This window comes from Manduca sexta, chromosome 9, assembly GCF_014839805.1.
Source record: "Manduca sexta isolate Smith_Timp_Sample1 chromosome 9, JHU_Msex_v1.0, whole genome shotgun sequence".
Lineage (NCBI taxonomy): Eukaryota > Metazoa > Arthropoda > Insecta > Lepidoptera > Sphingidae > Manduca > Manduca sexta.
In genome coordinates, this window is record NC_051123.1 from 8,934,514 (window position 1) to 9,002,698 (window position 68,185).

At 35.4% G+C, this 68,185-nt stretch overlaps 2 protein-coding genes and 1 pseudogene across 4 annotated transcripts in view; 2 read left to right on the forward strand and 1 right to left on the reverse strand.

Annotated features, from left to right (window-relative positions):
* Positions 1-14,195, forward strand: part of LOC115451750 (uncharacterized protein C6orf132 homolog) — a 22,009-nt gene extending 7,814 nt beyond the window's left edge. The window contains exons 9-16 of the mRNA XM_037436773.1: positions 222-306; positions 784-986; positions 1,746-1,962; positions 2,207-2,281; positions 2,649-2,901; positions 3,827-4,009; positions 4,982-5,142; positions 5,504-14,195. Of these exons, the coding sequence (XP_037292670.1) occupies positions 222-306; positions 784-986; positions 1,746-1,962; positions 2,207-2,281; positions 2,649-2,901; positions 3,827-4,009; positions 4,982-5,142 (1,177 nt within the window). The 3' untranslated portion in view covers positions 5,504-14,195. The remainder of the gene's footprint in view (positions 1-221; positions 307-783; positions 987-1,745; positions 1,963-2,206; positions 2,282-2,648; positions 2,902-3,826; positions 4,010-4,981; positions 5,143-5,503) is intronic.
* A 5,647-nt stretch (positions 14,196-19,842) lies between these two features.
* Positions 19,843-59,933, forward strand: LOC115451753 (proline dehydrogenase 1, mitochondrial). 3 transcript variants are annotated; one of them, XM_037436771.1, is made up of 12 exons: positions 19,843-20,278; positions 39,307-39,428; positions 39,852-39,938; positions 51,646-51,827; positions 52,128-52,192; positions 53,166-53,344; positions 54,220-54,246; positions 55,415-55,694; positions 55,988-56,125; positions 57,740-57,850; positions 58,316-58,478; positions 59,262-59,933. In XM_037436771.1, exons 1-12 carry the CDS (start codon positions 20,075-20,077, stop codon positions 59,465-59,467), a joined length of 1,764 nt encoding a protein of 587 aa, XP_037292668.1. In that variant the 5' UTR covers positions 19,843-20,074; the 3' UTR covers positions 59,468-59,933. The 3 variants fall into 3 exon arrangements, with proteins under 3 accessions (XP_037292668.1, XP_037292667.1, XP_037292669.1); XM_037436770.1 differs by lacking the exon at positions 54,220-54,246 and adding an exon at positions 44,597-44,674 and having other exon boundaries at positions 19,844-20,278; XM_037436772.1 differs by lacking the exon at positions 54,220-54,246 and having other exon boundaries at positions 19,848-20,278.
* A 5,107-nt stretch (positions 59,934-65,040) lies between these two features.
* The window catches only part of LOC119188854, a 3,751-nt pseudogene continuing 606 nt past the window's right edge, over positions 65,041-68,185 (reverse strand).

Below are 68,185 nucleotides of genomic sequence, written 5' to 3' on the forward strand. Positions count from 1 at the left end.
AATGAAGATGTTTAAAGAGATCTTCAATCTTATTCTATTATAGCACATCCAAAATAATGGTATAGTCATAGGCTATCTTGCTAAAACATTCACCGTTGATTTAAGTGTTAAGTCTCAGCATTTTCTGCTGCCCTATTCAAAAACCATTTTACAATACAATGACAACAGAACGAATCACTAATTCAATTCATTCTTTACATATAATGTGTCGTTTTTAACAGTGATGTGGACAGAAAGCCGTTCAGCAGTCCGGAGCTGCCGAAGTCTGGCACTGTTCCGGGGAAGGCGCCTACGCCTGGCACAGAGGTGAGACAACATCATGCCAGTTAGAATGGATGTCGTTGAGAACTCAGTGTATTGGCCATTGTTATTAATAATGCATGTGTCAAGGCAAAATGTGTCTTATGTCCAAGTAAAATGAGAGCCAAAGGGAAAACTAATAAATGTTCAAGAGACTGAAGTATTTTTTACTACAGAATTATTGACAGTGTAGGTAGTTGGTAGCTGGGAATGTAAGATAATTTGACACAGTTTTATATTATATACACAGTAAAATACACCTAAAAGTTTGAGTTTTGATAGACTAAGAAAATCATTTTTTTGTTGTTACGGCAAACTAACCCACTGCACCTGATGGTAAGTGCAGTGGTGTACAGATAGTATCTCTTTACGAGCGATGATTATACCTCGCCAGCTGTTATAATTATACCGGCCTGTGCGAATTGTGTCACTATAAGTGAGCGGCCAACCCGTAGCCCCCATTGAGTAGAATTGCACGCACAGCCAAAGAAGCGGGGCCGGCCGAAGGGCTCTACCAATAAACCGAAGCCGCCCGGGGCGAAGCTGTCGCCCCCCACGCCGGGGGCCCACACCCCCCGTGCGCCTGCACCGCGTCCCGCGCTGCCCCCCGCCAGACCTCGCGCCACCGGCTACCAGTACGCGATCAGACCCTTCAGGAAAGATTTCTCCGGGATACAGTTTAGAAGGTGAGTGTGTCTTCGCTCCGCGGAACTAGGATAGGATCGACTATTTAAGCCTTTTGCCATCGGAATGATTGGAATGTTAGCCGGCTAACATGAAAGCTACATAACATTAAGCGTGTCACGGAAAAATAACCCTCTTATGTAATAAATAATAAGGTTATATTCCCGTGACACGCGTAATGTCATGTAGCTGTCATGTTAGCCGGCTAACATGTCAAACATTAAGCAGTTAAAGCACCGGTCCTAAAATTACAAAATATTAATACGATTTTTTCTCTCATCTGTTTTTTTGTTTGACTTAATATTTTTTTTTTAAATATTAATTTAAACTTGTTGGGAGAAACAATAATATTTAATCTTACAATAATTATTATTCCAACTTCTGTAAACTAGGGTCGACTGTGACACGTATCTTTATGAAACTCGGCGAGTCTGACTATGTTATAATATCTGTAAGCAACGACTAAGAAAATATGGGGGTTGTAAATTTAAATTATCCACTTCCCGCTATAGGGAAGCAAAGGGAAAAAAGTTTACTATGGAAGAATAATTTAACCTACCCTGGGGCCGTAGCTAAGATGCCTTTCTACTATCGTTAATGCTAATGTTACGTATATATGCTATACGTATCCTAACGATGGACTTAACGATAGGATATGTCATTCCTACACATTTTTCTGTTTTTTACTTATACTTGTATTTTAAAAGGGCATCTTGGCTATGGCGCATGTTGTAGCACCACTAATATATTTGGTGTGTCAGGCGGTGGAGCGACGACTGCCTGGACTCGTCGCACATCCCGAACGAGGTGTACTTCGGCGACGTGCCGGTGTCGCTGGAGGTGCTGTTCAACTACTACGACGCGAACGCCGAGCGGGAGAAGCTCGCCACGCAGGCCGCGCACATCGCCGCGCAGAAGGCCGCCGCCGCCAAGCTCGCCGCCGCCAAGCTGCAGGCCAGGGGACTCCTCTCCAACGAGGTACGCGCACACACACGCACACGCACACGCACACGCACACACGCACACGCACGCGCACACGCCCACTGACACGCACACGCACACGCACACACGCACACACGTACGCACACGCATACACACAAATATACATATGCACACACATACAAATATACAATCACTTGTGGTGCAATCTTCTGAATATGAAAATTAATATTTTAAAATTTTTTGTCATGTGCATGTTATAATGTTCTTCTATTTCTTGCAGGTAACGACAGTGGACTCTTCATCATCAGACGATACGTCAGGTTCCTCAGGCAGTGATTCGGAAGAAAGTGACGATGTGAGTATTAAATTCACTCTATAAGTTAACATATGTTTGTGGAAGAGCAGTATTTTGCGTGTTGGTTTCTTTTGTGTTTCACACAACACCAAATACGATGATAGCATTACAATTTGTCCGCTCATTAGTATAAGTCGCTTTTAATTTTTATATATGTTGGGAAAATGAGATTTAAAATATTCATGTTTTTGAAACAATTCACAAACAATAATATAAGCTTTCTCCTTTATTTATCTTTCGGGATTTTAGGAATTTTTTATTGAAAAAGACAAATTATATGATATATGTATATGAATAAACTTACACAAAAAAATTAAATAGAACCTTGTAACAGTGAGCCAGTGAACAATAACAATGCATGTTGTAGGACGCGCCGCTGAAGCGCGGTCCGGGCCGGCCGAAGGGGTCGAAGAACTCGCCGCGGGCGGGCAGCGCGGGCGGCACGGCGGCCACGCCGGGCGGCGCGGACGCGCGGCTGGCGGCGGCGGCGCGGGCGGCGGCTCGGGCCGGCGCGGCCGCCTCGCCCGTGCCGCCCGAGCTGCGCCAGCCCGGCATCACCGACATGAAGAAGTTCTGCAAGGCCGCCGGCATACGCTTCGACTACAAGAAGCTTGTCGAAGGTCACTCTCTCTGCCATACAACATGATCTCATTGAACCACATTATGCCCGAGCTCATGCACTTCAATTAATGTCTTGTAAGGTTGTAACCGGAGGATGTTTAAATCAAATGAGTGTTGGCTAAATACTACTGTTTATTGGCATACACAATTTATTTATTTATTTATTTATTTATTAGCACTGCCACATTGTACATATAATAACAGTTACACATAGTTACACTAGTTTTAAACAATAATTACTGATATGTACAACAAGTACGGCGTACATAACATTCGCCACAGCACTCAGCGAGTAGCATATTTTTATGGGGCCTCAATACGGTACACATAATATTAATAATAATGAACAATTTTTTAAAACCACAGATACAATATAAAAAAACAAAACAAAAACTTAACTTCTATGACAAAAAAATAAAAAATAATATGAGATAAACCATGTAATTGTGAGGGTTATGAAAGTAATTCGTAAATCTTGCGTTTAAAGATCGGGTAAGAGTCATGGAACACGTCTAATTCCTTACAATCTATTAAAAACTGATTGTACTGGTTTACAATTACAATTCTTTTATAATAAGATATCGAACATACATAATAGTTTTCATTATACGAGGAAGAAGGTACATACTACATACATCTCAATCTATTTTGTTGGTTTTTCGGTTCCATAAATTTATTTGTATATATAACTTGTAAAATAGTGTAAGAGACACTAGTTGCCACTTGCCGTTGTTTTAGTTAAGAACGTGCAATGTGAAATGATATTTGTTTATATTATCAATATAAAACTAATAGTAATTGTAATAAAAACATGTCTCCAAAAATCGTCATCGTCGTGTCAATTTATTCACATCTCGCGTAGACAATTACGTATATATCGTTCAATATTAATCTCCATAATTAATTTATTTTGTAAAATTAAAGGGTGCACAAAAAACAAGGAGCGTGTACAAAAAATGATGGACCTGCTCGTGGCGGCTGGGCTGGAAGGCAAGCCGACTTTAGAGAAATGCAAGGCCATAAAACAGGCGACAATCGACAAGAAAGAACAAGAGAAACAGGCGAAGAAAGAGGCACGGGCTAAACACAAAGAGGATGAACGCAAAAGTAAGTAATATGGCTTTTCAACAACTTGGTTGGAGTTTGTATAATCTGTAATTCAGGCAACCTATATCGATATTGTTATATTTTTTATACAACTAAATGATCCAGGAGCAAATCAATAATAGGATTTTGAAAGACTCGAGGGCCCATAATATACTCGATACCATGCAGAACTTTGAATTACAATGCACCACTTGACACAGCACAGTTCTTGTCGTTCTGAGACATACATGTATCGTATATTGTCCAATAATTACATTGTTTTAATGTTTTATAAACTGAAATACAATATAACATATACATAGAAGCTATCAATGTAACAATCGACGATTAAATATATACTCGATATTTCGATTTAAGGTATCGATACATGTAACATTGCTCATTATTTTTTTCATCATAATATTATATGAGATGGTATTTACTATACACTAATGCGCCACCATATCTTCAAATAAGCGATTTTATTTTCTAAATTCTGCTTTTTTTAAATAGGCTCGGTAAAATTACCCTTATGCTAGGTGCATGGTAAGTAGAATGGGAACCAAATAGGCTGATGACAAAGGAGTACCTCTTACCAGTCGATACAATCCTGCTGGCCTGTCTTAAACCGGAAATATGTAGGTTGATCCCGGAGCGCGCCACTGGCGTGGGTTACTATGGCGGTTTATATAGTGTTTTTGTATAAAACAGAGGCTCTAGCTCATGCGCCGGCCGTGTGCAATAAATTCCCTCGCGCCCCTCAGGACACAGTGTAATCTAATAAATTTGATACTTTATATTGAATCAAAAGTTATTGTATAGAGTAAAGAAGCCGCTCGCCGGCCTTAGCACGGGCGCAGGTTGTTTAAGAGCGCCGTTATCGCGGGCGACGCATGTGTTTTTGAAGGTGTCATGTCTGGCGCCCCCGAACACCCTGCACAATAAGTGAAACCGCCTCTGTTATAAAGTAATGTTGTGTTGTGTTCGCGGCAGCGGAGGGCGCGGTGCCGCGGCGCATGACGCGCGGCGCGACGGGCGTGAAGCCGCGCCAGCGCATCGTGATCTCGTCGGACGAGGAGGACGACACGCCCGCCGCGCGCCGCACGCTCTCCAAGCTGCGCTCCAGCGTCAACGACGACTCCGACTCCGACTAGGTTTCTCTACATTTTTTTTATTATACAGCAAAAAGTTCGTATTATTTTAAGTGATCTTCATTATTAATATACTATAATAATCATAGATGCGTTGTCGAGTTGAAAAGAAGTGTATAGGGATGAGGAAAGTGACGGGTGGATATCTCTGGGAATCTGTCTAGGGATTGTTTTATTGATTGATAGGAATTGTTTGTATTATATAATACATAAGTATACAGTACATAAAAGTACTTTTAATTTCTTGAAATTCTTGCTCAATGAATTTATAGATAAAATAGATCAATTTCCAAAACTAGTAATCATAATAATTTAGTCATAAAAATATTTGACGTTGATTGACGTTTTCATTTTATACTTTCAGGTCCCGGTCGGCCTAATAAATCGATAGTGACATCGGGACGTTATTATACGTCGATAGTTCGACGTGGACATTATGCGTACCTCTAGAAAGTGCTTCGACGGAGGTCAGATACTAGAAACTATGTATCGAGTACGTGTGATTATTTCCTACTAATTTTAGGTTGTATGTCGGATGTAGTGTGCGGTTATGTATATGACAATAGTGTCTTAATGTAAACGTAAAGTGCAAGCGTGGTGTAGTCGAGGTGAAAAAATATTAGCGGAATGTGTTGTTTATGATTACGATTCATTCAGTGATGCCAGAATTTAGATCTCGAATTTATTTTATTCAAATTGAGGATGTGTTCCGGTTTCCTTTGATATAAAAAAATAAAAATATTTGTATTTGAAAAAGGAATGTTTGAGTGCAAACTCTATAGTAACGTAATATTGCATTTCATAATAACATATAACAAATTCTTTTTATTTATCGACTAACTTTATAATAATTTATCGATACTTTTTACATAGAGATGCACTTAAACATACGCTGATAACATTATCGATGACGATAAGAAGATATTTTAAAATCAAACTATATGTTTGATGTGGCAGCTTTTTATTTATTCAAAAGATCTATAATTAATATGGGAGTGTGAAAGTAGAAAGGTATGTAATCTGATATAGATTTAGAGTATCGAGTTGGATATTGCGGATTCAGTTAAGGCGAAGTCTGCATACTTTAGAAATTTTTGTTTATAGTTAATGAAAACGATTTGCGAAGTTTGCAGTCTACGCCTTAAGGGCGTGCCGTGTGGGCCTGTGTCGATATTGATATTATATTTTATCGACCCTATTATACGTAAAGTGTAGTGCATTTATTAGTAAATCGTACATTATTTTAAAATCCATCGATCTCACGTTTTCCCATATAAAATCGAATTTAATTAGATGAAATGGAACACTAAATTCGTCTCCTTATGCATGCGGAAGTATTTACGAGCGCTTACTGATCCGTCTGTACAAAAGAGAAATGTAACACCAGGCGATAAATCTCAAACCAGTCAGGAGCCAGAACTTATAAGGTCCAAAATTCAATATCACAGGCACGAACCCACGCGGCACGCCGTTGAAAACAAAATAAGTAGGACTAAAACCCCTCGCCTACTATCTAAGTAGAATGTAGTTACGGACGCTTGAAAACGGCACACGACATTGTTCATTAGTGCCTATATTGTGGAGTAATTATAAGTTTGCGTGATGCGGTTTACGGTGGCATTCGTGCGGATAAACTATAGGGTGGAAATGGTGATGTGTTTTGTTTATCTCTCTTTCCGTCTAGAATCTAAACTCTAGATTGATCGAATTTCTTTTTGGGATTTAATTTGCTAGACAGCAGGTGCAGATAAGTTAGTTTTTAGTGAATTTGATTAAATATTCTTTTTTACATATCTTTTTTGACGCGGAAGTGTTTCTTGGTACATTTTGGCCATATTTTTATTTGATGACCGCCATCGAGTAAATCAATTGTAGTTGAAGTTCTGGATGGGGTTGCTACTGTTTATCCGTTTGTCTGTTTCATCATTCAATGCATTAAAAAAGAGTTACTAGACTATCATGGGATTCACACGTTGATCTTTCGAATATTTACAAGTGAATAACACGGACGTTCGTGTAGTGTTTCATGTTACACTGGGTGTTGTTTTAGATATATCTAGCGATTGGAGGAATATTTCTCGAAAACCACTTACGAGAATTATGGCACTGCGCGTTATTACGATAAATGCAACAGAAAGGTCGTTACAAACATCGAAAACTATTATTTATTTTGTAACAGTTATAAAGTACATAATTACATTGGCTACAATATCCTTCGGGGAACAGTTTACACTGCAAGAATCAGAATCTAGATACAAGATTAGATAGAGGAGATTTTACATTTACCATCGATAGAGTAGAAAAGAGATAAAAAAATATTGCCATATCCGATCCTATGGTTTATCCATACGAGTAGTAACATCATAATCGTTTTCATTTATTTACATAACGATGCGCTTTATGCGATCGTAAAATTTTTTATACTCTAGTTTTTTATATAAATTATGAATAAATTGGTAACACCAAGACGTTTGAATTAAGGGTCAATGTATATAATTATTGAGTATATATTCGAGTGTCGCGGTTTATTTTTGTACAGAGAATGTTTCGGGCGTGTGATGGGCTTTGTACATACGCGTGTGAAAGGAAATTACATTATTTAAATAATATACCCATCGGAGATCGAAAAGCGTACTTTTATGGTGTTCTTCCTTTTGGCTGCAATGCCTTTACTTCAATTTTTTTTGTAACTTTATTATAGGATTACATCGATATGGTCTTCTTGATAAACTTTCTTGATTTTTTTGCATTTTTAATTAACATATCGATACGTTCGCATCTCGGCGTTTTACATAATTCCTAAGATAAATACGAATAAATCTATTTTTTATTTATCATTGTCTGCTATGTTTTTCATACTTATTTCCCAAAATACATCCTAAAGACATTCGTATTATCGATATTTAATTTTACCATAGAAGTAGAGATTGCCGAGGTGCCTAATCGATATGGTCTAATCGATTATTACAAGGATCTGAATTAAATTGTGCAAGAAGGTACGGAGTGTTCAGAAATTTTGTCTTTATGCATAATATAATTCCCTTAGTGGATGTAGAGGATTCCGTAATTTAACTATTGTATTGATCGTTTACATAAAATATTTGTATGCGTGACTTCATTTGCGTTATAATAGATGATTATTTTACTATCTTCAAACCAAAGTCTTTAGGCGCGGGTTGATGGATCTTTGTGGATGACCAAAGTTTATAACTTATGTGGCCATTTATGTAACTTGGGCAAGAATACTATTGGTATCCTGGCCGTGTCTCTCAAAAACGCTACAGGATGCTACGTTTCGATATTACGGGTATGGGCAATGGTGAAATAGGGTGTAGGAATGGCCTCTTGATAAAGAGGCCAACGGGCCTAGGAAAACTATGAGCCGACTTTTCAAGACCTGCAGATCTTGACTAATGGTTGATGTTATTCACGTGTCCAATGCTGAGTTATGAGGAGTTTGACTACAATTCCTCTCGTTCTTCGGAAACGGGAAGATATTTATTAGCTGGATTGACATTTCAGAAACTAGGCTTCGCTCCGATAAATTTGCCATGAGCTTCAACGATATAGTTGTGCGTTAGAGTCCCTGTCTAGAAAGGTTTGGTTATGAGAAGTCCATGTACTGCCGCGATGTCCTTATTATTGCAAATTACACGCCACAAATATCGCCTCTGATATATATAACTTTTGCGATTAAGTTTCTAAATCAAATTTAATTTACTCTCATAATTTCTCATAATTAAAACTAATTCTACTCCTTTTAAAATTATATTGAAATAATAAAGGCGTTTTACTCGGTTTTCATTAACTGGTTATTTTTAACTGATTAAATATTACTGTTTTGCGATGTATAATTTTATGATAATTGCGGACCATTATGCAAATTTCAATTCATTTTGGTTCTTATGCGTCTTAAAATAGGTAATGATACATTTTTCCCACATGATACTAACGTTAATTTGCATTTATGTCTATATTGTAGTTTTTTATCATGTAAGATGAAATCTACCAATTTTATTACAACCAATGTATAAAAATATAGTATTCGTAATGAATTTCTGATTAATAGCAAATTTCTGAATCTCGTAATATGCCTTTTTGGAAAAGTGGCCATCGATGAGAACATTTTTCATGTGGGTTTTTTCGACTCGACAAATCAAAGTTTTATTTTTGGAAAAACTTGTCTTCAAGTATCTACTTCTTTGCTTTACTTGACCAAAGTTTTAAAATTGTCTTGCCTTTGTAAAGATTGTAAAATATTGCTGTTATTAAGGTGGCGTCGGTTCTCTTCGTCGGTATTTTCTTTGTTCCTTATACATGGTGTTTGGTTTTCTAAACGCTTTTTAAAGTTGAGTGAATTTCTAAATTTTCAACCTCGGAATTTAATTTTGATCCTAAAGACGTCTAATATTACTAAGAGACAAAAAAACAAAGAGTAACTCTGGATAAATAAATGAATTCGTAAATGAGTTCCGTTTAAGTAAACCTCGCTCGTGGAATAAGACTTATATCTTGAAGCATAAAGGCGATATTGCAATAAATGTAAAAATAATTATTCGAGCAATACGCGGATATTGCTTTTTGTGTAGCCTTTTTAATTTCTAAGTGAAAGTGTGAAATGTAGGAAATTCATATATTCTACGTATAAAGAATTAAATAAAAGCAGAATCACAATATTAATAAAGAAAATAATATTATATAGAAAAAAAATATATTGAAAAATGTTGTACATATTAGTCCTAGAGAACTTAGATATATAAGTTTTATCATTTTAAGATATGATAGATATTTGTATTTGTAACATATATTTAGATGTGTTTTCATTTACCATAAAACAAATATATATCGACGATTTTGAATGCCTTCTTTATTTTCATTGCGGGCTGTCAGGACCTGTTCTTGTGAATATTGTCATATATAAAAAAAAAGTAAAATATTAAATAACGAGAATCTATCGATTTTTTTTTGTAGTCCATCAATTTATCGTCGGCTTAAAATGCCAATAATAAAATTCTTTTGATCAGAATTTATTTTTAAAATTTTTTTTATTCATGAATATATCATAGAGAATAAAGTTATACATTTAAAAATTATCATTTGATGTGAGTTGCAATAAGTAATAAAACGGAATTTCATTTGAAGTTAACAATTTTATTTTTAAAGAAATTTTAGAATGTCCAGCCTAAAAATTCTAACAATATATACTAAAATATTTAATACACGTCAGTATTCATTTTCAATTTTAATAATGGTTACTATTTAACCCGGAAATCAGTAGCAGATTATTTAGGTTATTTATTAAAAAACAAACATGTTACAAAGTTAAAGTGAGGGTAATAGTTATTGGTCAGGGAAGAAGTATTGCTACGTTGTCACATTCAATAGTAACAGAGTTGTAATAATGCATCGATTTTTTACTACGATCGATTTCACTAAACACCAACCGACTTAGGTAGGTGAATATCGACCAAACAGTATATAGCTTGGCATTATCGACAATAGGGTATTTGACTTATTTTATAACTTTTATAAAATATGGACGTCATATTAATTTTAAAACAAAATAAATCATTGAAATCTGATGAAAAATTCACAAGTTATAAGCCATTGAAATTAAGTAGTAGATGTGAGTGACAAAAAACAGAAAAGAGACGAAATCTTGCACTCATGCACGTAGCAATATATGAAATTTGAAATACTGCCTCATTTCTTATAGAATTTTAATGCTGTTTTTACAGAAGGATTTCTTTTTTGTAAAATTCATAAAATCAAATATAGTCAAATACCCTATTGTATTGATTCATTCTCACAAATGATTCGCAGTTAGACATTGTTTGTTTATTCTAATCGATAGAGACTTCAACTCGTGGATTGTGACAATTGACATTCTCCGGTTCTGACAGCGCGCAATAAATTCAAAATGGCCGTTATTTAATTAGTCAACTTATATAATAAAAATATATGATATTTAGCGTAAGTGAATGCTTTTCGCCGACATTGGAATTTTTATTTATGGAGAGAAACATTATTTTCACCTTGCCAATACATGAGGCATACGATTTTTTTTTAATTTATTTAAATCTATGTGATGACGCAATTGTGGCGACTTGCGAGTCGAAGGCAGATGAAGACTGTATTAAAAGTGGATATCCAATAGACGCAATAAATATTTAATTAACAGTTATGGATTTTGTAGTTATATAAATACCCAATGCATGACGATACTATACACCTTTAATCATGACAATTTTTAGGATCTACAGTAACGTTTTCTTGGTAAACTACGATCTTGTATCACCTTAACAATTACACCTTGATTTTATAGTCGTTTTGGAACCAAAATATGGTTTCTTAGAACAATTTGTAGGATCAGAAAAATAGTTAATTAATTGTACTATTGATAATAAAAATAAAATTGATAATATTTTTCTCTCGTTCGAGTTTGATAATGATAGTAACGTCGCGACAATTAATTCATAGTTATGAATGGCACCGATCGTAGTAATACGTGACATTTAGTTGCATTACCACGAGTTCTCATTTATTATTCGTAAACATTAATTTTAATGTCTATAAAAAAATATTTTTATTTCATTACATTGGTATATTTTTTTAAACTTTATTATTGATATAAAATTTAAAATTTTCGGTTTCAAAACGACTATAAAATCGCAGTGTAGATAAAAGGTACTAAAAAGTGCAAATCCTCCATTTGTACACAAATATTACCTGTTGTAAACTTAGAAAGAGATATAAAACGCAAGTACGATACAATTAACAATTGGGCTAATAATTGTGTGCACGTACATTTTTTCCCCCCTATTCCTATACAAAAATGAGAAGTTGATTATTTTGAAAAGACATAAAATACACTACAAATAACATGTTAAATTATTTTGATCACGTAAATATTTGAAATTAATCCAAGACATTTTTTCAAGATATAATATAAATCTTCTGAAACGAACAAGATTTTTGGTTTACTAAATGGGCGAAGTTAGAGAAGAAACTTTTGTAAAACTGTCTCTACTTTGCCTTTTAGGTTTAGGTTACTCTTGAATGTCTTTTAACTCTAATTTCAATATAAATTCTGGAAATAAGGAAAGATTAAATATTTACCAATGACTAAACAATGTGCCCACTCTACATACTTATGTCACGTATACCTAATTGTGAGGTAAATTGTATTGAATTCATTTTAATTGTTCATAAACAATGTAATGACGAAATACAACAGTAGACAACATGATTAATAAAATACTGATACTACCTAACGTTACCTTAATAGTATAGAGCACCATCCTATTTTCGATTTTGCATATTATTCTATATAATTAGTAGTAGTCCTTATGCGAAAAGTGTATTAAAATTGTTTAAAAATGAGCCGTAATTGATGTTTTAAATATTGCAATGAGGAGTGGGCGCTTGGTGGGGTTATCGCTTTATCTCTTTCTTTCGCAGGTATTTAATTCACGATGACGTCACGTGCGTGTATTGCGCATCTTGTTACTTGACACCCTTTCTAATGAAATTTAAGCGCTTATAACTAGTTGACTTTTAATAGGATCTAAATCATTCTTTCTGTGTTAGAATTGATATAACGTGTATATTTGATAAAAGCAAAGATTAAAAATGAATCAGGTACTCTTGCTGCTGAAGGACAATATTCAGATATAATATGAATTTTACTGGAGTATTTTGATGCTGTCGATGTTAGGGTGTTTGTCTACAATGGAGCTGAGCTAGGACATGTACTTGTCAAGCTACAATGAGCTAAGAAATTTCCAGGATATACATTCAGCCCGAAATTAATGTACATATAATATCTATATTTAATACAAAATAATAAATTTGAACAGTATAAATAGTACTTTAAAGTATTATTTATCAATTATATCGTTCAATTAACGGTAAAGGAAAACATAGTGAGGAAAATGACATTGAGAATTCTTCATAAGAATTTCGACACACTCCCGTCGACGGAATAAGGCCCCTTTACCTTAATTCGAAGTTTTATAGATCTCAGGCTTGGAGTTACAAGCATCTACAAGTTCTTATCATTAACAGCTTTCCAGCACAATATGAGTTTTGGTGTAAAATTGAAAAGGTAGTATAATGTTGGTTTACTAAGTCTTCCGTCTAGAATCTAGATAGCGTCTGCGTGTTGTGTGATTGTTATGATTTATTTATAGTTTAGCGTAATCATCATACCTCCATATTTTTGTCACTAATTTTACATCACAATAACATATTTCACTGAATATTACACTGGATTTAATTCGAGTAATGTCTTATATTTTTTACTCGCCTTTTTTGTTCAGGCTATCTTTATTCTGAATGGTTTAGGTCCAGTGGTTATACGCATTTAAAGTATTTTTTTTACAATTTAGGCAACTTTTTACATTAACATGTTTTGTTTGAGTTTGTTTTTTTTAAATACCTGTCTTTTTGAACTATTTTGTTTTCGCTAACCCTACCTAGATTTCAGTATTAGATTTTCCTTCCTTAGGCATCTTAATTCATCGCACACTTTGATTTAGAGTGGAAGGTACTAGGTATACTAATGTGACCTTCTTTGTTGTAAATATAAAATTGTGATTTGATGTGCAACTGTCGAAATTCTAAATTCGAGGTACAGTCAGGCACAAAAGTAACTGAACAAATTCATAACTTAAATTCGGCTATGCACGTTGAGTTAATTTTTTTTTTGTGTAAAGTAAATCCCTTTTGTTTTACTTTTGTGAAGAAACAAATTTTGGTGTAGAATACAAAAGTGTAAAACCGATTTGAAGTTTAGAATTTTTTCAGATACTTATGTGAGTGACTGTACACGTTCGAGAGATTTCATAATAATTGTACGCGGTAATGAATAGTTTTAGCGTATGTCGGTGAAATGTGCTGCTATGAATCGTTCGCGGTATGAGATTTTTTTTGTAAAAATTGTATTATATTATATACATACGTATATCGATTTTTTTGGATGTAGAATGCCATATTGTGATTAGTTCGTTAGCTACACGAAGTATTTTTCAAATAAAAATATCTATGTATACATAGTTTTGGTATTTTATTGACCTATAATATTGAAGAAAATTTCAGAGGGAAATCAGCCTTCGAGTCTATATACCGAGGGTGCAAATTTTAATATCTTTAGATGAAAATAATTTTTGTCTCTTACGGTGGGTCTCAATAACTTATTAACATTTATGTTAGGTTTGCTATCATAATTCGACAGCAGAAGTTACGTTGTTAGTGCTGTTTTAAGATCTCGTAGCTCTAGTGAATGCACCCGCCGATGCGTTTTATTTTTGCACTGTGTACTAGTAAAGTTATGTTTTTAAAAATGTCATTCAGTCCTTTTTATGTTGTTAACTATATACATAATTATTTTATTATTAATATATTCGATTGTTAAGCAATTTAATCAACATTCTGCATAGATTATATTAACAATGATTAAAAGCTCTATACTCATCTTAGGCAAAACGAAACGCATTTATGACAGTAATCATATTCGACCCTTTCATAGATATTTAAACGGATAATGTGTTATCCATCTCAGTTTATAGAAATACATATAACCACCAAAAGTAAGCATATCAACTGTTTGTAATCTATCAGTAGATATCGAGATCGGCTATTAAAGAATTGAATAATTCGAAATTAGGTAAAAGCAAATTTGTTTGTTCGTTGCAGCGGCGATAGCCTAGTTGGTTGTGGAACGGACTGCCAAGATGAATGTCCGCAGGTTCAAATCCCAAGGGCACACACCTCTGACTTTTCTAAAATCATGTGTGTAATCTTTGTGAATTTATCGTTCGCTTTAACGGTGAAGGAAAACATCGTGAGGAAACCTGCACATCTGAGAAGTTCTCTATAGGAATTTCGAAGGTGTGTGAAGTCTACCAATCCGCACTAGGTCAGCGTGGTGGACTAAGACCTAATCCCTCTCAGTAGTAGAGGAGGCCCGTGCTCAGCAGTAGGCAAGTATATAATACAGGGCTGATATTATTATTATTATTAAAAGCAAATTGTTTTTACCTACTTTGTGCAAATAATTACACAACAATAATTATTTTTGTGTAAAAACTACATGAATTTATGTGAAGATAAATATTTCAGTTTTCCTTTTATAGCCTAGCTGGCCACCACTACAGGACGGAAAAATTGTTAATGATCATTTGGCATACGTGATTACCATCCTCACCTCAAAAGAGGATGCCATTTTGTATTAATCATTAGCCTACTAGTATGTTTCAGCCAGTGACTGTTTCGGGTTTTCCAAAATATTGTCCTGGTGTAATAGGTATTCGGCAGCCTGTTTGTTTGTTGTCTTTGAAATGTGGTTCATGGTTATTTATTTACTATATGGCCACGGCAAAATTATTCCACTGCACCTGATGGTAAGTGGACTGGCGTGAGTATCGACTGATGAGAGATATCCCTCGCCAGTCGCCACTATTACGCCGGCCGGCCGATACGGATTAATACTATTGGATATTATTTAAATTGTACATATCCTGTTGCACATAAAAGTTTACAATTAATATTTACATATCTATTATTTTTTAGGATAAATACTTTTTTATCCATATATAAAAATTATTTATCGCCGTGAATCTTCTTTGCTTTACAAGGTTGGGGCGCGTTTATCTATGAGGTATATAAGGTGTTTGTAGTCTTGCCACTGGTCAAAACGTAAAATGTAATTTCTTTTAAACACTTTATCACTTACTTTATTATAAATTAATAAAAAAGCATTCACAAACACTAGGAAAAATGTTTTTTTTATCTACACCTCCTACCATTCCAACCTTTCTGGCTATAATTATGGATGTCCAAGAAATAAGAAGAATATCCCAAAATGCATGACTCGTAAGCCGGTGTCGTTTAATTTTGATGCTTGTGATTGGTCGAGAGACCAATGCGTCAATCACGTGTTGGTTCGTCAACCAATCACAATGAAACGACACGGAGTTGCGTCGTGTTCTTTTGCCACTTTCTAAGACTTACGTAGTATATTTACTTCTCTGCAAGATTTATATAGTCTGGCTTGGGTTAATTTATTGCGTGAATGTCTCAAAATTATATTGTGTTTAATTTGTCAATTTTAGATTCAATTATATACATGTTGGGTTTTCCTAACTTGGGCTTACAATATAGCAATAAGTTATAATATTTAAATTATTATAATCGAAGTGTTAAGTTTGCTGGAAAACCTTATAATTATTTATAAATTAGTGACTATAATTCTAAGCACAGAGAACTATTAATTGCAGCGTGTTTGATATTTAGTAAATACCCATGACTATTGTAAACACTTAACGTATTTAATTATCATTTCAATAAGTACTTTCTCAAGAGCATTTTAGATGTCACATTTTAGGGAATTACTGATTACACACGGAAATAGACTCATTCATAGTTTTTCAAGTGTAGCAAGTCGAGATGGGAATTACGTTATATCATCAGGGAATTTATTATTAAATTTTATTTATGATTTAATTTTCATTATTGAGTCACGTGTTTTTACTAGATTACAGTATTTTACGTAGAATGTGGTAAATCATATGTTAACATGTTTTTTAGTTTTTAAATTTCCATGGTTGGCTTTGTGATTTTTTTATTACAATGATTTAAAATATATGTGGTCAGCTACAAAGAATAATTAAAAAAAATCAAATCGCGTTTTAACTTTGTCCTAAACAATTGTTTGTTTTATTAAACTTCAGAGGATGATTTTATTTGAGATAAAGAAAAAATACTTCCATTAGTTGATAGGTACGTTTTGAAGTTTAAAAATTGGTTTAGCTAGTTTTGTCGCTGACTACAGTATAGGTAAGCCGGCAAAATTGTGACGGTCATCGAAAGATCTCTTAGTGATCGACAATCTATCAGGATTGTGTATGCTCTAGACAAAAAGGTGTAATGCTTTTCATATATGTATATTTGTATACTGTACGACAGGGATGGCAAACCTTTTAGGGTTAACGTGTCATTATTTATAGATAAAAAAATATAGCATGTAACATGCCATCCAGGACTGGTTTTATCTATCCAAGTGGCCCTGTTAGCGACTTTTTATGACTGAACTATTTTTGTGATTAGCATATTAGTCGCGTCTCAAATTATTTTGTCACGAGACACCACTGGCGTCTGTGCCAATGGTTCGCCATCCCTGCTGTAGGAACTTATTGCAACGTGCCGAGTACCTAGCACCTTTCCACGTACCTACGTAGAAATGGCTAGAACAATGTATTTTTTGATTTGGTAATGTTATCAATAAAAATTATTTACATGCGTATGAATGCAGGAAAAAAACTGTTTGCCCTGTGTAATGGGGACGTTTGGATAATTCCACTACGGTATCCCCTGCCCGCCGTAATAGGCGACTAGTAGGGACCATCAGAGGGTCGCAGGCGGGCGGCATGGTGCTGTCGGCCAGTGGATTATACATTGCTGTGACCACCAAGATGGACGGCAGCGTGGAAGGTAGGCCGATCGCTGCTACTGACACCGAGGACGTCCTTCGGTGCGTGGTGGCTTCTGAGCCCCCCACACCAGGAAATGGTACAAGAAAGTACCTGATTACTACGGCGTAGTTTAGTTTTCCGCGAACCCAACCAAAAATTCTGTAGCATAGAGGATAATAAGTTAATTAAAAATGACCTAATTGCGTAAGTTTGTGTTATTTATCACACTAATTAGGTATTTATTCTTCACGTATTGTTCACGAAACTCACAGGAAAATAGCCTGTGAGTCTGTTCACATATTAATTATACCGACAAATATTTTTAATTAGTATTTTAATTATTAAAATAGTAACAAAATGGCTAACATCTATCGGTGTTCAGTCGTTATTGCGATATATCTATGAATTGCAATAGCGTTGCGTAGATTCTTGCTGCCCTAGCGAACCCAAAATTTGCCGCCGTATGCGCTGCTATTATTAAAAAAAACACGAAATAAACTTTACTCTCGCCTTATCACTGCTTGTATAAGCAAGGAAAGTTTCCAAAATAAATTTACGATACCAAATGTTCAATTTAAATTAGGCACTGAAATATAAAATATAAATATAAATTAAACTATTTTACTCGGTCCCCTCGTGACCATGAAAGCTGCAAAGTCTTCGAAACGTCGGGAGAAAAGTAAAATATTAAAACCGCGATAAAATTCGTAAAATAGTTTAATTTAAATGTCTAACATTCGCGTAAACTTAAGAAATCATTATATAAGTAAATATTAATATTTTTTTTGTTTGTAGTGGCTTTGAATAACATTTTAGCGGCGAAGGATCCATATAGCCTGATTCCTGTTATCTTCCCTTTCATTATCATTACAACAATTTGCAAACCGTTTTCATGCAAATATTAGTACCTAGATATATGTTGTAGACGCGGTTTCCTTTACAAAAAATTTCGTGCCTTGCCACTATAACACTGACTTGGTGTACCAAATTTTAGTATTATGGCGTCTCCACATGCCCATCTGAACACTTAGCGCGTTTCAAAGAAAATATGCTTTAGCAAGACTTAACAATAGCTTTTACCGCGCATTCAACTGTATTTTGAATGTAGACCGCTTCTTGTGACTGCCATGCTTGTGGCAAGTTTTATAACTGGTTACGAAATTAAAAAAAAAAAATTTTTTTTGATTATCTTGCAACGTGATGTCTGTTTACATCCGCAAATGTGTTAATGATAATTATTAAAGGTAAAGTTATGGGGCTGTGTTTTGATAACGAGGGCTAATCCGCGTTTTTGCAATTACGGGCATTCTAATCGAGGGACAGCTTTAATAGCCGCATACGTCTATAAGGGGTTTTTGAGTCTCTTTCATATACTACTATCATTCAATTAGAACGCCCGTATTGCAAAAAGATGGATAAGCCCCGGTAGACGGAATTGGCTCTCTGACTATATATATTATTTACTATTATTCAACTTAACAAAGGCAAAGTAGTTCGATGGGTTGTATAGGAATAACTAAAATAGCTTACACGGAATGGTACAAAATATTTATTCTATTTCATTATAAAATACCAAATGTCCAGCTGGCCGCAGGTTGTGCATGGCCGAGTTAAACCATAATGGAATCATTAAAAATTTTAAAGGGATCTATGAGTATAAAAAGTTTGGGAACCTCTGCTATAATGCGTGTATAGAGTACGTTGTACGTAGGTATACACCTACGTTGTACTTTTTTGTGTTAACCGTTTACTATACGCTTTTGTTCTTGTTAAATTAGTAAAAATTAATTATTTTATTTCGTTATTGCTTCATTATCCTTTCTGATATAAATATCGTCAAAAAATCATAATTATTTTCCCATTCTAATTCATTACATACTTGATGTCATAGAAATAACCTTTAAAGGCCATTGTATAGGTAAGTTCAAATGTGTTTTCAAGACCCTGGAGAAGTGCCTACGAAATATTGGCCGCGGCGAACTCGGCTTGAACCGTTTCTAGGTCACACCCGGCTTTTGAACCCTAACCAACGTTTACGTAACAACCCGCAAGTAGTTACGTAAAACATTTTCATTTTTGCAGGACATCGGTTTCCCACGTGGTGCCGAGCCGCGGCGCGCAGTTCCTTACAAAACGTTCTCGTTAGTTGTGCAGTGAAGGACCGGTTCGCGGTGAATGTGATGGCCACCTGCTCCGAACCCTTGTTTCCTACGTCGCATTTCTCGCGCGCACTCGCGTGTGTCCGCGAGTGCTCCTGTGTCAGCGCGCGGCGCTACAACCGGCGCAGTCGTCCAATCGCCGCGAGCCGACCACGACACACCTCCACGACGCTCCGGTGGATTTAAAATTGGACCGGCTGCGTGCGCACTCGACTCGGTATCGAGCGGACGTCAGTGTCAGTTGTCAGTTGTCAGTCGGAGGCGACGGGCGCGTGTGACTTGTGAATTCGCAGAGCTCCGAACATGGCTCTGATCAGACGGCTGGCCGTGAACGCGCCCCGGAACGTACGAGTGGTTACTTACGCGACACAGACCCGCGACGATCTCGACCTAACCTTCAACAGTCCTAAAGATGCTTTCAAGAGCAAGAAGACGAGCGAGCTGGTGCGGGCGTACTTCGTCTACCAGATATGCTCCGTCAACTGGATGGTGGAGAACAACGACATGGTGAGTCTTACGTAACCGTCCGCACACCAATGTTTACCACGCCGGTTCGGAAATAGCTTGAAATTCGCCACTGCGTGTCCTTCGAACGCGTTCGGAACGAATTGTGGGTTTGAGGATTTTTTTTACGGTTTTTTTTACGTTGCGGAGTTGCTATGGCTGCCGGTGGGTATCGATTTTGTCTAGGGTGGCATGATCGTGTTAAGGTGGGCAGACGACGGGTTACCTAACGGGAATGAATGGCCGGGCGGTGGTGTGCGCATGCGTGCGTCGGTACCCCGACCGCCGCCAGACTGGAGTCCAGACTGGAGGAAATTGCAACGGAGCCTTCGCGTAGCATGAATTATGCATAACTGCAGTCGGCATTATCGAGTTTTTTACGTTCATGGAAAGAGTTATGTAAGATTATAGAATCGTAAATTAGGTAAGCAGTTATTGTACAGCGAAATGCTTTTATAAATCTTGTTTCAATTCTAGCATTTACGCTCTATTAATTTGACGTTCATATTTCATTCATAATTTTGAGTCCCATGAAACTTATAAGGATGAATTAGAAAATTCTAGATGTTTTAGAGAGCACTTACACCTATGTGATTAATGGTACTAATGCACCGGCCAGTCGTCACACAAGTTACACGTCGCGAACACCTCGCCTCGTAAGGCTTTGGATGAGTTTTTATTGCTGGCTGATAACATTTTACGAGCGGCTAGCAATGCTGTTTTTCCAACACCATTCGTTGTACTTAATACTAGCTTTTTATTCATCACGATTCTTATAAAAAGAAGATAATTTAATTATGTTTTATACAAGTATAAGTGAGTTGTAATATGTTCGCTGACTTTTATTTTAAATCGGTGGTAAAAATAAAGAAAATTAAAGTTGATAAAAGGTTAATGAGTAATTGCGATGGTTGGAAGGTGAATGTTTCAAATAAACTGAAGTCAGACAAGGAAAACGGTGGAATTGTAAACACAGATATGTAAATGTAAATTTGTTTTAAAGAAACAATTATTTAAAAATATTCCTGATGTATAATAAGAACTTATATAATTATTATTGAATGAGATTAAATTCTAAATTGGAGTATTTAAGTGCTAAGAAAAGCATTTTACAAATAAAAACATGAAAACAAAATGTCCTAGACTAGTTTTCTTTATAAAATCTAGATTCTCTTGATGAACTGTAGGTTGCATTTTTCGTGCCTAAACCAATATTTAATGATTCATTTACATAGTTACCGACTGTTAGAATCAAACGCTACTATCACGCGCAATCCTAACATTTGAGCGTGGTACCTAATCTAAAAAAAACAAGTTTGCCTTATAAATAATGCAAACAGAGTTAATTCTTATTATGGTACTCATTTTTTTCACCGAATTAATTAAATGGTTTTTATCGCTTAGTTATGTTGATCTATTAGATTTCTTACATAGTTAATATTTTATTCTTAAATCAGTATGCGATAATATTATTTTAAATAGGTCCTCGTCTCTATAGTCCTACTAATATTACAAATGCGAAAGTTTGTGAGGATGGAAGTATGTATGTTTGTCTGTTCCTCTCACGAAAAAACTATTGAACGGATTTGGATGAAACTTTACAATAATATTGGTTAAACATCAAAGTAATACATAGGCTACAATTTATAATGATTTTGTGTAATATGATGCTTAGCATGTTGCGCTGAGCAGCTCATTCTGCTTATATTTTTCTATCACTGAAAATTCTATTCTACGAAGGTATGTTTAGGTACTTAGTTTTTATTACTTTTTTATTTTATTTATCAGAGATAAAACAATTTTATTATTATGTCAGTTCACGGCGATCACTGCACTAGGCTCCAGGCCCGTTTCGCAGTAGACCAAATATAAATTAACAATATATACATTATCATTAGGCGACCGAATCCGTTCCATGTCTTAATTTTATTCGTAAAAAATAAATAAATGCTAATTATTGATGTCCCTCTCGTAATGTACAGTTATAAGATCTCTAAATGATCCATTCATCTTCGTATGAACCCCAATAGAAGTTACATGCCCATTTTCTAAATATAAATCTACTGCATTTGATTATATTTATTTTATAACGTTATGCGCGATCGATAATCCTTGTTTGCTTAATTTCAAGTAAAACACACATCGCTCCTTTATCCCCGAAGGCGTAGGCCGGGGTGCAACCAGGACACCCACGTGTAGTTTGATATGACTGGCGCAAGTCTATGCTTAGCCTAAGCCCATATCGGGCACATATTCCAAAATAGCTGAAACTGACCAGAAAAACCCAATATCACTTTGCCCGACTCAGGATCCAAACGTAGGACCTCTGAACAGTATACCGCGCACGCAATGCAATTACGCCACCAAGTAATTTCAAGTAATCGTTATAAACAGGGTAATTGAACTTGCAGATTAGTTTCAAGGTTATTTGTTACTTTATAAGACAATTCCACGAAAATTCTAATTAAATACAAATTCAATTCATTGACATGCCTCAACTTTTTAGCTAACGTATACAATTCTGTCTGATTAGGAATAACACCACAATATAGGAATTCCATAACAGATTAAATAGCTTGAAACATGTAAAATAATTCTTACCTATTACTGTTTTTCATATAGATATAAATTCCAAATTGTATCATTTATTTAAGCCAATATTATACTTGTGGAGGAACACTGTCACCCAAAATACAGGTTAACCTAGTTTGGGTGTCGGGGGACCAAAACCTTATTATGTAAAAATATTATTTTTTGGGAAACAAATAAATAAAAAAAACAAAAAATTTAAAAAAAAACTTTAGTACTCGACTTCTGCTCCCAAAACTGTCCAGACACTTCAATTTAAAGGGTATTGCCTATGTCAGCGCTGGGCATTAAGAGTCTAATGTCAAATAGAAACAAAGGCTGTGCACTGCCATATCGTTTTTTATTTCTTTGGGTAGCTATTTGGTTCGGTAGGTCGTAGGCGTGGAATATAATATCAGGTGAGAGACGAACTCGTCACCTCATTCAATTCAATAATAAAATGGCCCGTAGATACAAAGCCGCGCCTTCGCATAAAGCCTACCTGGTTCTGACTATAAAATCCACGTCAGTCCAAACGAACCGATTATTCGACCTATGTAAAACGAAAGAAATTTTAACTGCAGACCATCTTTAAAAATAAGTATTTGTTTTGCTGATGAAATGGATTTTGATAGGCAGTTGACTAAGATTGGCTAAGTTCTGATAAAAAAACTAGCTTGAATAACTTACTGATACCTTACTTATTGGAATGATTATGAACAACTTAGTAGGTACCCATAGCATCTATTACTTAGTTGTTATTGATTTATTACTATCGGGAGAATAAGGAAGCTTGGTCTAAGCTATTAACTCCTATACACCTATCTCTCATTAGATATCTTCAGACATATTTTTCTCCACATCTTAAGCAGTTAATCCCACTTTTGTCACTAGCCGCGAACAATGTCGTTGCGTAACCTCGAAGATGATTCATACGACACTGAACAGGTTTTCAAGTAGCAATTATTTAACGTATTGTAAAGTACTGATGGGTACGTCTTGTATTGTTTTCTTTTGGTAACGCCTGACGTGCTTAACATATCATTGGTATTTTTGCTGGGGGTAGAATTTATTTTATATCCGCCCGGATAGCGATCTCCGTACAAGGTGTTAAAACCCGTCATAGCGGCCCACGTAAGTGTGTCGCGTTCCGGGACCAGCTTGTGTATATCTGGTTCCAACAGGCCGGCATAATAGTGCGGACTGTCAAGGGGTAATCGTGTCTAGTGGGTCGACATTCTATCGGACCCCACTCCACTTATTAACAGGTGCAGTGCGGTCACTTTGTCGTGCCTGTACAATAAGAAGATATAAATTTTTTTAAGTAAACATTGTCATGATTGTAAACAAGTAAATTAATAATGATTTGTTGACGTACTTTGTTATAGGAATTACTAAGATAGGTACCATTTCTTAAATGGATAGTAAGTATAAATAACATGTTTTGGGCTCCAATATAACTTTAGCGACTTATATGTAAGGCGAACCTGCAATGGGCCAATATTAAATATAGTGGGTTTAAAGTCCCAAACCCCATTAAAAGAAAGAAAACCCTTGTCCAATAGTGGGCTAGCAATTTCAAAGTACAAATGTGTTTAAGGTGTCAAGGAATATGTCTTTTATACCAAAGATAGGCAAAGGCCGAAAAAGCAAACAACATTAAGACTTACTGACGCGACCTCGTCCTGAGGCCTTAATATAAAATGTTAGACTTTATTAGATAAAATGTAATTATCCGTCAGATAAAAAAATAACGTGTGGTTAAATATTTTATGATTAGGTCTTAGATTGTTACAGTTTAAGAACCTTCAAAAAGAAGCCGTTTTAAATGTTGACAACGTTTCAATTTCTCTAGCAATCTGTTTCTAGTTGGTCGTATTTTCGCGTTTATAAAAATAGATTTAAAAATGGTATAAAATATTTGAATTATTCCTACCAATGCTAAATTTACTTATACCGTAAAAATAAAAAAAGGAGAAAAATAACTAACAAAACGAAATTGGTGAATATAATTTTCAAAGACGTCAGGAAATTAATTATTCTGGACTCAAATGAAATGGGGAAAACCGGGAAATGAATTTCCAGACACTTTAACTCCACAATATCATGGGAAATTCGGATTGATAGCAATTTTAAATGTGACGCATCGTAGATAATTATCATAAATTCCCTAACGTGCTCTTGAATGTTAGTACACATTCAACCGAGATAAGATCTTATCATTACAATTGTGTTGCATACATGAATTACCTCAATCCACTTACGTTGCCAATGACCGATTGGCGCGGACTTTGTTTTTGATTTTATCCGCGAATGAAATTAATAGGGTTTTTTTTAAACCGAACGACTTGACCAGCAAGTCCCTAGCATGATGAGCGCCATGACTTCAAAACACGTAGAATTTTAGACTACAAATCACTAGACAATAGGTGTTTATTTGACCAGCAAGTCGCTAACATGATGATAAATACCAATATTAATATTTTGACACCACCTATAATTTAAAAATACAAATTACTCCACCTTAATTGTTAGTCCCTTTACTCTTAGTATTTAATCTATGTCAACATTCAAACGAGAACACAACAATGACTACACGTTGTTACTTGGCAGTAGTAATCGACATTGCGCTGATATTTACTCTTACTTAACATAAGTAAACTTGTAGCTAGACTTACGATAGACAATAATAAACATTATTGTTTATAGTATGTACATTGTACAGTGTTTATTTACTCAAATTATATGAAGTTACATTTTACATGGCAAAGGACGCGTGTTCAGCCTAATCCGTTTTCTTTAAGGTCGACAAACAACTTGTGGGTCACAGACGAATTGAGGATGATACGGATTTGTGAAAGAAGATAGGAGCGAGATGACTTAATTTTTAGTAGGTTGTAGAAATTTGGGTTAGAGTGTAAGCCTTGTGTATCTGATCATCAGCCATCATTTTACTGGTCTCTCATAGAATCCGCCTGGATAGGTACTACCGCAATGTCTATTTCGGCCGCCAAGTAGCAGTGTGTAGTCACTGTTTTGTTCCGGTATGATGGACATTGTAGCTTGTATAACTACTAGACATGATGAGACTTAACATCTCGTGTCTCAGGATGGCGAGCGCAGTGGCACACCAAACAATACTTTGTAATTCAAGTTGTTGGATGGTGCTTCTACTGTTTATGGGCGGTCGTATCGCATACCATTAGGCGAACGGCAAGCTCGTTTCGTCATTCAAAGCAATAAAAAAAAACCCTCTGGACCTTTGGAGAATTAGGTTAATAGAAACCCCCTCCAAAGTGTTGCCTGATTTATTATTCAGAAGTTTTTTGGCTAAAAGCTGTGTATAACAGTTATAAAAATAAGTAATTTTTACTGACGAGAGTTAAGAACGGAAACCACTTTCATTCTCACTAAAACAAAATATTACTGTGAATTTTTTATACCAGAATTTCGCATTTAAATATAGCTCCGTTGAAATGGTAGAGGCAATCACGCTGGCAGAGCATGATCGTGATTTTCGGCGGCTATATAAATTCTAATGTCAATATGTAGATACGAAGTATTTTTTCCTTTGTAGAATGTCGAATGATTCCACGTGCGAGTTAATTGCGTCATTATAGGATTAGAAGTGCAGTATCGGTTTCTAGAAATTTCATGGGTAAAAAGCATCTGTATGAAAGAGCATCGCTTGGGACCGGCTCGACTGATTCCTCTTTTTTTTGCCGTTATTTTTAGGCAATGATATTTCGGAATGTAGGTTTTATATCGATACATAATGAGTTTAATTTGGATCCAGGGATTAACGACACGAACTATCAACGTTGCTTTTTCGAGCAAGTTTTCTGATTGTTATTGGTAAAAACACAGTCGAAACGATTGTCACTTTTGATATATAAACGCAATGAAGCCGATTCAAGCATTTGGTATTTAAACCCAGTGAAACCGATTCAGTCATTTTTGGTATTTAAAAGCAGTGGAGCCGATTCAGTACTTACTTGGTATTTAAACCCAGTGAAGCCGATTCAGTCATTTTTGGTATTTAAACTCAGTGAAACCGATTCAATAAGTTTTGGTATTTAAACCCAGTGAAGCCGATTCAGTAATTTTTGGTATTTAAACCCAGTGAAGCCGATTCAGTAATTTTTGGTATTTAAACCCAGTGAAGCCGATTCAGTAATTTTTGGTATTTAAACCCAGTGAAGCCGATTCAGTAATTTTTGGTATTTAAACCCAGTGAAGCCGATTAAGTAATTTTTGGTATTTAAATCCAGTGAAGCCGATTCAGTAATTTTTGGTATTTAAACCCAGTGAAGCCGATTCAGTAATTTTTGGTATTTAAACCCAGTGAAGCACATTCAGTAATTTTTGGTATTTAAACCCAGTGAATCCGATTTAGTAATTTTTGGTATTAAAACCCAGCAAAGCCTAATCAGTAATTTTTGAAATTTAAACCCAGTAAAGTCGATTTAGTAATTTTTGGTATTTAAACGCAGTTAAGCCGGTTCAGTTTCGTCTACAGCTCAGACATTCACAACGTACTGTGGAGCGAATTAAAATAATACCAATTATGACGTCTCGACGGTTAATATACGGATTCATGCGATTAAAGTCGTTGGCAACTGGTATTGATGAAATATATGGGTTATTTAAATACAATATTTATTGTATTTAAAAGAAAAAAGTCTTATATCTGTACTAACATATAAAGCTGAAGAAATTGTTTGTTTGTTTTAACGCTCAAATCTCAGAATCAACCGTTTTTGACATTTTTTTTGAGTAATAATAAGTTACATTACTCTTCAATGCTGTAGGCTAATTTTCATCTCTGGAAAATATTTATGAATTTAACGCGGGCGGAGCCGCAGGCAAAAGCTAGTTTTCAATAATAGCTCAGTTGAATGTGGATTATAATAAATTCGGTAGGAGATACACCAATTGTCATCGTCTACGATTCTAAAATTAAGCAATAGGTTGTAAGTTTGTCTTCTTTTTTAGTAGGTAGGGGCCCGTGTAGTGGAAATATTTTGTAATTTATAGTTCTGGGTGGTTGCTGCTGCTTATGGGTAGTTGTAGACGAGTGACTTGCTCTTTTAATACGCACACACACAGCCGTACCAACGCATCCTACCCATTCCAACGGGGATCGAACCCGAAATCTCAGCACTGTAGTCGTGCCGTACATCTACGCCACCAAAGCAGTTAGACGTTAGTAACAGTCGCATAAAAAGGATTTCCACTATTTAATATCAGCGAAACTTGTGTTTTTCCATCGACAAATATGTTTCGTCATTTTATTTTGTACGTATTATCTAGTCTTATGACTTCGCCAGACGTGTGACAGACGCAGACAAACAGTTTTTATTTATTTAATACAAATATTTGCATTTGAATTTTGAATGCAGTTTAACTAAAGTTAAAATCTGATACATATATTTTAACCGGGATATAGCTAGTTGCTAGTCATGCCTAATGATTATGATAATGATCTCTGTCGTTCGAAATAAAATGATTTATTATTATTATATCTTAGAATGAAAAATACCGCATATTGCTTTATAGTCAATGCTCATACTTAGTTTAATTTGAGTAGGCGTCCCTGCAATCTACACCGGGAAAACTTGCGAAATGGTTTATCGAATGCTGGGGCCGGAAAAGAGTGGAAGGGAATTAGGGAAAGGACTGAAAATGTTCGCGACATCTCATAGGCCTCAAAGTGAATTTGCAACCATGAGATATACACATGTAACGTTCTGTTTGGCCAGAGTCGTGACAAATGTCCATCGTGCATGGCGTGCATTCGGTGTGTAAACCGAACGCACAAGAATTGCCTCCGTGAGAAACTCAATATTAATTGTTTTACTGTTGTATGATCTGATCTTAGATTTTCTTGCCAGAGTTCCTTGCCCGTTCTTCTATAGTGAGAACTGCTTTCCGAACTGGTGGTAGAGTTAATATTGACGGAATCTAAATAATGTATAACATTTTTACAGATTCAAATAAATCATTTCATTTCATAGATGTGAGAAAGCCGCTGTGTAATGCAAACAACTTGACTTAGTTTATGTACGACTGTCTCATGCGAGACTATCCAGCCCATACCTACCACTCTATCTCCTGTAAGCCGTGCCACATGATCGGCAGTGGAACGCATTGTAACACCGAATAGTGAAGTTCGCAGAGTCTGGGAGTACTATTCAGTCTTCAGTCATAAATTTAATGATAAGGACTGGTTGCCTGTCTCATGTCTGACACCCTGGGGGGATTGGGTACCACAGGAAAATTGTATACCAGGCTGGTCGGCATCGTAATCCAACCCTCGACCTCCCAGCACACACCCCACTTATAATGCAAGTAGACTAAAAATGTTCTTGTAGCTATGACGAAGTGTATAAGAAAGAAAGTAAGCATCAATCATTGTCATCTTGTGTTTGTTGCATGTTATAATATTTTAGGTTGTTTTAATGTTCCCTTTTATGTTTTCTTGTCCTTTTCTCCTGTGAGATATTCTTGGCGTGTTGTGTGCTAAATGTTTTTATTATTATTATAATTAAAAAGGCGACTCTTCAAAGATATAAAAAAATTGTTAGTCGATATTTATTTATTTAACACATTGTGAAACATAGAGGTTTTCTTCGGATCTTTTATAGCCCGGATGAGTATCTTTTTGATCTACACTTAAATACTCAATCAACTTTATTGTCGCGTGTCCAGAGTTATATAACAAGGAACATTTTGTCTTGTCGTGAGGTGTTACTTTATTAACAGCTTGCTGATCCAATTAGCACGTTTGATAGTGTATAAAAATATTATGCTTGTGTAGTTATGTTTTAGTAACTACAAAATAAGTATTATACGGTTTGTCCATTATTTACTATTGACATAAACAGGGCATTACTCTACTTGTAAGCCTACATTGGTATAAGAATGAAAATCTCACAGTAAAAAAAGTTACACATCTTAAAAACATGTTACTTCTATTATGATGTTCCTAATTAGTTTGCCACCACGATATATATGTGAGAAGTAGACTCAACCAAACTCAACATACAGTCACAGGAAAGCAAAATTTCCAAGTTTGTTTACTTGGACGACATTTTTTTCCGCAGTAAAAATCCATGTTTAGGTTGCCATTCTTGAACCTAGGAAGCGGCAGAATGGTCATATCTGACTCGTCGGCTATCCAACCCAGCAGTGGCGAAGCGTCCATACAATCCGATTTCTACTGGCTTCCCTTTTAGGTTCATTTACGTTTGTCATGGTTTATGTTTTCTGTTAAATTAGCCGCGATACGTTAACTAAGGCTTTTTTTTCGCCTCGAGTTACCTTTTGAAAAATTTCAATCTTCGCAACTGCAACCCAGATGTCATCGCAATGCCCTCTGGGTCTGGTCCCTACAAATTTTAGGCCGTCATACCTACAAACCTGTGGTGGCCTGCTTCTGCGCATGTAAAACAGTTCCGAGGAGTCGAGAGTGCATCCGAATTTGCCGGACCCTGCACAATGCCGCTACGCTTGCAGTTATTTTAGTTAAAAAATGAGACTAGTGAGCCGATTTTAAATAAAATCTTTGGGACTAATCTGGAATATTCTTTAAAATAATAAAAAATAATTTACCAAAAAAGGTTAATGAATGTAAGTTCAGACGTAACAAACACGGAAAAATGCACGTCCAATTGTGCATCTTCTCCTTTTTTTAAAGTCATTTATAAATATATTTGTAAAATGTAAAAATATATTTGTATTTTTAAGTAAGTAAGTTGTATTTTTAAGTAAGGTTTGTATATTTAAGTAAGAAATAACTGTTGTTTGTGGTTAGTTATAGTATATCAGACAACTGAAAAATAGGATCATTCTCTGGATAAAAACAACGCTCAATCAAAATAACATTTTTTTTGTATAATACTAGCTTTTACTTTTGGACCGCGTGAAGGAGTTTTTTGGGATAAAAGTCCCGCTATAAGTTGTCCGTCCCGTCGAGAAAGTTGATAGCGGGAATTTTATCCTGGAAAATTCTTTCACGCGGGCAAATAAAATATACAATTATAATGAAAAGAGAAGGGAACACTCATTGTACTTAATAAGATTGCCTTATCAAAAGGTCGATGTCTTCTCAAGTCATTGTTGGTAAATTAGTGAAAAAATATATGACGTACTTTAGTAACAGATTTTTGTCTCCTAATGATGAGACTAATAAGTTACGAAACGGGAAAAATAACTAGCTATACCACTTAGACCTTTGTCAGCATTCATCTCGTCTAAGCCGTTTTCAAAAAAGGATTCCAATCTTAATTTCCAATCCAATGCTGAGAATAAACCAATTAAAATAAATCATTTTAAGCATGTGAAAAAATCTTTGTTCTCATTGGTCCAATTTAACGATGGATTGTAAAAACAAATTGGGTTGTTTATTGAAAACGGCTGTTTGTAAAAATTACCTGGTAGAGGATTCATTAAGACGTCACTCCTTACATGGTTAATGGATCCTGATCGGGTCACTGCCATTGATTAAACTTAAATATATTGATGCTATGTTGTGTTTCATATCATGAAATTGCAGGAGTCCAGAAATGAGATTCTCCTATAATTTATCAATCGTCATTTCTCTTCTCCGAGAGTTCGTCAGTGTACTCAAAATTTCTCTGGTGTATTAATCATGTTCTTTTTCATGGTCTGTTGTGACTACCTTCTGACTGTTCGTTCGTTCTGTTGGTTGCGCCAAAGTAGTTGTGACTGGGTTTTTCCATCTTAAGAAAATTACTCAGTCACAGCTCGGAGTCAGGAGGTTGGCGTTGTGATACACCCGTGCCTCGGAAAGCCGTTGGTCTAGCACCTGATTTCTTTTCGGGTCATGTCGGATTGTTGTCTCAATGGACTATGAAAGTGAAGGAACAGAGACTGCACCTGTGTATTGCGCACACACTTGTACTCTATAATATCTCCTGCGTACCTGGCTGATTGCCGTTAAGATTGGGAGCCGTGGCCGAAATTCAACTACGGATTTGTTCATTAGCGATATAATGTTTAGAAAATCTAAAATCTACAAAAAAAAAAATAAATAAAACGTGAACAGCAAGTGTAGAAAACCAGTTAGTTTCTTCAAAGTTTTTTTGTTTGATTTGTTAGTCTTTTTGTTTGATTTGTTAGTTTGTGGTGATACCGTGGGACGGTCCAAGGTCGCCACCACACCGTAACCGGCGTGATGCGCTGTACACACTCATGTGCAGTGTGCGTGTGAACACGTTTATTCAAACTGGAAAATAAGAGGTATCGAGTAGAACTGGGTGGATGAATTTAGGGTGTAAATTAAGGCTTCATTATTTTTAATATATTGATGAGAATATATGTATTGAAAGTTTAAGAATATATTTTATTAAGTAGATATTCAAAATGGATTGGATAATAAAAGGTATCGAGTATAACTGGGTGGATGAACTTAGTGAGCAAATTAAAGCTTAATTATTTTTAATATATTGATGAATATTATATTGAAATTTTATGATTGATTTTTTATTAAGTTTTTTATTAATTCATAATGATTTCTTATATTTAAGCGAAAGTCAGACTTCAAATTAAACCAAGTTCTAGATTTTATCGCGGATTTTAGTTTTATTTTAGTCCCGAAGTTGTGGAGATTGCAAACATCAGTCTTTCCCGTGACAACGACGGAATCAAAACTTTCGAAACGTTAGCTCGATAGTAAACAAAACTAAAAACCAAGATAAAATTCAATTCAATTCACGATCTGGGAAGTAATGGATAAGAAATTTCGGATATGGATACGGATATGGATATATGAATAAAATTATATCGGTTTCGGATATGTAATTATTTCGGATTATCCGGTAGTTTCGGATAGTTTCGGTTACGGATATTAGATTAACTGTTCACGATTGCGTGTTTCTATATAGCCTTCCTTGTTAAATGGGCTATCCAACACAAAATTATTTTTTTAATTCAACCAGTAGTTCCTGAGATTAGCGCGTTCAAACAAACAAACTGTTCAGTTTAATAGTATAGATTATAATAATTATTCTCATTGTATCTTTCTTGCGCGAAATTACGGCGTGAAGGTCGGTCCTTTTGAAAGACTTGTGTGTGGTTTCAGCTCAAACATGTAGAGGCCTCTTTTAGATAAGTACTTTAATGCAGTTGGAATGTGTACACTTTTTGAGATATTCTCTGTCTCAGTGCCGGATTTATATTTTTTATGAGTGTAGGCCACTTTATTTCTGCCGCCCCATGTATGTAGGTTTATATATCTAAGTATTAATACTTAATAATTTTCCATTTGTTTGTATTATGGAAGGCACTAAAGCTAAATAAACGAATGATTTATTAAGTCGAGTGAGCGTCCTCTGAAATCTGCCGCCCCTAAGAAGCTGTCGCACATAGGCCGCGGTCTATACGGCCTATTTACAAATCCAGGACTACTCTGTCTGCATTAATGGGAGAAATACAGCTAAAGACAGCGCCCACAAGATGCAAGGACCGTTGCTGAGTTGGCAGGAATTATATTTGTTCTTTGTATGGGATCTTGCTCGACTAGGGGTTTAGTTATTAAGTAAAGCGCACCTGCCATGTATAATTAATCTTTAAATTCAATTATTATTATTTATAATTTCAGATCGCTTTTATAAGTTTTTTCATTTGCCACGCTTTGCGGATGACAATTGATAGACTAACACACCCCCGCGTTGATTTAAGACGTCCTCATACTTTTTCTGAAACAAGAGATATTTTCATTTTTACGGTAGAACCAGACAATCTTTTGTAATAATATATATTTAAAAAAATATATGTTTAAGTACGTAACTTAAAAAATAAATATGAGAATTGTAATGTCATTGCAGATTTAGTTTAAGCCGGATTTACACAAATATTGTATTTATAAGTACTTATCTGTTCATATCTACATTGAAAACCGGCGGTCGACCAAACAAGGAGGTGACAATGTGTACCTATCATAATCGAGGTTAGTTTCGCACTGGTGATTTAAAAACGCTATTGCCGCTCCTTCTATTTTCTTAATTATTTAATTTATATAAATTCGTTTTTAATTTTTTGTAAAACCTAGTGTTATTGTTTTTGTATTATTTCAAATACAAAATATTTTAGTAAATATATTAATTACTAAAATAAAATTTCTTTATAAAATTTTAAAGGTATAAGTATTTGAAATACTAACAACAAAATACCCCAGCGTGTAGTACTAATTTGAAATACCAATTGCAAATTTAATTTTTAAGTATTTTTATTACAAATAAAAACCTTTTTCTAAAATGGATAAAAACACTGATACTAACTAAAAGTGCGATTTAAAAAACGTTTATAAAACTTTAAATATCTAATGCGAAAGCAATCACAGTACCACATCGTGATGTTCGTTAGTTAGCATCGATTTAATGTAGTTAACTAAATTTTAAGCGCATAGGTTAGTGTACAGCGAACGCCGGCTGTTTCAGGGTCATTACACGTTTCCACCAGATTTGTCCAGTTTTATAGCATAGGCCGGCAAATATACAGGGTCATTTTGACATTGCGTTACCAAAATGGAACCATATACTCGTCTTCACCTTTACTGACATTGTGCCAAAAATCATCCATGAATAATGAATATTTTCACCAAAATTCCTGGTTTTAGTTTTCTGATTTTTTGATCATTTTATAGTTTAATGCGAATATGGCGTATGCGTGAGTGTATTTTTGACTGAATGTATGATGTTGCCGCAGCGACCAATTCTCTTAGAGTATTAGTAGTGCCATTAGGACACGTAACATTAAAATTACTTTTTATTAATATTTATTTTGATCGAAAATTACACTTTTTTATTTTACATCTACGGCTCAAGTAATTTATTGTAAATTGTTATTTTCAAGTAGATAAGTATGTGGTTTCATTTAGTAACGTAATGTCGTAATGACCCTGTATACTGGCCAATTGTATTTTTACACAATTATGCCGGCCTGTTTAAAGCGGATATACATCGGCTGAACCCGGAATGCAACACACTTACGTGGACCACTGTCTCGGGTTTAATACTTTGTATACAGTGGTGATAGTGATAGCGGCGATAGCCTAGTTGGGTGTGGAACGGACTGCCGAGACGAATGTCCGCAGGTTCAAAACCTAAGGGCACACACCTCTAACTTTTCTAAAAATTATGTATGTATTCTTTGTGAATTATCGCTTGCTTTAACGGTGAAGGAAAACATCGTGAGGAAACCTGCATACCTGAGAAATTCTCTATTACGAATTTTCGAGGGTGTGTGAAGTCTACCAATCCGTACTAGGCCAGCGTGGTGGACTAAGGCCTAATCCCTCTCAGTAGTAGAGGAGGCCCGTGCCCAAAAGTGGGACAATGTATAATACAGGGCTGATATTATTAGTATACAGTGGTTGCTATTCGGGCGGATACAAAATATATCCTGTCACTAGCAAATAATACCCACCTATAGGCATATAATATACCTGATATTTGTATCTTTTTCCTCTTTGGTCTTATAACAGGGCTTCGTTGCATGTTCCTACATGTTTGGAAATAAATTCTTTTTCTTTCTATAGTTTTATTATTAATATATTTAGAGTATCAACCTGTGGCGGAGGATCTATATAACCTGATTCCTACGGGCTGCCCTTTATGTAGAATTTCCGTAGAATCTAACGGAACGATTTACAGACAGCATTTATGCATATTAGTACTTATATATTGTGGCAGGTTCCTTTATGGAAAATGTCACCTTTATCACTAGTACTTATAACATTTTCGGAAATCTTTCCTAATAAACCTTATGGTAGGAAGTGCTTATCCTTTGCGTTTGTTATAGCCAGTAAAATTATTATAATTTGGAATGATTTAGGGCTTTAAAATTCATGAAACTCGCCACTCAATCTGCTCATTTATAAGTTTTTATTTAAACAGTTGTGCTACGATAGTTGAGCATACTTTTGCTTAAATCAAAACTATTTAACATTGTGTGACTCCTTTTGGAATTTCATAGTTACGATGATTCATTAAATAGAAGGAAAATTGTATTATTTAGAGGTGCTGGGTTTTTTCTGGTTGAGTTTGTCTTTTGATACGAGATTATTGCATTGCTATTTCGTAGATTCATATGCGGAAAATGGCGATGTTTATAGTAAGCCGAAACGATATTGTACTCAATGAAAATACTTGTGGTCACCAAACAAGTCACATGGAGTAAATTGGGTGGACTATAGATTTTTTTTTGTTTTGGTTTGATTTACTCCTTAAGAAGACGGCAAAGGCTCTCAGCCATACAGCCTGGACCATCGACTATCTTTTTTTAATTTTCCCTTTTTATTAGTAAGGCAAAGGGTTCTAGCCCATACAGCCTCGACATTAATGGTGTTTTCAATGAAATTCAGTTCGTTAAGGTCTAAGGACCATAGACTTATGTAACCTGTCATTTCATTCAAGTCAGTGTTAGGTGTTACTGTTATTTAAAAAAAGGCGGTTATAGATTAAATAAGAGCGAAGTGTCAATGAATCACTGGCCTCGCTAAGGAGGCTAAAATTATCACGTGCGTCTCATTGCTTATGGACCATAGATATTATAGATTAATTAATTAAATAGTAATAAAATCCCCGTTAAATTCATTGAAATTGAACTCTTAACCCGATTAATCTAAAGTTTAGTTCCCTAGATCTCATGACATACATTTTCACTTCAAAAGGTAGGCCTCAGTGCAAAACTCACGGCCGTACGGTGTCAATGAACCCAGCATGATAAAAAACTGTAGAACAGGTTATGCGAATCATGACTAAAATTGCCACAGCAATTTGTACCTTGCACGTGTGTTAATAGAATTTTAATCAGTACGGTTGCGCACGCTGAAAAATTCAAGGGATTGCAATTTGACGGGAGATTACTGCCAGGATTGCAGAAAAGCGGTACGGTTGAAAACGCATCCAATTTGTTTCCATTTAAGATTTAAAATTGATTGCAATAATTCTTGTTGTCGGAAGTCGAACGGAATGCTATGTACGATGCAGTTGATGTTATTGATACGTTAAAATACTGGTTTTCTTTGTAACAAGTCTTTTGGGGTACGAGAAAGCGTGTAACTGGAGATCAAAATGTATCCAGTTTTGCCAGGCTTGACGTTTAGAAATCGGCTTTATTTTCCTGTCAGAGAAAAGTGGCCTCTCTGTATAATAGTTTGAATTTTTTATGCAACTGGATGAGATCAGCACGCCGCTCGCCTGATAGTAAATGATACAAAATAAGTTTCTTGACTCATTATTGTTATTTATTTTTATCAAATATTTACATAACATAAAATCTAACTAGAATTATTAAAATTCGTTAAATAATTAACATGTTATGTCTTTGAATTTTGGTATAAGAGGTAGGTGTCAAGGAACTAACTGAGTACTAAAATCTAATATTACGTTGCCCGACCCAGGACCTCAGAGCGGTAATCAATTCGCGCAATATAACTACACAGCCCAGTCAGTCAAATAATGACAATAATACTAAAAAAACATTCACGTCGAATTGATTACCTCCTCCTTTTTTGAAGTCGATTAAAAATAGTAGCTCTAGAATAAAAATCTGGTTAGCATTTTAAAAATTATCAACTACTATATAAATTGAAGAGACAGGATAATTTTACCGTTGTCGGCTCGCTTGTCGCGATCACACTCAAGATTTTGATGCTTTTGGCAAAAATGTTGGCTCAAACGTCAGGTTTTTTGTTCCGGCCTTGATGGAAATATACATTTGCGTCGCTAATTGTTTAGGGGCACGGCGGGAGGTGTTACAAAATATGTATTTTTTTACGCCATTGGCAAGAGTAATAGATCGTTTTGCTATTCCTGTCCTTAAACAGTAACAAAGACTTGAGAAGCAAGAATTATGACTTGGACGACGTTCTTATATTCAGTACTTAAGTCTTATAATCAAGTAACTCTAGTTTCAATGTGTTAAATAACCCTAAACCCATATAACAACTAGCTTTTGCTCGTGGCTTCGCCCGCGTGAAGGAGTTTTCTGGGATATATTTTTTTCCGACTTACTTGATATGTGTCGTTATATGACCAAATAACACAAAATCATTATAAATTATAGCCTATGTGTTGTTCTGATGTATAACTAATATTACTGTGAAGTTTCATCCAAATCCGTTCAGTAGTTTTTTCGTGAAAGAGGAACAAACATACATACATATATACATCCATCCTCACAAACTTTCGCGTTTATAATATAAGTAGGATGACTAGAGAAGCGTAAGTATTTGATAAACCTGATTATATTGTTATGGCAGGTCAGTTATGATAATAACAGGAGTATTTCTCACTTATCACGCACTATCATGACCTAATCCGTCACGCATCGCAGGAGTCGTCGATAAAAAATCTAACGTAGATTAGTTGCCGCCTCGCTTATTCGCAATACGCATTCATGTATAAAAATTGCAATTCCGACTTAGTTGGCCTTATTTTTAACAGACCGTAATCCAAGGGCCTTGATGCGTACATTTTACTTTTTACTTTCATGATGGCAAATTGTCCCTTTGAACTAATAGGTAATCAGAGAGCAAGATCTTAACTATATGTATAATAAAATTCATGTATAGTAATGCAGTAAATTACGAAAGATGTCTTAAATTTGACTGATAGATAATGTTTTAATGAGACCGGGGATACGAAGTATTTACTAAAACAAGACAAAAGAATATTTTAAGCGCCTTAAAATACCCAAGTTTATTTATAAGTATGTAGTCTTGGTCAGTTTTCATAACGTATTACGTGTCACCTTAAAAATGTGTAAATGTTTGAAGTTATTTTAGATTTCTTTTTGTTTCGTCTCAGCCAAAAACTAATTGACGTAATGTTTGGTTCAATACGTAGTAAGAAACAATGTTTGTTTAGATTTTTGGGCACGACGGTGATACGATTGTATTGTATATTTAGATTTCTGTTCATTTTTGTTAACAAAACTGGGAAGTGGGGACTGAGAAATATGATTGACGGTATGTGACCTCGTTGTATTATTACTTCTGTAAGACGAACAAAAGATGTTTCTTTTGGATTACAAAATCTGGCAAAAGACTAGCTGCCTCGACTGACTTTTTCCCGTCTTGACTATGAATTTGCAGCGCGCATTCTGTCAATCGTAAAATTAACTTTTCTTAAATTTTCTAACGTTCCGCTCAACTTCCTTAATTTTTTTCTTTCATAAGATCCTTCTCCTGACAATTACAAACCCAACAAGAAAAAATGTGAAATCGGTCCAGCCGTTCACGCGTGATGGCGTGACCAATGGAAATAGGAATTAATTTTTATATATATAGATAAGGAACTTCAAAGACTCTTTAATTATGGATATGTTATTTTACATATAATGGTGCGTGTTAAAAACCACTCTATTGTAAAAAAACTTAGAGCTGAATATTGGAGTTTAATGCAGGAATAATATCTTGTTTACTTTGTCAACAGTTGATGAAGAGGCTCCGTCAGGTGGTGGGCCAGAAGTTATTCGAGGTGATCATGAAAGCCACCTTCTACGGGCAGTTCGTTGCTGGCGAAGACCAGAACACCATCCGTCCAACCATCGACAGGTAATGGAGTTTTAAAGACTTCGAGGAGACAAATTAGTCGTCAAATATAGGAAGAAGACATTATTCGAAAGAAGAAGCATTAAAATATAAACACGGGAGATAAGATAGTCATTTTATCAGTATTTGAGCACAAGTGCATTAAGTTTAATTATAATATGACCTCTATTAACGTTATAAAATAGAATACTTTTGAAGTACTAAGAGCCATCATTTTGAGTTTTATATATGTAAATTATCTCTCGCTACAGTGAACACTAGGGTTGGATCTTTAGAGGGAGTAATTAGTTATGTAAAATTACGATACGTCGCCATAGACAATAGGTTCATGAGCATATCATGATACATCTATATAAACCTAGATAGTATATAAACCTCATTTTCCTTAGAATAAAAAGTGGGTTAATATTAAACTTCCTCCCACAGGCTGCGTTCGTTCGGCGTTAAGTCGATCCTGGACTACTCCGTCGAGGAAGATATCTCGCAGGAGGAGGCGGAGAAACGCGAAGTCAGGTAATTCTTACACTTAAAATTTTGGTGAATACTACCAGTACTGCCACTTTATAATTCTTACTTTTTAACATTATTCGAGATGATTATTGTGTTTGGATTTTTGCCATGGAATGAATTGTTTTTTTTTTAAGAACATAGGCTCTTGACAATAAGTTTTCACCTCTTAAAGCATTTAAAAAGACATTTGGTTATTGGATAAATAGTTAGTTAGTTGTTCCTGATTCAAAATTTTTTGACGCAAAAAAATGCAAAGATGGAGTATAGTGAACACTAATTATTACAATACTAAGATTCAGTAAGTGTCAACTCTTTCCAGACAATCTATGCACGTAGGCATATCAGATAACTTCGTGGTAGAGGAGAATTCAGACTTAGCATGGTCTGGACCCGTCCCTAATTCAGAATCAGGCCAGTTAGTTACCACGTTGGACGGTTTGACTCATCCAGTGGTATGGTACACGAATCCCGGTTCCGCAGCGGTTTTAGGAGAAAACCCACGGTACTTGAGTGATATCATAATAGACATCAAATATGTACAATTCCACACATCGCACGTTGATTTAACGACAGCAATGTTTAGAAATATCCCCAAATAACTAACCAATACCGTCTCAAATATTATAATATACATTTAGTCATCGAAGAACTTTGCCAATTTTTGAATGTAAGCACAGACTTCGACGTTTCTCACCTGAGTAACTTTGTGGGTAAAATAGCAACAACGTTACTCAAGTGAGTAACTTCCGTGTCAAGCGCATACATTCAATTCAATATCCAAAGTAATGATATAATGTATAATTTATAATTTGCTAGTATTTTACCCGCATAGAAACCAAAAGTTAACATTCTAAAATGGATATATTATGTTTTTACCCATAGATCCTGTTTGTTTATTCCCCAAATGACACTGTTAATACGCACATAGATTGAAACCCATGAAATAGTATGAAACATAGCTTAATTTTAGTAATAAAAAGTGACAAAGTATTCCATAATATCAAATTTGAATGATTTATCATATCTTGTGAGAGTTATATGTAATCCTACGTAATTAGTGTTTTTTTTTTAATAATTTGCATGATTATAAAATGTAGGTAGATTTGTAACTTTCACATTTTGGAGGAAAACACTTTACTCCATCCGTGATAATGAAGGCCACAAACTCTTCGAAAAGTCGGGGAAAATTATAATATAATAAACCGCCATAAAATCCAAAAAATATTATTTTTTATTTCTAACATTCGCGTAAACATATGAAATAATTTTGCTCAATGTTATTGGTTTAAAGAATTGTGAAGGTCTGTACATTTTGTTAAATCGTCTATTTTTTTTTTACAAAAAAGACCTGGTTGCAAATATAAGTATTTTTTTTAAATTACGTCCAATGATGTTCAAAGGCATAGTAAATATAGGGTTCATTGAGATATCGAGTTATTTGGTATAAAAAATGTATCATTTGGAATAATATTCGTCCGGCACTATACAATCAGACCAATTAAGCAACCTTTGAATATTAATAAAAAATACAGTCGGATTGAAAACCTCCTCCTTTTTTGAAGTCGGTTAAAATAAAAAGGTATTTTGTGAGAATCGGTAACATTTGTAACAAATCTGCGACCTTTTAATTCCTAAAATATGAATCGATATTCGTTTTTTTGAGATGTGTGTGTATAATCGACTGGAGTTAAAAATAGTACGTCATTAATGCACGCTCATGACACTGATCAAGGTCAGGGCTGATCGAAATATTTTAATATTTTCTCAGTGGATTGAATTTGAATAGCAAAAACGTGTTTTTAATGGCTTTTCTATTCAAGGATAATCGGTTTACTTACGTTTTATCTTGTTGATGTGTGGATTTGCTAAAATATTAAACCAAGGAATCTAAAAGTCTTGATTCGCGAAGTAATTTGACCACGAGAGCTCATAATGCGTAGATCGGACCGCCAACAGCTAAAAAAATTTAAAAGTTGTATAATTGTAAAATGTGGGTAGATATGGTAACTTTTACTTTGCGGATAACTAACACCTCAGTCTCCCCCGTGACTACGAAGGCTGCAAAGTCTTTAAAATCCGAAAAATAGTTTGATTTTAATGTCTAACATTCTCGTAAACATAAGAAATCATAATTTTACCACGTATATTCACTAATTGTTGCGCGGTATTACTTATTTAATTTTACGTTACAAAATTTTGTGTAAAATCAGAAACATTTTTGTATTCATAATTTCAAGCCACTCTCAAATGGATTTTGTTTCCTGAAGAAATTTTAAATTTTATATTGTGGTCATTTACATTGAGTTTAAAAAAAATACGTCCATAAACACCGAGGTCGTATTTAAATTGTAATATTTCACGGAGTTTCCACGTTTGTCTCTCGGTTAGCAACTGATTATGTTGGTTCGTGATTTGCCGCGTTTCGCCGCACACGGTTGCATTGTTGTGATAATGTTGTGAACAACCTTTGGGTAACTTCGGTCACATGTTGTTACGTAACAGACGCCATAAGAACTAAGGACACGAATTTCCACCATATTGATTGCTAAGTGTGAAATGTTTTTGAAATTATTGTTATCTATACAGTTTATGCGATGATTTCTTTTTATTCCTCAAACTTATGATTGAGTTTAAAAGTTCTCGCTCGGTTTTAGTATCATGCAACGAAATGTTTTTGTATATTCTTTAGATAAAAGGTTAATTTATTTTTCTAATATAATTAATATTGACATACATGTAGGTGACGTAGTTAGTAATGTAGAAATGCGGCCTGTCATCGAACTTAGGTCCTCGTATAGGCAATCCGTGGACGTACCATTTATTAATTAAATGTAATATATTTATTGTATTAACTAGATACAAAGACATTAAACAGTATAGTTATAGACGGGGCATCAGGACCAAATTTGTGCTCCAAAATTATTACCAATTCGTAATAAGTCGTTGTCTTATTTGAAACTAGCGACCCGCCCCGGCTTCGCACGGGTGCAATATTTCTCCACTATTTAATGGATGTTATTATACATATAAACCTTCCTCTTGAATCACTAACTATTAAAAAAACCGCATCAAAATCCGTTGCGTAGTTTTAAAGATTTAAGCATACATAGATAGGGACAGAGAAAGCGACTTTGTTTTATACTATGTAGTGATGTCCGTGTGACAAGCCACAGCATTCATAGATATTATTACAAAAATAACATATTTACAGAAAATCTACTAATATGCGCATTAAAATAAATGGAAAAATTATGAATTATTTATATAGGTGTTTTGCTATTTCACGGTAGATCGAGTAATCATCGCATGTGCGCAAAATTTTTGTATGACAATTTTGTCAATGTTCGCTCTATATAATCTAAGAACTCTTTGACTAGATATGAGTGATTCCATTTCTTACCTGGTTATTTTCTGATGCACGCTTCCTAGCCCGTTAAATGTTTAATCAATTCCTCTTCCCATAGATTCTATTGTTACCTCAAGTTTTATTTGCACGGTATTTTTTTGTGAATTTTCGTAGGATCTTGAATGGTTTAACATTTGTTTTGTTATAGGTTTTAGTTTAGATGTAGGCATAAGTTTGTAAAGACCCCAAATAAACGTTATTTTCTTCTTATGATAGCATAATATAAGGTCTCAATGTGCAAGATAGGGTAGGTGAGACTGTTTTGTCTGTTATTACTGCCAAGCATTATTGTGTGGGTCCTTAATTGTGTGTTCAATATGGAAGATATTTAAATGCAAATAGTTTATTAAATCAGACTTATAAAGACTCAAAGTATGCACAAAAATAAATAATATCACAATAATTATTTTAAATTTAAAATTTACCAGGTTTACTATACTTGTATTGTACTCAGTTAACTTAATTAATTACACTGATATATTCATTTTAAACAAGTATAACATAAGAAGGTACTGATTAAAAATTATAATCACGGACTAAGGATGTCTAAGTACATTAGTTTATTTTCAAAATATATTTTTGTAAAAGAAATTATTTGAAAGAGTCCAACAAAAAATAATAACCCACAACAAACATTAATTATACATTCTAAATTATTGAAATTAAATCGCGCCTATTGCTTACCATAAGCTGCAAATTCTCAGGTTATCCTGAAGTATAGATACACGCACGCACACATGTATTTTTAAGTCATTTCCAAAAAAATAAGACAAAGACATCGCGCTGCGGGTAAAAAAGACAATACCCATATCGTTGAAGTATTGATTTAAATGAATAAATATTAGATTATTTGTTTTAATATACTATTATTGTAGTTATATTATTATGTTTTTATTTTATTATTTTTAATTAATTGGCAAAAGGTAACCCGGTAGGAATCGGCTTGTATGGACGTTATGCCACTGGCGAGCAGTTACGTAAATTATTTTCTGAGAGTGTAATAATACAATGTGTGCAACGTATTTTATTACTCTTTAAATTATAATGGACTAAGTCCATTGCCGTTTATTTGATTGCATTAAAACGATAGGTTAAAACAATACGGGGGCGCTGCAGTCGAACTTTATTCTGATTGGACCAATTTAACGATCGATTGTAATATGTAATCGAAATCTAGACCTAGGTTGTCTCGGGTACCCAAATTTTAAATACTCAGATATTCATAATTTAAACTTATGATTTCGCCTTATTTCAGTGGCAGTTTGACAAGCGAGAAACTAATGGAATTAATTAAGCACGGACCAAGAAACTTACAAGACCTTGTTTTGACCGGGTTCCTTTTTTCTTTATTTCTCAGTTCTCATGTAGTAAACACGTATCCTTGACTACCTCACATTTCAGTCAGACATTGTAAGCCGATCATTATTATTTGACATTGAATTTATGTATATTGTAACGTCTTAGCGTAACTTGTATGAATATTCTTTTGTGAAGCAACGTAGCGTGAAATATCTCTGCGGCTACATCGATTAGTTTAGTCTTCGATCAGTAATTTAGTCACGATTTACTGCTTATTTCAATAGACTATTTTCTATGTTTGATATTGTACGGTAAAGTAAATAACATTAGATATTATGCGCAAAGGGCATCAGTATTGTATAGTGAACAGCAATTCATATTATCAATTGTGAAGAATTGCATCAAAGCATTTTGCTATCTCTTTCGCACGCGCTCACCAAAATACCAGTGACGTCACTCGTAGGCGATAGAGCGTTCCTTTTTTGAAAATTTAATAAATAATTAAGTAGATACGCTTTTTATTAGGTTTGAAACACAGTAGTGGTTTGAACAAAAAAAAAATGGTTTATTATTAGTATGTACCACGATCATTTGTTTTCATAATTTTAGTTGCAAACATGTTTGTGGTAAATATGATTGCTAGCCAAAGTTTTCGTACATCACGCGATACGTGCCGTCGCAGAATTTCGGTATCAACATAAGACAATGTTGCTTGTTTGTTTACGAAAATTGCGACTCAAGCTGTGTACACTGTACATATTATTCATCATAATTAAACGTGGTCTGACAGTGTTATTTTGGTATGGATAATGCTCAACGCAAAACACTTTGGGGTTTTAATAGACTAACTTTGAAGATACTTATACTCTACATGGGCGCCGCTAAAATTAGTTTTAGGGAGGTGCATATGCAAATACACTCTATATTACATAATATCATAAAGTTTTTTTTTTCCAAATTCAAATTGCCCGGCTTTGTGAAAATGTTTTATTACATTAAAACCTGTATGGTCGATAGATCCCATTATTATAGGTTTATTCAGTGCTTTATATTTTTTGTGATTATTTTTTGGGGAGGGGGGTGCACGTGCTCTTCGCACCCCCCTCCCGGGGACCATGATACTCTACAAAATGGAGTCTTATTCGTGTTTCGTTTCTACAAATAATATTAATATTTTTAGAAGCTATTAAATTATAATTACAATTTTTATTGTACACGATTCCATAATTCAAATATTTTGATGGCTTTTTGTATTATTCAAGTAAAATTATGTTTTTCGGAATAATTTCTTCATGTATGGATGTTAAAGATATATATGTTTTTTATCTTTAAAATTGAATTTAAAGTAATCATTTAGAGTTTTCAAAATTACATAGTTATAATTAATTATGATGTTGACTCAGGAAATAATAGTTCATAGTTTTTTTTATCTATATTTATTTAGCGTTTTTATCTATAAGAACATGCGAATCCCATCGGAACTTATAGTATATAGTTGTCCATACGATCTTTTTATTTTTATCTTGAATATTTATAGCATAAAAGACGATTTCTCTCGAAACCACGGGAGACTTTAACTAAACAGTAAGCGATTTCTATAGTAGAATTCAACGATTCATGACACTGCGTAACTTTATTGGGTTTTTGCTGGCAGAATGCCATGAACTACAGATAACCAGACAAGGAATCGGCCTGTACAAAAATCTATTTGTTTCTTTACGGTTTATTTACACTTCAGTCTAATTTATTTGCCGTTAATTGGATGTTGTTACGTTAGTAAACGCTGTTGTACTAAGATGATAAAAACTGTTTGGTTTGAATATTAATCTTTAATAGTATTTTGTGGTATCATTTGAGAAGTGAACAATTGTTTTTTTTATTAATAATCACACGCAAAAACGTCGGTCCGCCTCGCGACCATGATTGCAGTATTCGAAACTTCGGGAATAAAATTAAAACTACATAAAAAGCCACGATAAAATCCGAAAACCAGTTTTAATTCAATGTCCAACAGTCTCTATGAACAGAAAAATTACGCAAAATAGTTTATACTGCAGTCAGTACCGTAGCTTGCCATAGCGGGGCCCTATATCTAAATTTGTTGGGGGCCCTTTAGAGCAATGCGAACTTTTAGGTGCCTGCTTAGTTTAGTGTGGACCAAGAGGGGCCTAAAGTTCGTGGGCCCCGTATCACTTATACGGCTGATACAGCAGAAGCTACGCCCCTGACTACAGCTGACAGTAAGTACCGTGTGGTACCAGTAGGTAAACTGGTTCTTAAAAAAACATCTTGTTTACAATAAACCCTCTAAAGTTTAGACGGATTATTGACTTTAGACTCTAAATAGTGTTGGCGCCATTAATATTAATTCGTTGCGGTTGCTGGTTGCAATTAACGGCCATTTTATATGCTTGTAGAGATTATCGTACGCCTCTCATATCTCGATACTTTATCGCATTATACACAAAACCACGTGCTCCGTAGCTGAGAGTAAAAAAAACGCGTGGGCTGATCAATATTCATTATTCTTGACAGTGTGAGGCGATTCGAACACTATGCGTGACCGGTGTTTGGATGTGGCTATTTATATAAGAGCCGGTATGCAAAACGATTGTTTGTTTTGGGACGATGTAAATAAAGTTAACATTGGAATGGTCTAGCGAGTATATGGGTTGTGATGAACCAATTTTCTTTGCCAGCGGATTTTTTATTGGCTTGAGGCGTGAGGGTATACGATAACCACCTTTATCATTACGTATTATGTAACAAAGTCCCCAGCCGCATCTGAGCGTTATAAGCTCAAATGACCGAATGGATTTCGATGAAATTTGGTGTGAATTGAGATTCAGTGGTTATAGGCTACATTTATCCCAGGAAAATGTACAGCGGGACTTATCACGCATAAAGTTTTGCACGCAGGCGAAGCCGCGAGTAAAACTAGTTTTTAATAAAAGCGACAGAAGTGTCTCATCCTTCGATCGCCAGAATTACAGACTGCATAGTAGTCCAGTAGGATGCAGTGGCGAAAGGTATTTTTTCCATAAGGGAACCCTACGCAACATATAGTTTTCATATGCATAAATGCGGGTTGCAAATCGGTTTAATGATAATTACATTATAAATAAAGGGAAGCCGGCAGGAATCGGGTTATATAGACCATTCGCCATTGATAGGATGTATACTAATTACCGACCGATCCCAGACTCAGGATTCTGAGTAATATTATCGTTTATGCGCATGAGCATTCTCTCTAGTCCTCACATCAATCAGTTTAAAAAAGAATGGGTTATCTCCTATAGATGTGTCAACTCGAGTTACTAACTCGAGTTAACTCGAGTTGGGTTTAGATCGAGTCAACTCGAGTTGAATTCTCTTTAACTCGAGTTTAAATACTTACTTTATTTATGTTACGAAGATTTAATCTTAAATACATAAAACATAAATACATGATGAATAAATAAATTCCTTTTTTATTGGTGAGTCATTACATTTGTAAAAATAACCCAAAACAAATCATTACTCAGTTTCATTTTACCCAGTTAACTCGAGTTGAACTCGAGTTACGTGAATTTCAACTCGAGTTAGCTCGAGTTGTGTTTATCCCGAGTTGGCACATCACTATTATCTCCATCATCATCTCAGCTATAGAATTAACATGCCTTCAAGCATGTATATAGTATAAAGTGCAAGACATCGTACAGTGAGTTGTGGTAGGTTGAAATGCGTAGTACGAAAATAACTTGGTTCAAGAATGTTCGTTTTTTCTTCGTAGGTAAATTTTATTTTTTATTTAACGAACGGGTGTACGGTAAATATATGTTTAATCACGTATGTTTTTAGTTACTTCGTTAATTACATATTTTAAATGCAATAATATCTTAAACAATTAGCTTATATCGGAGCTATAAAAGTTGCCAATAGGAAGAGGTTCCCATAATAATTTATAAATAATGTATATCTACCAACAATATTTTTTTCCATTAAAATAAGTACAAACATGTTGTGCTTATTTTTCTATATAGATACCTACACTGTGTTTATCATTACCAGGTAGTGTTAGGAGCGAGGTTTGTTATTAGATACGTAGTTCCCCTCTGCCGTCCAGGTAAGAATTGGATTTGGGTGATGACTTTAGATCGAAGCAAACCGGTTCATTAGTAGAAAAGATACGTGCTCAGCAATGTGACAGTATAATAAATTATATATATAAAATTAAGTAGAATACTGTCACTTGCATTAATACATCACATTTATACATATTATAAAACAAAGTCCTCTTTTCTGTCTGTCTGTATGTTATCGATTTTCACCAAATCTATTGAACGGATTTTTATGAAACTCAGTATGGAAATAGTTAAAGATTCTGGGAAAGTTATAGGCTATATATCCCGGGAAAATATATAGCGGGACTTTTATTTCAGAATACTCCTTCACGTATGCCAAGCCGCGAACAAATGTAGGTATATATATATTTTGACAGATTGTGTTGCTGAAGGAGTTTCTTGCGCCGCTTCCTCATATCTATAAAACTTTCACAAGCGGTGCTAGATTCATGACAAATCAAAAGAGCTTGTAAAAAGCTATCAGCTGATTTCAATAAATGATCCCAATCTCAATCTCCAATCCGATTCCGACAATGAACCAATCAAAATCACTCATTTGTGAGCATGTCAAAAATACTTTGTTCTGATTGGTCCAATTTTGAAAGAGATTAAAAGAACACATTGGGATCGTTAAAATGGCGATATTTGAATAAGGAAAATTATGAGTTGAGTTTCAGTTTAAATAGGGCTGATAATATTATTTATGTATGTTCGTGTTTCATGACGTATGATGTTGCGATGTGGTTTCTAATTCGTTATCTCCGCAATAAGGTTTCTTTCGATCTCGCGCACGAATGAATGGCGTCAGAGTTGCCTTATCAATTATATTTGTATAGAAACGTAGAATGATATTCTTTAACCCGTCATTAGACGGCTGTGGTAATTAATATTGCGTTTAATTTGTCATTTGCCTGTGACTCCTTTCGGGTCCAAATTTTTTCCAGGATAAATATTTTCCCAGGATAAGGTAGTCTATAACATTCAGGAGTAATGTAGCTTCTTATTAGTAAATAAAAAAACATTTGTTTAGTAGTTTCTCGGATTAGTGCATTCAATCAAACAAACTCTTCAACTTTATATATTAGTATAGATTTTAATAATGATTAACGATATAAACGAGGTTGATTACATTGCATTATTTTAGACTTATTGTGACTTATATACGGGGCTTTCCTCATATTAACAATTCACGAGTTGCTTACGTGGATTTGGGTACGATGTAATCTTTTCTTAGCAGATATAGGTGTGCTAAATCGGTTGATGCAATAGAAAAAAATTCGTTCGATTTTTGAGGTGACGTCACCGCTGTTATAGTATAGCGTGCGAAAGAGATAGCAAGGGGCTTTTGCACTTCCACTCTACCCTATGATAGTGTTAAATACTAATGGACGTCTCATTTTACGATCGATTTGGGTGCCATTGTCACGTAAAGGTACATTTTTATTGTTATACAGGTAATAGCCCATATAGGGTAAAAGTAATTTCAAAATTAAATTATTTTTACTGGGTGTCTATATGTTTGATTTAAACTCGGACTTGGTTAAATTAGGGAACATTCCCAAAAATAGTGGTTAAGTATGAGTTCAGTAATCCAAAACTAGTTAGACTTCAGTAAAACTATATTTTTGATCTTATTGCGTTTGGCCAACATTCGCACAATAACTTCGTACAAAATACATTTATAATTGGCACGACGAAGAGAAAGTGGAGTAATGAAAATAACATCAGTGATCGCCTGACCCAGATCTATATAACATAGAAAAAACACGTTCAATGTCAAAAGAAATTGTGCTCTGTCCAGTTTTAATTGGGTTTGTATTGGCGAAATTGCACGTTAGCACCGCGTGGCTCACTCTTGCCAAGACTGAGAGCGAAAGTGACAAATTTCAGACGGATTTCTGAGTCACTGAGCTATTTGGTAGGTCAATAGCTTATTTCCGCGTTGCTAGACGTTTAAGATCGGTTTTGGATGGAAGGTGCATCGTATGATTGGCGCAACTTTTATTTATGAATTTGTTTTTGTGTGTAAAATGGTTGTAGAGGTGTCTCAAATTATGTTTTTTAAACATGCATAATATTATATTTTGTCCAAAGTCTTCATGATATTGTCATTGTCAGTATACGGTTATTCCAGAATTTTAATTAGGCGTTCAACTTTATAGGAAAAATGGATAAATATATTCATATTGGGTTTTGCCATTTATTGTTGCAATAATTAGTTATGACATAATTATCATTACTGTTGACGTAAATATCGGATTGTGTAATACAAAAATCCTTTAAAATATGACATAGGTGTTTTGATTTTTAGTATATTTTTTTATGATTGTGCATAAAGTAACAGAAAGATATTTGTAGCTTACTTATTACCAGACTATTTAATATAATTTTTATAGGCGGCAGGGGAATTCAACATGAGAATAGTTTATGCTGGATTTTTTTGAGTTGTATAAAACAATTTATAAATTGAATATTATGTTATTACTTTTTACTACTTTGCCTTTTCCAATATTGATTATTGCGTTAGTAGATCTATTTATTGTCAAAATGAATGAAAATTTTATCAGCTATGAAATATTAATGAATCAAAGTTTAACGGAAATATTCTGCGACAGGCAGGGCATTGCTCTACTACATATACAGACATATTTTCCCGGCGACTTACGTACACCGCCAGCTTCTACGTCAATAAAATTTAAAATTCCAACAGCGTCTTACAAAGGTAATAAATAAAACTGTTAAATTCGAAAAACGTCTTACACGGGAACGAACATTCGCGAAATATTATGTATGAACGAATTACCACTGCCTACCGAACATTCGCGAAATATTATGAATGAATGAATGAATCACCACTGCCTACCCCTAAAGGAACAATCGTGATACTATGAATGTCCAACAGCGCGTCGATCTCGGCGTACGGAGACAAGAAGGAGGAGGGTCAGCTGAAGCAGTACCACGTGGAGCAGCGGTTCGCGGACAGGCGGTACAAGGTGACCAGCGCGCGCACATACTTCTACCTCAACGAGGCTTCCTGCGAGAAGAACATGGAAGCATTCCTTAAGAGTATTGACGCTGTTGCAGGTAAATATTGTGCATAGTTCTCATTACTATTGTTTTGTACGTCCGTTAAAATACCTATAGCTTAGTCTGTTACATTTTTTTCGATAATGTATCCTACGATTATGTAGCTTAAATAGGTAGATATAGATTATTTGTCTAAATGATGTAGATAAGAATCAGTTCAGAGGCCTTTCCACCCGTCCAGTTGAAATCCGTATAAATTAACGCACTTTAATGCTCACACAATTGTTCACTTTTAATTGTATAAACTTTTTAACAGTGTACATATTAAATGTTTTAATCTAACGTTTGATTTTACAGGAATTACCAAGAGCACTGGACTGATGGCGGTCAAGTTGACTGCGCTCGGCAGACCGCAATTACTTGTAAGTTCAACTATTAACATTCCCCGACCGTATTGCGGTATTCAACTATAAGACTTACCGGAAAACGCAGCATTGGACGTCTATCTGCAAGGTGGACAGACGACTTGATAAAGGTTGCAGGAACGCGCTGGATGCAGTCCGCTTACGACATGTCCGTCTGGAAAACTTTAGGGGAGGCCCATGTTCATCAGTGGACTTTATGTGGCTGATGATGATGATGTGACTTAAATCATAATATAAGCTAGCGGAGATGCTACTTTTGCTCGCACACTTCACTGAGTTTATATTCGTCCCATGACTTGATTTAGACAAGCCTATGTATTTCGTTCTCAATTTTAATCACTTGTAACTTATTGTGTGTTTCGCAATGGTGTTTTGGAATCGAATATTCGGTCACATTATCTATTGCTCCAGTGGCTTTATACCTAGAATCCTATTACGAGACCAAAGAAGCTATTTTCATTGTTGATATACGATTTTCGCACCAAGATTGCCTTTCGACAACTCTGTCCGATATCTTTGGTGTTTCAAGCCTTTGGAATGTTGCCAATTTAAAAGTATAGAAGCCTTACTTTAACGTATTTTGGCTGTAATCCAAATTGCTTTATGTATTATAATACGGCAACAAAGTAGAGTAATAAAAATAATTTAATACAGCAAAAGGCTTTTCTCATAGTTCTTCATAATTTTAATAGCTTACGACAGCGATTATCATTTTCACATTCGGATCCAGAATTTTGCTTTGGACGAGCTTCTTTTAGCAAAATTTTACAAAATAGTAAAACCATTTAAAGTTGATTAAATAGAGCTTAGTGGAAATAATTAGACTAAGTAAGTAGGATAAGTAGATTTAAATTAGGCATGTATCAACCTAAATGATTTTAGGAAGGACTCGAAACTATCAAATTTTACATTTACGTATCCCGCAGCAGTGGTTTATCATTCCATCACAAAAAATACGCATAAATTTCAGCTGCAACTGTCGGAAGTGATCATGCGCGCTCGCAACTACATGCAACAGATAGCCGGAGGCACTGGCAACGTCCTCACCCATCACAAGACCATCGAGGACTTCCAGAGGTATTTCGGCGACCACAAGAACAAGCCAGAGGTCCAGGAGTTCATGAAGAAGATCACATCGGACAAGGAAGGGTGAGTTGGGATGATACCAGAGCGGCCACACATTGATGTCGTTATTAAAACCTAAGACATTCCAGTTGTGAGTTAAATAATGAAGTTTTAAAAGCTTTTACATAGATGATAACAGTCACACTTAACTCTTATGTATTTAAATCATTTGAGTATTAGGAACTATACTGGGATTTACAGTTCCATAAACATTAAGAACTGAATCGGATGTTAGTCAATTACTGAAACAGTAACTACGGACTCTCTTGGTGCAAGGTCCTAACTTATGGTTTCTCATTTTATTTGCCCACTGTTTAACATGGTTGAATACGATATTTTGTATTTTACAGTGCTGAGTGACGTTGCTATTGTGTGTGGGCAGGCGACCTTTCATTGATTGAGAATACTTTTCGTGCAATATTTCTAAGGATGGTAATGACTGTTCGAGTAATTGGGTAGCATTATTTGGTGATCAATAACTCAAGATTATGTTTGGCCGCTCTTAAAATACCTATGGGATTGTGGTGACGGTGGAATCGGGAATCTTTTATATGCTTCGCACTCTATTTGTTTACATTACCACTGTCTGCTTCTCCACTATTAGAGAATAAAGGAAGATACTTATTATAATTATTTAAATATAGCCTATAGGCCATCATGAGTACTGCATTCCATTTTATTCATTATATATATTTAACTTTATTTTATTTAATCATAAAATATCAAAGCCGTTGTTGATTTTAATCACACATAAAATTAGCATGCTTTGTCATGGCACGCTGGTTTTAGGAATAATTAGAAAAAACCTTGGCATAATTAGGCAGAAAAAAAAACTGATGCATGTCATTACCATTGATCATTACCAATGAAAAGATGAAGGTAGTTCAATTTATTTTCAGCGTTCTTCACCTATTCCCGTGGGACCGGTCAGTTGCGACACGTTTATTATTTGTAAGGGCTGAATTGTGAATGTTGCTTTCCATTGGCTATCCATTAGGCGCTGGATCATATCGCTTCACTATCTAACTTCATTTGTGGTTTTCAAATGTTTACTGTTCATCATCACTAGCGTGTACCAGAAATGTGAATAAATATGTACCCACTTGTCAATGTTTTTTATACTAGAGTAAGTAAACGAGCAAGCGTCTATTGCTTTATGTAATCCGTTGACTGTACCTATGTACAGTTTACCACAAAATGCGAATCTAATGCAGATGTTTGAGGGAGTTGCGGTGCGTTAAATAAATTCGCCAGTAGAATAAATTAATTTTACAAGCGTCGCCTAGCGCCGCTCCAGTGGTAATTATACTGGTAATGTAATATGTTGACAGTCTTGCTACGTATACCGTACAACTTATCTACCTTTTACATCTTCGGTGACAAAGCATTCTTATTAATAGTTAAAAGACCAGAAAAATCAGGTTATACGGTTAGTGGGTACATATTTAATTACATTTTTGATACGTGGAAGGTGATTAACTATACGGTTACAAACGATGTAGGCTATATACTTGCTATATATGTAGTGAAGATAAATAAAAACATTTTTGGGTCCAGTAGATCCAGAACTTTCCCCTTTAGGTCGAGTTCTAGCTTGATATTAAGAAGATGTAAGTTGTGTAGAAGTCGCCCCATTAGTTTACAATAATGAGGGATAAGAATAAAGATATAAATCTGCCAACAGCCATTATATTAGTTGAATTTACATACTCTTTGCACTAGTATTAGTTCATTCTGCAAGATGTCAGCGATTAGGGAGAAGGGAGCGTGGAGTAGTAGAGTAAATAATATTAATGACCGTCTCCTAACGCTACCCTCTTGCATTCTTTCCCTGCTGCTCCCTTTACTTAGGTCTCTCTGTACACAAAATAGGTATAGGGCTATATCATCATCATAAACCGAAGTTATATATTTCTAAATTTGAAAAAGTAGAGTTTTCTGACTTCGGCCCTACAAGCGAAGTTCACTAACATATCAACATAACAAATTGGTTATAGCTTCGAAACAAAAGTAACTGACCCGCACCTGACTCGAAAAGTGCAGGCCGCATGTTTTAGCTTTGTTATGATTGCTTATTTTTACAAATTGTTGCAGTATCGTCCATCTGTTCCCTTGGTCGAACATTCTAGATGAAGACATGAATCTATCGGACTCGTTCCGCGTGCCTGACCCGAAGACCGGTCAAATGCGTCGGCTGATCTCGCAGATCTCCACCAAAGAAGAGGAGATGTTCAGGAACATGTTGCGCAGGCTGAACCACATCATCCAGATCGCGAACGACGCGGATGTGAGGATCATGATCGATGCGGAGCAGACGTACTTCCAGCCAGCCATATCCAGGATCTGTCTTGAGATGATGAGGAGATATAATAAGGTTAGCTTCGGAAATTTGAGCTGATGCTATCTGTAGCCATTTTTGTTGTAGTTAAGACGAAGAGATAAATCGTTGCAGTTATATTTTTTGTGCCGACTTTTGTAACTATCTGATCTAAACAAAATTTCCATCATTTTTAGCTCTATTTTGTAAGGAAACCTCTAAGCTCTGTACGAGGGAGAAGAATGCCGACATGTCCTAGTTAATATGCCTAATATAACATCTCTAGTATATAATATCCGATAAAATATTATCCTTAGTAGTAAATATTATACAGAGACGTTTCTTCGCAGGACAAATTCCTAGTGTTCAACACGTACCAAACCTACCTGAAGAATACTTACAACGAGATCTTAACAGATCTTGAGCAGGCGCAGCGTCAGAACTTCTACTGGGGCGCCAAGCTTGTGAGGGGCGCTTACATTGAACAGGTAATAATTAACATAATCATTATCATCCGAACGATGTCTATAACTGAATATTGACCTTTCAATGTTTTTCACAAATCTCTTGGGAGGGGTACGATGTCTTCAATTGAATGTAGACTTTCCAAAGTTTTTTACCGATTATTTGGAAGGGGTCTGCATTCAGTGAGTTCAGTACCTTTATCAGGGGAAGTCCTTATAATTGGACAACAGGTCTAATGCTGCGCTTGTATACATGCATCTCATTTTCACGATAATAGACATTTGTATTAGATTTAATACAGATCATAACTTCATGCTCGATGAGTTGGCCAGAGGTGCAACTAATGTACTTACAATTAGTTAGATATATAACTAACTTCAACGCTTAGAGTTAAGTAATAATATCAATGCCAAGCCTGGTGGCATACCATTAATTGGGTATTTGCCTTATTTTTATTTATAACTTGTATAAAATATACATACGTTGTATAAATTATAAAAACAGAAGAAATCATTGAAAACTGGTGAAAAATCCACAAGTTATAAGCTATTGAAATTAGATAGTAGGGGTGAGTGTCCACAAATAGAAAAGGAACGAAATACTTGCACGTGACGTCAGCGGGCATTACGATAGGTACGAAAAAAGAGATGGAGTGATATCCCCACTCTACGCCTACTCTTGCACGTAGCAATATTTGAAATTTGAATTACTGCTTCATTTCTTTTCGAATATTAATGCATGGCCAAATATCGTATTCGATTTTAAAATAACTCAGATATATTTTCTCCAATGGAAAGACTGAAACGAAATTTTACTCCCTGCACTCTTAATTAAGAATTCGCTAGTGAGTTGTGACACATTCTGGCGGGCTATTTTCCGGGGTCAGCCAATGTCTATCCAGTTAGACAGGTCGGCATATTTCTGGCGACCGGCCAGGGATTTACGACTCTCGCTAGTCGCTATTATATTTGAACTACATTGTACAATGTATTATTTATAAATGGTTAAGTGTTTGTAATTAGTAACAAACTAGGTCTTGCTAACGACTCCGGTTGCGTGAATGCCCTATCCCGGATATAAATAATATTGTGTACCTAGCCAAAATATAAAGCACCTTATATATTATTCCAGGTCAGGGTCCTTCTGTGTATTTGCGTCTCATGAAGATCCAAACATGAAAATATGTAAAAATTCAAATATCCTAAACCTTAAAATATGCATTCAAATATTCTAACCTCCAAGAAAGGGAGGTTTTTTTTATTGCTTTGAATGACAAGACTAGCTTGCCATTCGCCTGATGGTAAGCGATACGACCGCTCTTGAACAGTAGAAACACCATCCAACACCTTGAATTACAAAGTATTGTTTGGTATTCCACTGCGCTCGCCATCCTGAGACATGAGATGTAAAGTCTTATCATGTCCAGTAGGTACACTGTCTACAATGTAGTACTTCTAACCGGAATACAATAATGATTACATACTGCTGCTTGGCGGTAGAAAAAGAGATTGCTGTGGTATCTATCCAGGCGGACTCTCACATATAAGAGACGTACCTCCAGTTAACTTGCAACACAAAGTCAGATTTTCGCATTTATAATGATGTGTGTAAGGTTATTAATCGTGTTGTGTTCTCAGGAGCGCGCCCGAGCTGCGGCGATGGGTTACGAGGACCCGACCTGCGAGAACGTCGACGCCACCACCGCCTCCTTCCACAAATGCCTTAAAGAGATTCTTAGCCGAGTTAAGGTATGTATCAATTAAATTATCATCGCCATCATCAGCATTAGGATCAACGCCATCGGTATCATTACCGTAACCATTAACATTTTTATTATCTGTTGGGTCTTTCTTATCATTATTTCCTCTCCAATTTTCATCCTTGTTCTACTTTGTAACAAATATGACATGTACAATTTGGTTTTTATATTTTACGACTGCCTCATAACCAGAAGTCAGAAGTCGTACTCCAGTGTTTATGAATATTGTTTGTGAGACAGTCAATATCAACTGTATGTTTTAATGGTTTTTTCGCTTTTGATTAAATAAAATATGACCTAATGGTACTCAATATCTATATCTCCAATATCAAATTTGCTTTCCATACTCTGGATTCTTAATATTGATATGTCATTTCTTCTTACCTACTTACATTAAATATATCTGATACTATCATTCGCGGAGTTCGTCTTCAATATTTAATTTTCTTACCAGGGTGAGCAGAAAGACCGCCTCGGTATCATGGTGGCCTCCCACAACGAGGACACGGTCCGGTACGCCATCCAGCTGATGAAGGAGCATAACATCAAGCCGGAGGACAAGGTGGTCTGCTTCGGGCAGCTGCTGGGCATGTGTGACCACATCACCTTCCCGCTCGGTATGTCTTTTTCTTTTTATTTCCTTAGTAGGTAAACGAGCAAGCGGTGTGCCTGATGGAAAGCAGCATTTGCCGCTCATGGAATAATGGAATGCTAGGGGCACAGCCAAGCCATTGCCTACCGGCAGTTACTCATGTTATGGTAATGGTCATCGATGTCTATCACTATCTTCGGATCATCACCGGTCGACTTATGATGGGAGAGGTGGGGTATTACCAAATTTGATTATGATAAAAAGTCTGGAATTTCATGCCAGTTTCCAATAAGGCAAAGGTTTTCTATAACCGGCCGGGTTGGATAAACAAAACTGGCTTCAACGTTGCTTTAACACTGCCATAAATAGCAGTGTCTAAAGTACTTAAGTGGTTTGGTTACAAAATGTAATTGTACACTGATGACATACCATGATAACGATGCTGTAGGTACTTATAAAGTTTTGTCACACGACGTTTTTTAAAAGATCTGACGATGCACATTAAACGGTATCAAGACGCTCAGCAAGCTCAAGGCATTCGGCAAGTTCAACCATTTGCACACGATGCGCAAACGTACGTTTAAAGCGCGTTTATTAGCCTTCGTATCCATATAAACATACATTCTGCTAATACGCGTCGATAACGGACTCACCAAAGCGGCGTGTCGTCTGCTCGTTTTAAATGGTCGTGTCCAAAGGACATTAGTTTTGACGAACAAATGTAAGATTGCAATAATACGCCATTCAGGAGTAAAGGTACTAAAAACAATCCAGTATTCTAAAGGTTTATTTATTAATTTATTTGCAGGCCAAGCCGGCTACTCCGCCTACAAGTACGTTCCATACGGCCCAGTGGTCGAAGTCCTTCCCTACTTGTCCCGGAGGGCGAATGAAAACAGAGGATTCCTCAGCAAAATCAAGAAGGAGAAGAAACTACTTCTCAAAGAGATCATTCGCAGAGTTGTCACCGGTCAGATCTTCTACAAACCAGTTGGCAACTACACACCCGTCTAGATTGTAAATTAGTGTTTGTTTAGTTAATTTATGTTGCAGTATATATATAGGGAACGAATAACGATGTGATAACAGATTCGGAGGGTACAGATGATAAAAATAACGATTATAACCGTTATTATTAACGTTGTAACGGTTATAACGGCTGTTTTTATCGTTGTTTTGCCACGGACTTTTAGTTCTTGTAGAACTGTGCGTTGTTTTTAAAATCGCTCATTATTTCTGAATTGTTATTGTTCATTGTCTTGCGTTCTTTGATGGTATTATTTTGGGAGTTATTACTTAATTTGTGTCACCTCATTCTTATAAGCACTTGGCAGATTGGAGACACGAAATTGTTGATTATTGATTATGGTATTACTGAGATTTTTTTATTTTCTTTCTTTGCTTTACTGAAGATATTCGGGGCTTAGATCATATTGGTCCAATGCAGATTGATATCATATTGATAAAAGGGAAAAGAACGCAAGATGATTTAAAATAACAATTGCAGTATTGATCGCTTCAGTATTTTTTATTAATTTATTGAAAACTGTTATTAATACCAGGGCTTCATTTTATAGTGTTAATATAAAATCGATTAGGTCGCTGTTATTCGTATTCTAAACTAGATGTTGTAAAAATTATAAAAATAGTCACATAACATGTGCGTCCTACGAAAAAAACGAAAAAAAATGTAGAACAGGGTTTAACGTTATTGCGTAATATGTTGTTATTTAACTACTTGATAAAATAGCCGATTTTGTAGCATGATGTAGTCTTTGTACTTCGCATTTTATAGCACAGGCCTACACTGATAGCTGCTATTGGACGTTGGTCAACTAAAAACCAATAGCAACTTAGGTTATATAACAATATGCTATTCGATATAACGTGGTAACTCATAGGATCGGTTTAAAATCGATGTGTTATTCATAATATATAATTGCGAGGATAATAACTAGTCAACACCCATATTATAGAAAGTTGGGGAAGTTGTTATCACAATATTGTGGAGTAATATATGATTTACATTGAACGTACGAAATTACTGGACTAAATATGAATGTAATAAAGTTGAAAATCGAGCAATCTCTGATTTCAACAACCCGTGTCGTTACACCTAGTTTTATTTCATAGGGAATAACGTGCAATACGATAAACATTGTTTTGAAATGTCAAATCACTTAGTAGGATTTTGGAATGTGTCATAAGGGGTTAACGGGGCGGATTTTTTGTGCTTGTAATGTCCTTGGTTTTTGCATCGTGAGTATCCAAGTATGGTGCACTTCATAGATAAGTGTATAGATATGTCTGCTTACATCTTGGATTTAAAATACATTAAGTTCATATGATGTCTTGTTACTAAATATATTCTGGTAGATAACAGAAATATATAAAGTACCGCATACATTATGAATTTGGCGTATCTATATACTATCTATGAGAGTGAGTATTTTACGTATAAAAGGCACATATAAACGCCTGTAATCCATAAAAGGATCGATCAGTGCATTTCTTTGTGTTCCAGATCTTAATATTAATCTCGTTAAGTGGTAATCGAATTTTGTGTTATTTATTGAATTACGTTATATTCGTTATTCGAAAGGGTTATTTCGTCGGAACCTGTTATTCAATACTTATAACAGTGACAATAACTGTTATTTAGCTGTTAGCGTATAACCGTAAAGTACAAATGTCGATATAACCCTTTCAATAATATATAATATATTTAGAAACGTATCATACATGAGAATAAATGTGCAAATTGCGTCTGCGTTAAGTTCCTACTTCGTTAGTTGGTAACATTGAGTTAGTGCCGTGTGGTTTATTTCCAAGTAGATCCTCCCAAAAAGTTACAATTGTTCGGCTCTTTCTTATATTTCCTTAGGTCCATACTCAGTCTTCTTTCGCCAGAAATTATTAAAGGGACGGAAGACATGAGTAAATTAAAATTGACAGTTACCACTGAAGGAACAGTAACTGTGTTTTAACGTTGAAATTAGTATTTGTGTAATCCTATTTTAGATTAAAGTGTTTTGTCGTGTGAAATAAGTTTTCGGATGCCATCTTGGAATATTTAGACATTTGCAAACAAGATGGCGGCAAGATCTGTCAAAATAATCGATAAAATAATTGAATTTCTAGAATTGTGTTTGAATTTGAAAATATTACCAAACCGATTTTTCGATTAGTTTGGAATTCATTTATGTAATTTGTAAGCTGTTTATAATTTTCCTTACGTGCGCTAATTGTGATGCTATTTTTAGATTTATTTTACGAACAGACTTTAATAAAGACAGAGCTTGTTTTGATGAGTTTCTTTTATTTATTTTTAGTTTCCTTATTATTTCCTTCCTTTTTCTATCTTATCACAGTACAATTGAATAGGTAGTGTTAAAAATCTCTATACTTGATATCGTCTTTTATTTTTGTTTTATTTTAATTATTGAGTTTATCGTTATTTTTTGTTATTATTAGTGTTGAAATATTTATTTTTTACGTACAATTAAGGATACTTCCATCCCTGACTATATATGAATATAAAATTATGACATTTTAAGTCATGTATTTTTTGGTAATGGTGTATTAGCTAATTTTGTGTACAGATACAAAAGAAAACACTTGGAATTGGAAAAACTGTTATTCTAATAAGGCTGTAAAATATTTAATTCATATCTCCGAACTAAATCATTACTCAATTAGTGCAATACAAATTTCTTGGGGGGTCAATAGATTCTGCATATCTCCCCCCCCACTTATAAACTGAATGCGTGTCTGTTGTTTTAAAATACTATGGAATCAATTATTGGATTAGGATGTTAAGTATTATAAGAGCAAGAAGTCAAAATTCCATCACTTGGCAGCTTGAAGTGAAATGAAATATATAGACAATAATAATGTTTGACTGTTTATATTTGTCGTAATTATGATTCAATGGCGTAAGCATTGTACTGTGTCACGTGGTCGTCAACCCTATACATGTCAGGTACGGACTCGGATCTCCTCGGGGGTCAAATTTAAATAAAATATGTATGTAACCGGACTCAGTGGTTAAAAACTTTTGTTTCAACAAGTATGACGGGTACGTGACTAGAATTTAGTGTTAGTTAACATTGCATAATAAAATATCGTGTTACTGTTAAATACTTACTATGACTTTTATTTAGCACCCTGTTTCACTATTTTAATTTGATAATAATAAAACGTAGGCAATAAGGAAGTTTTGGCTCGAGATATAAATCCCTATTATCTTTGTCAATTCCATATTTATTTTTTTAATGGTCAATATACAGTAAGTTTAGGTAAGGAAGGTATTCAGTATTCGATTCTCGTCCCAAATATGCAAAATAAAATATATCACCTTTGCGGGAATTTGGCATCTAAGATTTTTGCCTGTCCAAGCCATGTTTGAAGTATGAAGGGAAAACGATACATACGTAATGGCCGATTAAATTGCTGGCTTATGGGTATCCATACGTTGGGATTTTTTTTTTCGATAATTTTTTAAGTTTCTCTCTGTCCTTTATATATTTTTGTGTATATGTTTATTATTAAGGTACATGCACTGCCGTATTTTCAAATAGGTCCCTCAACTAAAATATAAAGAAAAGAAAGATAGAAAAAAATATGTATTATTGGCTACAGTTTGGGTGATAAACATAATTGACAATAAATTTGACTTATTGTGAGGTAGGACAAAAAAAAGAAAATACAATTTTATAGTTAGGTGAGTAACTAGCGTGATAAGTAGTCAGGTACTCACCCAGTGTGGATAGTGTATTTCCCACCACGAAAGTGCCAATAGGATCTAGGTCAACATATGCCAAATAGCAAATGCTTGACACTAAATACATACTGTATAGATGATTCGGCTGCACTGAATAGTGGGTCCTTTAAAATAATACAACCTACGCAAAAAAACAATGTGATTGGAGATTTAGTCCTTGGTGTATATCATTAAAGTATAAAAGGAAATACAATTTTCATACAATTTTCTTCAGATGAATGTTTAACTAAATCAGATGAGACAAAGGTAATAATAATTATCTTTACATGCCATCTATTGGCCTTTAATAATAAAATCAGTTTTGTATATATCTTTAATTAAAAGTTATAACTTCCTAAATAAACGATTTAAGAAAACGAGACATTGTCAACAATCATTTAATTCCATCTTTTATCATAAATACATTTATGATTTAATCTAACATTCAATTTATCCAACAGTGTGATGATCTGAATATCCACCGGTTAATTAGTTATGAACATTTATCGCTTAAACTAACGGGGTCCATGTGTTTTGGATCCAGGGGCCGTGGAAAAGAAACCTTTATATACTTAACCGTAATTCTAATAGAAAATAGAATGTATGGAAATGGCATATCGATAAGGAGCAACCAGGAAGATCCTGCGCTTCTGGAAGTATTTGGACTGACTAAACCCAAGTCGGCATACCTCGCACAACAGCCCTTCCTACTACGGGCTAAGTGCGGAAACAGGAACCTCTTAACATAGAACATAGATATATCGATAAGTCAGATTTTCATTTATAATGTTAGCGTTAATAATTATAGAAAGGCTTCTGACTTCGGACCCAGGTTCGGATAACAATAAGCATTTTTAATTTTAAAACCATACACGGTAATTCTGGTTTGGAATAATGGCTGACATAGGTGCAGTGAAGAAATTTAGCCGTACCCGCACAAAAAACTATCCCCTGCCGGTATCAAATTTTCGTCCAATAATAATTATTAACGAATAACTAGAAACTTTTATAGAAATTCACAGTAAGATTCGCATAAACGAAGAGTCGTAGGCAGGAATTCGCGGTGCATCTCTGTGACCCGTTTAGTCTTGCTTTATTAGTCAGAATTATCCATCACAAGCGGTTCTTTTTCGATTATATTTGATATTTTAATGGTAAAGTATCACTATTTAAAAAAAAATGATTTAAATTTCTTACTTAAATAGTGCGGTAAACATAATTCGTAATTATTTATTGACTTGAAGTTATACAAATCAAAGTTCATTTTGCAATGTCAGTCTGAAACTATGAAATACTAAGTAACCGGTGCATATTCAGTTACAAAGTGATCTTTTATGATGTGACATTGGTAGAAGGCAGGTGCGGATTTAGAATATTATTTGGGGGTCACATAATACAGTTATACTATGTTGCGACAAAGTTTAAATAGTACCGCTCACAAAAATGTAGTATAAAAATTGCAACAGGAAAATGAGTTTAGAAAAATCGATACTCTATAGTAACATCAACATTAATTTTCATAATATAGGTAAGATTATTTTCTTATTTGCACATCATGAACGTGTATTACGCGATATTACGGTCAGACATAAAAATCTCTCTTATAATGTAAATACATTTGCAGAGGAATATAAAACTTGAATGTTGAACATTTGAAACTGTCTCCCAACTTAATTTCTAAGGATAAAAATTGTCTATTGAAATGTTTTATATCAAGATATGTAGCGAGCATTTTCTTACAATATATAAGTTCGATAGATGAAAGTCTTATTGTAATTGTATACATTTTAGTGCGTCACACATACCTAATCATCGTAGATTTAGTTACAAAAATACATTTATGTCTGCCCATCGCGTACCTGCCGAATAAAAAATACCTGAATTCGATCAACCATTGCCTTTAAACCTATTGATTTAAAGTGTCCAACCGTATTTCAGTCAACGAGAAATATGACATATAAACATCGCAGGCCTTGAATCTCTTTACACAATTCCCGTTTACTAGAAACAATATAGATTCATGGTAGAGTCTCATTATTTCTGATTATTAACTGATCACATGGCAACTCGCTTCGGTCTCCTCGGTCGCCGCGTCCGACGGCGGGCCCAAGGAGGCCAGCTGAGTTGCTGTGGGTCTTCGCTAGGATCTGTGGCGGCTTGTTTCACCTAAAAAGAGCCAAACACGTTATGAACAATTATGCAGGCATAATATTTATATCTGTCTAAAATATTTATTGGTCTACTATTTGTAAATAAAGAAAATGCTATTTACCTCTTCGTAATCTAAGTTCTAGGGCAATGTGCGTGGCCAGGGCGATGGCGAGGACTATGGCGAGCAGGCAGCTGCGCACGTACGCACAAGGTGTGACGTGCCGCGCACGCTATCGCGCAGCATCTGCGTGCCGTGCGCAAATCACCGCCGACCAGGGCCCCGCCACCCTGGCCCTCCGATGCAAATGCCTCCCTGCAGGGATGAATAATATATTATTTACTAGACCAAATAACCGATGTACTATTTCTCGCATAATTGTTACCATCCACAATATTATTCAATCTTAATTTTTACCTATTTATATTTATGCTTTAGAAAGACTTGAAAAAGTTAAGTAGGTGATAAAACCCAAATCGCATTTTAACTATACATAATTTTACATAGTGTTACCTGTAAAACATCCCACAACGATGCGCAAGCGCCCCAAGCCGCAGCCGCCAGGGCAGGTAGCGCAAGATCAGTCCTGCAGCTCGCCAGCGCAGTAATGCCAACACGAGACTTGCGTGGGCCGCGCTCCCCCGGCGGCGAGGGCGACGCGCCGCCCCCGCGCTGCTGCCATGCTGAGGGTGGCGGCGGCGAGGCCCTGGAGCGTACCGGCGCCGATCAGCGCTCGCCACGCACACCACCATCCATCTACACATACTCCGTACCACTGTGGACATGATTATTAGTTGCGTTAGAAAAATACCAATTCTAAAAAGGGTAATTAATAGAAATTAGACCGTCGGAATAACGATTATAACAAAGTATATGTTCTTATCAAAATAACGGTTTACCAGATCTACATCGTAGCTGTTAATACATTTTGTCAAGACGAAAAAATCTATGAGTGACAGTTTTTATATCATTTGTATTAGCGTAAAAATATAACAAAAAAAAACAAAAGAGAAAAAAATAAAATCTACTGGTAGAAAATTCCTCTGGTATTAAGCCAGTAAAATAAATTTAAATAAAAAAGTCCGCCTAAATACTTCTATGTATATAAAGTGTTTAAATAAATATATTTTATCAGATTATTCACCTTTAAATAAGAAGTATAAATAAATCCCTGTTGTAATCCGATGAACAGTCCCATGGGCACGCCGAGAATCGCCCGGGGTCCCTAGCCACAGAGCGGGCGTCTGGCGGCGGCGCTGGCGTCGACGTCGCCCCATACACTCCGAGCCCTACTGACGCCAGGGCTAAGGCTGCCCACACAGCCACCAGTAGTCGGCGCCCTTCAGCGCTCAGTACTGTGCCTAATGTAGATTGAGTGTCAGGGCAGCCTGAAGCACCGCATGTTTGCTCCTGGAAATGAATTATGAAACCGACTTATAAATAATAATGACGCACCCGATGATAAGTAAGTAGATAGAAAGTGAATTTGCTATAATTTTACTTAAGGGATTATAAACACATGGTTGTTCGACTGATTCGTTTATCCTGCAGTGTTTTTTATTTATTACATAAACGAAAGGGTTTTTAAAGATAGTAGTTAATTTTTACTAATTTACTTTGTGGATTTAAACATTTTTATCCGCGTCCTTAATCCATTAAAAAGCATACCTACTCATGTCAATCGTATAAAATGTTAAACAGTGAATTATTGATGAAGCCCATAGTGCAGTAATTCAGCATAAATTGAATTCTCGGAACAAATAAACATCTCCATTACTTACCTCGTAATCATCCTCCAAAAAATATTCTTCCGAAGGCGACAGCTTCGGAATGGTGACATTAGCCGGCGCAGGCGTCAGGGGCGTGATCTGCTCCGGCCAGATGATCAGAGCGCCACCCAGCAACAACGACCCGAACACGAGCCCCACATCCTGCGCCGCTCGGAGCGCGCGCAGTGCCCTTCGGAGCGCCACCTTCCTCCTACACTCATCACCAGCTGCTTGCGCTAGAGACGTTGCAGAAGCTGCTAAAGCGAGAGACATTGGAGAGAGAGCTACCCCACAAAGCCCGTACAAAGGTAGCAACACACTTAATGGCGTTGCGACTGTATGAGCTGTCAGAAGAAGACACACAAGGGTATGAGCGATTGTAATTACGACTTTGTCCCAGTCTTTTGCAGTATTAGTGGGGAGAAGGGGGCTGTTATTGCCGCTACTGTGTGCATAATGGCTAGGGGAAAGGAACCGGCTTCGGCTCCAGCGAACGCCGTGAATGGGTGAAGAGCTGTAGCGCAAAGGCCACTGGATACGCAGAGGAGTGTAAATCGCTGGACTAAGGGCTTCGGGAGCTTGGGGGGTTGTCGTGATAGGAGTCGGCGTACTGACGCGGCCCCTACGGAGGACGCGGCCGAGTCTCGCCGGCGAGGCGCGATGGCCGGCGCTGCTACTCGGATGGGTGCTTTCGGCTTCTTCCACGGCCATTCTTTCTTGTATATCGTGCTCACTGGTATCTGAAATAATTATAAAATTGGAAATGTAGTAATATTATAGTACTATAGCCGACTTAAATCGTATGTATTTTATCAAAATAGAAGACTACTGAGATGTTTGAAAATTGAAATGAGGTGGAGAATGGTTAAGTAATACAAATAAATTTCCTCACCGTCGGAGTCAATGGCACAACTAGTAAATAATAGACTACAAATTGGTACCAACTTTAGACATAAGTTACAAATAATTTAAACACACGCAGTCTTACTTATAAACTTGTTTTAGCTTTAAGAGGTGATTAAGAATCGCTTAAATAGCTGTCAAAAACATCA

What these genes read in the sequence shown, in the direction of transcription:
- LOC115451753 (XM_037436770.1), top strand. Translation starts at nt 20,075, where the DNA reads ATGGCTCTGATCAGACGGCTGGCCGTGAACGCGCCCCGGAACGTACGA. An exon ending in TGGTGGAGAACAACGACATG is followed by an intron (nt 20,279 to 39,306) that starts GTGAGTCTTACG and finishes CTTTGTCAACAG; the next exon opens with TTGATGAAGAGGCTCCGTCA. An exon ending in TCGGCAGACCGCAATTACTT is followed by an intron (nt 52,193 to 53,165) that starts GTAAGTTCAACT and finishes CATAAATTTCAG; the next exon opens with CTGCAACTGTCGGAAGTGAT.